The sequence below is a fragment of the Miniopterus natalensis genome, chromosome 3 (genome assembly GCF_054644295.1).
Source record: "Miniopterus natalensis isolate mMinNat1 chromosome 3, mMinNat1.hap1, whole genome shotgun sequence".
NCBI lineage: Eukaryota > Metazoa > Chordata > Mammalia > Chiroptera > Miniopteridae > Miniopterus > Miniopterus natalensis.
This window is the reverse complement of record NC_142083.1, coordinates 60,435,128-60,496,075: the sequence shown is the minus strand read 5'-3', so window position 1 is coordinate 60,496,075 and position 60,948 is coordinate 60,435,128. Positions and strand designations below refer to the sequence as shown.

General features: G+C 37.3%; 1 protein-coding gene across 1 annotated transcript; it reads right to left on the bottom strand.

The window, feature by feature from the left end:
* Positions 1 to 3,783: 3,783 nt before the first annotated feature.
* WDR36 (WD repeat domain 36) lies at positions 3,784 to 36,643 on the bottom strand. The gene is made up of 23 exons (XM_016224932.2): positions 36,467 to 36,643; positions 34,225 to 34,252; positions 32,467 to 32,567; positions 31,454 to 31,571; positions 29,629 to 29,761; positions 27,416 to 27,470; positions 25,705 to 25,837; positions 25,271 to 25,446; positions 24,824 to 24,944; positions 24,292 to 24,357; positions 22,802 to 22,888; positions 21,578 to 21,723; positions 18,277 to 18,391; positions 17,611 to 17,776; positions 17,245 to 17,353; positions 15,128 to 15,207; positions 11,910 to 12,017; positions 10,359 to 10,456; positions 9,824 to 9,969; positions 7,335 to 7,454; positions 7,043 to 7,124; positions 5,413 to 5,600; positions 3,784 to 3,999 (listed from the first exon to the last, which is right to left on the bottom strand). Exons 1-23 carry the CDS (start codon positions 36,626 to 36,628, stop codon positions 3,850 to 3,852), a joined length of 2,688 nt encoding a protein of 895 aa, XP_016080418.1. The 5' UTR covers positions 36,629 to 36,643; the 3' UTR covers positions 3,784 to 3,849.
* Positions 36,644 to 60,948: the final 24,305 nt, after the last annotated feature.

Sequence of the window (60,948 nt, the reverse complement as noted above, 5' to 3'; positions counted from 1 at the left end):
GGAAGAAGGTCCTCATTCATTGCTGAGGAGAAACTATAAATTGTTAATAGTCATTTTAGAAGCCCACTGAAGTATCTCTTTAAAACTGCCTAACTCTGCCTAGCCATTCAGAAACTAAGCATATACTACAGAAAAAACTTTTCATTTTTCAATTTCAGTTTACATTCAGTATTATTCTGTGTTAGTTCCAGGTGTACACCATAGTGGTTAGAGGATCATATACTTTACAGAGTGTTCCCAACTGATATTTCAAGTATCCATCTGGCCCCATAGTTATTTATTGACTATATTCCCTATGCTATAATTTACATTTCTGTAACTATTCTGTAACTACCAACTTGTACTTCTTAAACCCTTCACCTTTTTCACTAAGACCCCCAGCCCCCGTCCCCTTGTCAACTGTCAATCTATTCTTTGTATCTATGAGTCTGTTTCTACAGTGGTACCTGGGTTTTCTAATGCAACCCGTTCCGGAGACCGTTCGAGCTCTGAAACGTTTGAAAACCGAGGGATCAACAGCCAGCAGCTGGGCATCAGGATCTTGCCCTCAGCAGAAGCCGGGTGGCATGTTCGACTTCCAAGGCATGTTTGAAAACTGAAGCATTTACTTCTGGGTTTACAGCGTTCGTAAACTGAAATGTTCATCAAAGGAGACGTTCAAAAACCAAGGTACCACTGTATTTTGTTTATTTTGTTCTTTAGATTCCACACGTAAGTAAAATCATATGGTTTTTGTCTTCCTCGGTCTGACTTATTTCACTTAGCATAATACCCTCTAGGTTGATCCATGCTGTCCTAAAAGGTAAGATTTCATTACTGTTTTTATGGCCGAGTAATTGGCGTGTATGTACCCAGAGAAATCTTTACATGCACATAAAGTCATACAGGATCACAGTCTTTCAGCATTGTTTGTAATTAGGAAAAAAGAAAAAGAAATCCAACCTAAGTTTCCATTATAGGCTATATAGATTGTGGAATACTAAAGAGATTAGATATGATTATGAAATAAAAGAAACCAAGTAGAAAAGTTGCCGAATGATATACACATATATTTATATAAAACCCCAAAACTATACATTTTATTTCATGTGGCTATATATAACATCTATGTACATTTATAGAAAAAGGTCTAGATGGAAAGTCAACAACTGTTACTTCCAGGGAGGGTATTGAGATTGAAGGTCATTGTCAAAAAATAGATCTGTCTCTGATGTTTTTACAAGTAAAATGTCATATGCTACATTTGTAATTTAAATTCTAAAGAAAAAGCAGTATGCAAAAACTGATACATTTTCAGAAAAAATACACAAATTATCCTTAGTATTTCTTTCTCCCTTCCTTGATGGCAGACACACAGGAAAGGTTTTAGATTACCTAAAAATGAGCCTTTAATACTATCTACATAAAACCGTACCTCCAATAAAAACAATACTCTCAACTTCTGCATCCTCATTTGAAAAAAGAGAAAAAAATTCAGGTCTCTATAAAAGCAATACAATTTCAGTTTGGAGCTCATTATTTTGTCATTTATAATCTTCACATGGTACTTGCTTGTATATTGGAGTTTTTCCATAACTTTAGAATACAGAATTTGGGGCAGAGGGAAATATAGTTTCTGAAGTTAGAACTTAAGTCATTAGGAATTATTTGGTCAGTGGCTTTAAGTTTTTAGACACTTCTAAAAGAAAAACAAAACAGAGTACAAAACCAGATCGGCTTATTTCTTTAGCGGCTTACTAATTCTACCTTATACATTTAAACTTAAACACTTTATTTATCACTGACAACTCCTTGTGAGGACTGTTCCTTCTGGAGATTATTCTGTAAAACCTTCTTATCCTAATGGGAATGATATTGGCATTCAAATACAACTGGGTGAGTTTTATGAATATCACTACTTTGGAGTATATAAACTAAAAATTGCTGTTGGTGCACTGTGCTTTTAATTGATTTTTAATTGATGTATTGCTAAAGTTTTGAACAATGAAAATAAAATGATGATGAGAAAAGAATTGCCAGAGTATCTGGTTTCACAATGGTGATGAGAGAAAAGTAGAGTCAGCAGTTTCTTGCTAAATAAAAAGTCATCAGTAAGGAAGAAAAACCTTTGAAGGATATCTTCAGTGGAATTCGGAATTTCCCTCACCTATCCTAGGTATCTGTTCAATTGTCTCCTATAGCAAGTTGCCAAGTCAAAGTGCCCAGGGCCAGGTTAGAAGATCTGGATCTGACACGAAGGTCCCAAGCTCACGCTGAAGTTAGCAGCTTCCTCCTCTGCATTACAAGAGGGCTGCACTAACATTTGACACGCCTCCAGCTCTAAGAGTCAACGAGCTGTGTTCAGCAAAGGCCACCAAGAAAGGGAACACACCTTTTTACTTCATATCACAAAGGTGTTTTTTGTTTTGTTTTTCTTTTTGTTCTTTTTTCAACTTTCCCCACCCTTTGCTTCTACCACTTCCAAGTATACACACTGTAGGAGAGAATCCAAGTGGTACTATGATTTAAACTGAGTTTTCAAGTTGAATTTGGCCAGATGAAAAGCCCAGGTTGGACGCCCTCCTCAATCATTTATCAGGTATATGACACTAAGCAGTTAACTTCTCTGGACCTGGGGTTCCTCATAAATAAAATGAAGATAATAATAACTGTTTTGCAGGACTATTGTGATGATAAAATTAGAGAAAGTTTACACAACCCAGGAATCAAGCCTCATATAGAACAGATGCTCCACAAACAATAGCTAACAAAACAGCTGAGGGAGAAGTCTTTATATCGGGAAGGCAGGAAGATCCTGCCTCTCCCAGATCCCTGGTGCTCCACACGGGTCTACCCTGGCAGCTTTCCCTGTACTCCTTCCTGGGTTATTCATTATCTGCGTCACATGTCTCCAGCCCTGGGTTTCTACAACTTTACTACATATACCTCACCTGGGAGTGTGGTGAAAAGTATAGATTCCACTGGTTCTGCAGAGATCCAGAAAGCTGTATTTTTACCATGAATGTTTCTAGTTCCAAGCCAGCATTAAGGATTGCTGTGTTAAAGAACACCACCCTGACCACAGAGTCAGCAATTTCTCTGGTCACATCATTCTGGTCTTACTGATCACTGTGGCAGCACACTGGTCTTTCCACATTGCTCTTGACGCTAAAACAGGTTTAGCTTTATGCTGGTTTCTCTCTCCTGCCCTTCTCCTTTCTCTTGCTTCTGGATTTAGCACTCTAAAGGATCTATTTATATTGATATCTTGGTTTGGAACAGGAGGAAAAAGATTCTGGGTAGAATGTCTTCTCTGAGTTTTTCTCTGGAGATAAAAATCCCACTTTGTCTGAGATAGTAGTTCTTAAAGTGTGGTGGTTCCCATTAGCAGTACTGGCATCACTTGGGAAGATTTTAGAAATGCAGATTACCTAGACTTACTGAAGCAAAATGCTATCAGTGAAGCCTACACAAAAGTGCTTTTATAACTATATTATATATCAGTTTTATCTTCAGCATAATTAAGCAATATTTTACATGAAACATCCAGCATCTCTTATATGCTACAAATACTTAAAAACAAAACCCATGAGCTTGTGATGACAATTCAAAAAAAAAAGTCATGCATAAGTAATTGATGTGAAGAGGCTCAGAAAATAAATTATTTGAATAGATTCTTTAAGTCTTTAAAACAAAAGGCTGGTATAATTTTATCTCAAGAAAGTATCTTTTAAGTGGAAAAGGTCTGACTAGTCAGTAGTGCTAGCATTTAATTTCTTTCACAATGAAACTTGAAAAACAAAATATGAGTTAAACTGAAGCCATTTAATATAAAAGCCTTTGATTTATAAAGTTCACTTAAGTTTATTTTTATAACAAAGCACTTTTTATATAATTTAAAATACACATGCTTTGATTGAAGAGTGACTGTAAATGAATCCAGTTTTCTTCCACCTGTGATAACAACTGCGTCATTTCTTCTAGAAGTTTTGGCTCTGAAGGAAGCATTTTAAGGTGTAACTGAAAAGAAAAATGATAGTTGAACATTTAATTTAAGAAAATTAAAATTCTGTTTATTCTGGATTCAACTGTTTTACCAAGGAACATCAGAAGATACCATTCTGGTTTTTGTGTTTTTTTAAATCTTCACCTGAGGATATTTTCTCCATTGCTTTTTCAGAAAGAGTGGAAGAGAGAGAGAGAAACATCAGTGTGACAGAGACACATCGACTGGTTGCCTCCCACATGAGCCCCGACCAGGGTTGGGGATCGAGCCTTCAACTGAGGTACATGCCCTTGGCTGGAACTGAACCCGGGACCCTTCAGTCCTTAGGCCGATGTTCTAACCACTGAGCCAAACTGGCTGGGGCAGAAGATACCATTCTGAATGATTTTTTCTTAAATGCTGATTTACTATCATCTCCCATTTCCCCTTCCTCTATCAAACTTTTCTTAGTATGAGTTCCTCTATGGTACTGTCACTCCCTTAGCAGACGTGAAGTGGTCCTCACTCTCCTCCACCTAAGGATAGTCCTCAAACAGAACCAGAAACAAGGACATTATTCTAACACCAAATCCCTTTTCTGTGCTTCTTTAAGTTTCTCCTTTCATTGTATCCCACTAGTAATAAATGCAGATGGGCTCTTTGCTTTATTTTCTAAAGATTTAAGTAACTTTATATTCAGAAACCAAACCTGGTAAATTTGGGAAAGGATATAGAAACAATTAATGGCATTTCTATTTTTTTCATCCCATATGGTACCAACTAAATACCTACTTTTAAAATAATTTTAAATAATCAGATCAAGTAAAAAGATTTTATATATTAATGATAGATGAAGAACCTTATCTGCTATAATTGAAAATCAGCATCATCTACCTCCTTCAATACATTATATTTCTGAAATAAACATGAGTTCTCCATTATATTAGTCATAAAAGTAACTCTGTTATTGACAAATCACTTGAAACTCCTTCAACCAAGATAGAAGTAAATATTTTTACTTCAGCAGTAGAAAAAACAAAGCAAAAAATAAATATAAAACCTGGCTTTCTCTTCATGATCACAGAAAAACAGTCAAAATGTAATTACTTTAAAAAGTTAATAGTTTAGATGACACAGAAAAGTCAGAGTTGAGTCAAAACTATGCTGAGTAAAAAAAAATACATTAAGACTACAAAGCTGTATAGTCAGCTGTCCAATATGGTAGTCACTAGGTACAGGTGACTATTTAAATTTAATTAAATTCCCATAAAATTAAAAGTTCAGTTTCTTAGTCACATTAGCCACATTTCAAGTGATCATAGCCACATGCGATGAATGGCTGCCATGTTGGACAGTTCAGAGAACATTTAGATATTTGCGGAAAGTGCTATCAGACACGTTACTCCAGAGGAAGGCAAGCTGGGTAAGTAGTCTTACATTAGACTTACCTTTAGAAACAATGCAAGGTATGCCTGGGCTAACTCAAAATCACGCTTTCTGTCCAACATCATTCTGATCATTTTTAAGAAACTCTGCATAACTTCTACAGACCCGCCACATTCAGGAGACAAGCTTCGCAGCTCTGTTTCAATTCCCGAAGGGCCTAATTCTTTCAGAAGGTTAAGAGCAGCATCATCTACATTGTTTTAAAAAGAATCCAGTCATTACCTAAATCAGTTCACTCAGAAAACTACAGTTTTCACTTCATACCCCAAGTAACATATACATTAATTACACAGGAAATTCTTTCTTTGGGTTAATTTTTTCCTGTTAAGTAGTAGAATAAACCCAAATTAAATAAAATCAGTACCAATGATGAGAGCAATACAATAAAAAGCACTAAAAGCACTAAACTTTTTGTATTTTCAGTAATTCAAGGTTTTTTCCTATTGTTAAAGCTGTTAAAGAAAATCTAATTAATGCCTAGCAACAGACACTTTAAGATGCTCATAAATAAGTCAGAACAAATCTATGTATTAGGCTATAAAAAGTACATACTAAATTATTAACAGTAGTTACCAATGGAAATAGAATGAGGTGGGGAAATTTATTCATCTTTCTTTTTATTGTTAAAAATTTATAAAAGTACTACATCCTCATTAAGAAACACTAACAATACAGAAGTATATGAGAAGAAAGACCCCACCTTAATCTTACCACCCCAAACCTACTTCTTTTCTAGGAGTAAAGCACTCTTATTTCATATGCATCCTATGAATACATATTCTATGTACTTACAACTATTTCTATACAAGGCATTTGATATTACAATGGCAATGAGTATGCTTTTAGCTTTCTGAAAAGGAACACCGCCAATGACAAAAGTCCAAAAAATTTTACTTTTTGTCCTTCAGTATATACTACACACTAGTGCTTCCCTCTTTGTCCCTCACCTCCAAAATAAAACAAGCTATTCCTTTTATAATCCCGCTATTCTATTCTTCAGTCATCTACAATGACTCATCAGTACTATTCTTTGACTTTGCCAATGTGGACTCGAATAATTTTGGTACAAAAACAAAAGCATTTGGAACAGAAAACAAGAGGAGAAATGAGGCAAGAGAGTGATTGTGATTTTGTTAATTGCCTATAGCTCTTATTGTTTATCATTATTAGCCACAGATTGTAGCTTTCAAAATTTAAATCTAATATTAACAAATTCAATAAATTTTAAAATTATCTTTTCATGAAGTAATTTGGGAATACCTGAAATCATTGAAGACAAAAGTCTCTTATATTCCCAAATATATTGCAAATTGTTTTTGTAAATAAAAACAAAAGCAAAATTTGAAAAACAAAAGCAAAAAAATTAGAAAAAAATCTAAATTTCCATGTAGAAAGTGTGATTTTCAGAAGATTATTTTAATATCAATATCACCTGAGTTTAGTATCATTCATTTAATATAACAATACAAAGGTTAAAATTACTTCAGAGTAAAACCCAAGTTTCAATCCTTTTAGTTTTTACTATCTTTTTTTCAGCTACTGAGTAATTTGCTAATATTTCACACAACTTCTCTTCATAGAAAGTAAAATAAGCTGAAGATACTTGGTAAAATATTCTATAATTTAACTTACATTTATTATTTACCAGTCCTTCTTCAAGTTTCAAGCAGAAATCTGATTTTTGAGCCAAAATTCCAAGATTTACCACTTTAGACTTAAACAAAAAATATAAATATACATTATTCAAAGAACATAAGTGTAATAAAACAAAAAAGGTATAGTTTATAATTAAAAGCTATCATTAATTTAATTTACTCTATATGTATAAAGCTGGACCTTGGTAAAGAACTACAAATGTGTAATACAACCCCCCCCCCCCCCCCCCCCCCCCCCCGATACTTAGAATGCTCCAATTGCTTTTTACCTGTTGGGGATCATCATTTTGCTCAGGAGCAGCATATCTGGGTACAAGGCCAGGAACTGTTGGTATAAAAAATGGAGCTGATTTGGGTACTTTGGGTGGTTCCTTTGGTTTATTCTTTTTCTGATTAAGAAAGAATGAGAAAAAAAAAAGAAAGAATGAGAAAAGAAAACAAGACTATCAAATCATTATCTTGCCAACAGTTTCTAATATTTAATTTCCAATCAATTTAAAAACAAAGTCCAAAAAGTAACAGACAGGGATGAAAGTTTTTCAGATTACAATGTTAAAATAAAATCCCATCAATAAATATCACAAGATATCTTTAAAAAGGCTTCCTAATGCAAACCTCCAGGACCCCTGCTGACAAGGCAGAAGGGAAATGACAGGGTTCAGGAGAGGCCCTAAGACAAACATACCTCATTTTCCTGAAACATGAATATTTATATGAGTATTTAGATGAAGAAATAATAATAAAGCACCTTTGAACTTCTTTAATACTAAAATACAAACTTTTTATCAAAATGAGCTAGAAAGCAAAATTTATATAAATGCTCAATAGTTTCCCAATGGTCTTTAGAAGTGATTGGCTGTAATTGTTTTGTGAAGCACCTCCCTAATTCTTCTATTTTGTTGAAATTTTTATTTTTCCTTAGTACTCTGTTTTTAAGAAGCAAGAGAACGCTATTGCTTGTTTATAAAATGTTTCAAGTGCTAGTAAATTCAATCAGGAAACCACCATTGGATTTTCCACTGGCAGAATTTAGTTTTGATGACTACACTGCTACATACCACTATCTCAGGAGTATTTGATGAAGAGCTTTCTACAGTAAACTGCCTGATACAGGAGTCTCACAATTTTACCTCACACTATTCCCTGCATTCCAGGAGCTCTGTAACCTTATGGAGACTTGCTTTCGGTAAGAAAGCCAGGGATATTGGTGGCCTCATGGAGGATAGGATAAAAGAAAGTTACTATCTGGAAACAGGATAAAGTACTGCTGCTCAATTACAGTGCAAGCACAGCCCTTCTTTGGAATGGTAGAAACTAATCAGAGTCACAGTTACCCTTCTAAGTCACTGTTATAGAGTTAGAAGGGAGGCAGTTCCTGAGTTGTAAATAAAAGGTTTTGGAGGAGCTCCATAGTGCTCTGGAAATTATCAATCTCCTAAGGAAAACCAAAAGTAGAAAAACTGCCCACAAAACAAATATAAAAATTCTAACTTTTTCATTCAGTAGGAAATTAAAATATTAGAAATGTAAGCATTTCTCTCATAAAACCATTCACTCAGGTTTCTATGTAAGTTTTCATGCAAAACAATCTATATCTTAGCAACGAGCAGAGTAGCCCGAAACTTAGCTCAATTAATTGGGCATTATTCTGATTGTTCCCTTCACATGCATCTACTTCTACTTTTTCATGCGTTGCTTTTAAAGCTATTCCATCGAGTACTCCCTTTAGCTGACAGGCTGGACAAAATGATGGAGAGATTTCACAACTGTGCTCCTAGAGACATACTTTATGCTGATGCCCAATGTCTCAAAAAGTGAGCAAGTAAAAAGAAACATGTTTAACTTCTGTGAGGAAAGTTAACATGTGAAAACTTCTCTTTTCTTTCCCAAGACACTTTTATCACTTTGGGCACTAAGTTATTAGTTACAAAAATACCACTATGTCATAGTTCCTTACACATTTTTCATGGGAGCCCACAATGTGACTTAGCACACACATGACCTCTAGTGAACATGTGTATGCATAGATCTAATCAAATCAAGCTTCATAAACAACTCAGCATTATCAGAGAGTAGCCTCTCTGAAATTTTGTACTCTATTCCTTTCAGTTGCTTTGCTACTCACAAATGAGGGTCATGAAACATGCTTTGAAAAACACTAATTTATGCCATTATTGTCCATTTTTCATGCAAAATTATAACTTCCTTAAGTAGAAAGGGGCTGTTTTTTTACTGCTGTTGTCACAGGACATTACCTAGTACCTAGTTCTTATAAACTTACATTCCTGGACCCAACACAGCAAGCTCTAAACATCTTCGCATAGTGCCTTGGCCAAATAGATGATAAAAGGTAACTGAAGCTTAATTTTAAAAAGACCAGTGAAAGGTTTTTTTGTCTCCAAATGACTAGCAAAAGATATCATACATGGTGGTAATATTTTTATTTTTCTTTAGTTAAAAAAGTAGTTTATGGGCTGGATTGAAAACATTCAATTTCTAGTAGCTCTGCAGTTGCAGGCTGTACTTTTGCTATGGCCAAAGGTCTGCTGAATGCTCTCAAAGTCAATATATACAGAGAGAGAATCTTATGATAATCACACTGGATTAAATAGGATTCAACTAAATGGCATTCTCTTTATTACCTTAGGTATTAACTGCTCCTTCTAAAGCCCTCGAAGTAGAGGAAGCTAGCACTACTAAAGAAAATGCTTCCGGAACTTGTCTTTAGGGGCAAATATTCAGTGTACTATAGTAGTACCTTAATAACATCAAGATTAAGAAGGTTTTTCCACCGTGATTCAGGAAGGAGTGATAGAGTTACCAACTGCTCATTCAACTGTTCTGGGGAATCATACTCTATCATTTCATCACTTGGTTCTATGGTCTCTTCTGATAATTCTACATCTGAAAACAAAAATTTTCAGGTAAAAAAATTAACACAGAATGACATTCTTATCATGTAAAAGCAATTTAATTCATTCCAAATCCATTAGTAATTTCATAACATGTTTACTCAATGTAGGCTTATAAATTCTTTCTATTTATTTCATTTCCTCGTCTTCTCATATTAAGTACAACTCCCATCACTAGACCCAAAACACTTCTCCCCAGTATACTAATAGATATCTTATCAATCATATTTTTGTAAAAAATTCATAAATTCATTCAAAATATTTCACATCAGTTAAAAACTACTTTGATCAAATACATTAAACTCTGCCTTCAGTAGCAATACCTCCCATGTAGGTTTATGATACTACACTTCAAAAAGCATTTTACTATTTTGTGATTACCTTGGGTTTGACAAGTTCCAGGAAGCATCACTACTGAAGGAACATAATCTATGGGAAGTGGTCGTAATGAAACAACTGAATATAGGGAAATATTGGACCTGAGAAATAAAAACATAAGCCATATTTTAAAACTTACACAGTTTTTTGGAAAAACTTCAATTACTGGTAACAAACACATAATCACTTCAATTACTCTACAATCTTGAATTTGGCTACAGTTTCCAATCATGTACAACTTTAAAAAAAGATCTCAAAGATAAATAGTATTAATCTGAAAATGCCTTGATTCATGTCATAGATGTTACAAAAAAGTTGTGCATAAACATTATTAATGTTGTGCATAAACATTATTAATCTCAAAAAGGTATTTGAGATTGGTACTGGATAATACTTTTATAAAGTAACATAACCTCCATATATCTGTGTTGTTCTGACAACTGTCAGCCTTCAGTTAAGGAAATAATAACTGAAGGAAGGATGGACTCAGAGTTAAGGCAGAGGGATAATAAGATAATCAGATCCCCAAGGCTGTAAACAGTCATGGATTTCCCCTTCCCTAGAATGGTCCTCTAACTGGCCATGTTCCTGCTGCTTTGACCCTGCACCATGACCTTGGATGACTAATCAAGATGTACCTTCCTGTCCCAAAGTGAGCTAATCAGATTCTGTTTTCCATACACTATGAATTTACAATGGAAAATAAAAATTGGGAATATCAGATTCTGAGCTATATTAACAGTGGTACTATATACTCCTGCTGCTGAGGTCCCATAGCTACTGTTCTTCTCTTATCTTGATTGTTCAAGCCTCAAAGGTCCCAGGAGATACTCCATTTTGCTTATTAAGGTGGCCAGAGTTTATTTCTATTGTACACTGAATTTACTTAAAAATTTACTCTTGAAAATTTAATTAGAAAATTTTATAATTAGAAAGAGATGTTTTTTTCTCTTCCTCAATAATAACGTTAAAAGAATTAAAACATCTGACCTCAGGAAATAGCCAAAATTTTTTCTAGGTGCAGATGATGGACCTTTTATCTTGAACTCTTACATGTTTGTCATGTAAGAGGAGTTGGAAGATTACTATATTTTTACATGGTTATGAAGTGTTATGCAACCAGAATGATCTTAGCAAGCATCTTGCCTACACTGACACCTTATTTTATAGATAAAGTAGTCTGAAGTTGAGAAGTGACCAGCTAATGTCATAAAGCAGTACTGGGGTAGTAGCAGGAGGTCCAGGGCCTGGCTGGGGATTCCCTTTTTCTAACACTTTAAAATTCACTTATCCTTTCTGCAAATAAAAGCTAAATATGATAACAGATAATAGTCAGTTGTGTGGTTTAGAATACATACTTGAACAAAGGTATCTAAATTACCAAGCAGATGTTGAATCAGCCACAGACTTATGGTAAATTAATCCTCTGTTAACAATGTGACATTTCCATGTGATTAAAAAGAAAAAGGTGATGTTAGCATCACCTATGGTTGTCTGACAGTATCATCTTCCTTCTCCTCCTTACCCCAAACAGAACTGTATGAACAAACTCACCATAAATAAATTCCAAGATGGTCCACATGGGAAGTGGCCAGAAAGTCTCCAGTAGGGGACATAGTAACATTGAGAGGAGCGGAGTCCAATAAAAAGCTGTCTATGAGGCTAAAAAAAGGATCAAGATGTTAAAGTAGTTAAACTCTACCAAAACATTTCACTCACAAAATCTATTTTTGTTAAAAGAAAACGAGATAAGAGATACAGAAATTTTTCATTTTTGTTATTTAAAAATCACTGATGAAGTCATCAGTAACAAAGAGCTTGGTCAACAAAATTATAATGTGAAAATAATCTCTCTGAATGAGAACAACCCAGAACACCAAAATGCCCAATTCAATTAACCAGAGAAAAAGTTTCAACAGGGAGAATACAGGAGGAATTAGTCTTTTTCTAGAATGCCATTTTGGTAGACTGACTTGGGGACATTTCTGAAGATGTCACCTATTTAAATAATCTAATTATCAGTACTCTCTTGTACCCCCAAAAGAGTTCAATCTGAACTTCCAGTAGATTGAAAACAAAGAAATAAAAAATGGTAGTGGAAGGGAATGACAGAAAATTTCAGGGATAAAAAAATTTCAACTCTGCTTCTCTGAGAATCCTACAGAAACAAGAAAACTTTTTCTACTTTAAAAAAACTTTATAGGAAACAGTTCAGTAACTACGTAATTTGTTTTAGACAGGCACAATTCCAGGTAGTTACACCTATATGTTACCACACCCAAAGGTTTACTCACTAATACCTTCACTTTTCAGACTATGTAATGAATATATTCATTCTTTAAATATTTAACATGTTATTTAAATGACGAAGCTGCTTACTAAAGAACTAGGAATCTCCAAAGATTGTCAAATTATGGTTTAAAAACGGGAAATCAAAAACCCCAACAGTTACATATAAGTGTATGATGAAATACTGATCCCCACTTCCCTATTTATCTTCTACATCAAGAAAATCAATTCATCCTTATAACGTATGACACAACCCAAGCAAGGTGGAAATAACAACTGTTGGAAAATGTTTTTTTCTCCAATGCCTATTGCAGCAAAATGCATTTATAAATATGCCACGTTGGGCAAATCACTGCTTCTCTTTGAGCCTCCATTTCCTCATTTGTAAAACAGGACTAATAATAGTAACAGTACCTACTCCTATTCCATTCAAATATGAGGGAAGATGAAAAATTAAAGTATACGAAGTGCCTAACAGCTAATGGTAAATGCCAGCTTAGCTGCAATTCGACAGCAGCAGTGTGATATTGCTTTTCAAGCTTTCTCATTTACTCCACTTCTAATCTTAACCAAAGTAGTCTTTATTTTTGTCTTTATTAAAAATATCCTTTGGTTCAAACAGTATAGACATTTTCTTTTAACAATCCCTGTGTGAATCATTTCTTGCTCTTGTTTCTCCTCATGCCTCTGTATTCACTTAAAACTGCCTCAGTGTTTGCTAAAAATAATACATCAGAGTTGAAAACCTGTAGATTTTAAATATGCTCAACTTTTTACTGAAATAAAAAAATTTAGCAAAAACACTAATGATGAATCAGAGATTGACAGATTTGAATGCTTCCAAATCCTAATTTTTCCATTCCAAAGATAAACTTACCACATCTAAAAAATATCTCGCCAGTTTAGTACTACTACATGTTAACCTCTCTCTCCCATCTAATATGAACTAAAATTAATAAAAAGGAAAATGGCAAGAGCATATGTCAACTGTTCTTGTACAACTTTCCTACTGTAATTAAAGCAATTTGAATTATAATGTTCATTTTTAGAAAAATAGCAAAAGTCCAAGACCACCAACATTTCAAATAATGCCTTTTAAAAACAGATTTTTTAAAAATTAAGGAAGTACCAACTTTAGGTGAACTTTTTGAAGTCAGAGGACACAGCCAACTAAATTTTGCTTTACTCTATTTTAAGTGAAAAAGAGACACACCTATAGACAAAAGTTCCTAGTCATTAGAGCTGGACTGATTAGTAACACTCTTTTGTTGTACATATTCCAGATCTGGTGCCTATGCTGGACGAATAGCTGTGCCTCATTCCTATATCAAACATGAAAGGAAATGAGTATATCAGGGTTTTTCCTTTCTAAAGGTCAAATTGCTTTCAGGTATGAGCTTATCCAATTCCCAAGAAAAAAAAGAGAAGTAGAATTGGACAGAGCTTATTTAGAAATATTTCAGAAGATTAAAAAGTAGCATCTTCCCTCTCATTTTTCTCATCAGTGTCTTTTCTTATGGTATATTACTGTTAAATTAGATACTTTGCTATTCCCATCACTCTTTCCTAAGCAATTCTATGTTAAGTAATATGATTTTAAATTGCATCTGCTTCTATATAATATTTTTAAGAGTATTTTTTAATTGATTTTTTAAAGGGGGGGGTGGAGCAAGAGAGAGAAGAATTGATTGGTTGCCTCCCATACACACCCCAACTGGGGATCAATCCCACAACCTGGGCAGGTCCCCTGACCTGAAATTGAACTAGCAACGCTTTGATGCACGGGACAATGCTCACCCAACTAAGCTACACTGGCTAAGGCTACTCCTATGTAATTTTTAACAACAAAACACACACACACACACACACACATTTTCTCTCTCTCTCGGTCTCCATTGTTCAAATTAATTAACAAAGTTAGATAACATTTTCTCTTCCAGAGCTGCTTTAGTAGCAAGTTTCAATTTATGAAACAGATTTCTGAACACTACTGGGTTTTACCCAAATCTTAAGACACACATTTTCCATTATTTGAAGGTATTTAAAATGTCTTCTTTCAAGAATTATGTTAGAGACAGAGAATATATAACATACATCAACGGAAGTTAAGGTTTTTGACCTTTTAACTAAATTCAATATGAACAATACAAACAAAATTAAAGTTTGAGTCATAATGTCTGAGCTGTATTTTAAAGTATCAAAAAGGCCAAATGAGTTTTTGTAATGTTTACGCAACTCACTTCTATACCTCAATTTTGCAGAAACAAAACCAAAAGAAATTGCATTTTCTCACTATTATTTTTTAAGGCACTAATCCCTGTTATTTAAGGGATCAAAAACAGTCTAAGGATAAAATACCATCAAGTTAGAAAAATCCCCAAATATATTCATATTTTTAAAAGCACATAATCCATTAACTACAGGTAAAAGACAATGATTGAGAAATCTTCTGATAGAGGTTAGGGATTTAAAAATAAACTCACCACCCAGAAGGAAGGTCCCAAGTTCTAACAGAGCAATCCATTGAAGCACTTATTAACCAACGACCATCAGGACTGAAAGCCTTTAAATTAAAGAAAAATAAGAGAGTACATATATAATTTGTTTGTATGTATATATGAGTATGTGTGGGTATTTATGTTTGTAATGTTTGGGTCTGTATTTTTAGCAGCTTAAAGAATGTAAGAAATGAAAAGATGCAGGCTACATGAAAAATTAAGTTTGAGCAAAATTTAGACTGCCTTATTTTATATAAAAGAAAATACCATTTCTTATATACCACTGATTTGGATATAGATATAGATTTAGGCTTTTACATGAATTAAAAAGTTATAAAAATTAACAATATCACTCAATTTTAAATCTTTACTCCAGAATCTTCTATATTTCTAGACAATTAACAAACTGTGTTTGATTACAAATCATTTTAAATATAAAACTGTTGTTCTGAGAACATTCAATTAGAAATATTTTATTACCTAATTTCATTATAACCTCTCTGTGAAAGCAACACAAACTACATTTTTCTTGAAAAGAATCTATATATTATACTGGTTTTCTAAGAATAAATCCAATTCTGATTGCAAATTGTCTTAAAATATTAGTTACTAATGAAGTCCTTCTACTTTTATTAGTAGTTTCAGTTAAAGATCTCCTTTTCGTTAATCATGTTTTATTTCCAAAATTATATAATTTAAAACTACAATAGTAAGGTAGTCAAAATAAATTTAAACTATAAACTACTTAAACCACCATAGAGAGGTTATATCTTTTCTATCAGTAAAAGTGAGTAAATAATAGCTCTCCTTGCCTTCAGCAAGCGTTTTGAGGCTTAAATTAAGTTGGATGTGGAAGAATGCTCAAAGGAAAAACCTGAAGGTTTAAAATGGCAGTAGGCTGTGTTCATCCAGGAGTCTAAGCACACCAAAGACATCGTGACTACCCATATTAGCACATGATATTGGGATAAGTGAACTCTAATTTGTTCATCGGGCTGCAGTAATATTGTGGAAACTCAAAACTTAAGGTACAGAGAGCTCAAGTAACAGAATAGTGTAAGACATTCAAGGGTGGGAAAAATGACTCTGATAGGTAATAATGTTATAAACACTCATAGATTTAATTTAACAGGAGTAATTTATTACTGAGTAAGAGAAACTCCAGACACACAAGTCGAAAGTAAAATGTGAAAAGGAAAGAAATAGGAAGATGGTTGGCACTGACAGATGTTTTCAAAAATGCTATTTCATTAGAATTACCCCACTCCCACCCTCATTTCTATAGATACTGTCACAACAAATTCTACCAATCTCCAATCTGCAGAACAACACAATTTCCTGACCATTTTCCCCTTATTTTTAAGGAAATGGGTAAACACTGTAAATTCTGATTTTTGGTGTGAGAACTAATAAGTAAAAGTAGCTGTTGGGACTGCCACTCAGTAGCTAGGATTTTATTTTATTTTTTTCTCTCTTTTCAAGTAAATCAAGGCATCTGCAATTGATACAAAATGACAATATAAACTTAATATGGTCCTCTACATACACTTTTAAACCAAAGTACTTCTTATCATTTCATATATCCCACTATAAGAACATAATAGTAAGCTAAAACACATTATTAATGAAACTTTTGGAATTAAGCTATATGAACTTTAGAAATAAAACAAAACTAGAATAAACCAGATATACCAGATATTCTGAGTCTCACAGTATTAATTTGTTATACATGTAGAAAACCAGAAATAAGTTCCTTCAGCCTAGTTTAATATTAAGTCAAAAATGATATACTTATGTTTCAATAGATCATTCAGTCTTCAAAGTATATTTTAGCCTTGTTTAGAGTCTAAGAGAAAAAGATAAACTCTGTGATATATATTTTGATCTAATGGCATTAACTCCCTGAGAAATATTAAACTTCTTTAATTCTACATTTTCCTTAAACATCTCTTTGAAAATTAGTCTCCAAATTATTTGAGTATTTCCTCATATGATGAGCAGTTTAATGCTATTCAAGGAAAACAGTTTCAATTATTTGAACATTTTTAACCTTAACAGAAGTAGAAATGAGTCGTTTTGTTTAAACATCTGATTTGTTTTACCATATCATTTATTTGGCCTTGGTGTCCAGAAAACTCTCTGACAATCTTCCTAGTTTCTATGTCCAGAACACTAATGGAGAAGTCATCCAAGGCAAGTCCCAGAATGCCACTAGTAAGATAAATGAATCAGTTTTAATAAACAAACAAACAAACAAACAACCTCCCCCCAAAATCCTTGAACTAAAATCTCACAGTAATTTTAATTTTTTTAATCAAGTATACCTTTGGAGAAATTAAGCAAAAATGTTGTTGTTTTTTATATTAAAAGTCTGATTTTTCCCACTTGGCAAATTATGTACTTTAAATTAAGAACTTCTACCAAAAACACAAGAAGAAAATTAATTATCATTAAAAGAAAACCTTTACCTGTCTCTATGTAGCAGCATTATATTTGGAGATGAATCGAGGCTCATAGAATGGATTAAAATTTTGTTTTTAAAGTTCCAGAACTTGAGTAATCCTTCACTACCAGTCGTAATTGTCAATTGGTTTAATCCATCCACTGCAACGCCTCTAACAGAACCTTTATGAGCTTTAAAGCATATGTTAAAAGAAAAAGAGAAATAAGAATAAGCTTTGTGTCTCTGAATACTACACAAAGAGTGATTCCTTCATTTAAATATCTAAGTTCCACTATTTACCCTCCCTAAAATTTTGATATTACTATGAATTTTAGGGAGTAGGGAGATTATTGTATTATTTGAGTAAAAACAAAGTCCATCAGATTAATACACAAAGGTTTCAAAAAACAGTTAAGATTTTCTGCTTAAAACAAGAAAATGAAAATTTTAATTTGTATAATATCCACTTTCCCCTAGCGCCCATGACTCCATTTTCTTTGAGTATTTCAACATGGTGGTTATAATAAATGTAATCGCAGTATCTGTCATATAGGGTTGACAATAACCCATCTACAACTGTAGCAAAATGGCTGGCACTCAAGAGTTTAACACATGCCAATGACAGTTATTAGCCTTGTATCTATCTACCTATATTATTTTTTTAATAAGAAAAAGAAAAAAAATTCAATACCTTGATCCTCGCCAAACCTTCCTCGATGTAGACCAGACTGCATGTTATATACATCTACAGTTCCTGATGAGAGACCAATCACAGCAAAGTTTCCACAAGAAGTTATATCCACTGCCTTAGGGGAAAAAATTAAACACAAATGACACAGCAAATAACTAACATTTTAATTGTATTTTATAGTTTCCAACGTGTTTTTTATCTACTAATTACTTTAAAAAAAATAAAAAGCAGGGCATGACAAATGAATTAGTTCATTAATTTTCTTAAACATTATTATATTTGGGTATACAAGAAATATCTGCTTGATTCTATCTCCTTTCTCAAAGAAGTATGAATAAATTATTATCCAAGATAATAAAACATAACCAAAGTTAACTCAGTTGAAATTTACAAAGTCAGAAGAATTGTGTTATCAGCTGGTCTCAGTTCACTGCTAAAGTCAAAGCAGTCCATTCCCTAAGTTGTCCTTATCTTACCTTACTTCTGTAATTGCTTCTACAGCTGATATTAAACTGAAAACATAGCATTAGAATGTCCAATAAAAAAGTTCAAAATAATTTAATTATGACATATTAGGAAGGGAATACATAAGACACTACATAGAAAACATTCGTTTATAAGCAGTTTCTCTAAAATAAACTCATATTTTAATACTTAAAGTGTCAATACTGTATTAATGAGCTGTCTTTTTTTGCATGTTAAAAACATGAGACTGGTTCTATTTGGGTCATGGACAGAGAAATCCCTGATTGCCAGTGTGTCAATCACATGTTACTCACCCAAGAAAAAATTCAAAATACTGCTGAATTTATGTCTAAAGAAATAGATAACTTTTAAGATAGAAAATAAAATATTTAATAGAGGCTATATAACTGTTCAAAGCTCTTGACTCAGATACACTATGACCCAAGTCAAGACATACTTACATAGCATTCACATAAGTATGTTCCACTTATATATATTCTAGGTAATGAAACCTTATTCCTTAAAAAAAATAAATATACACACACACACACACACACACACACACACACACACACACACATAGAGAGAGAGGAAATTGTGGACTAATCTTTAAAAAGCATTCTATCTTCCTAAACAGAACACAGATATAATCTTACTTTGAAAAACTTGTAACTGTTTACACTACGTTGTACAGTTATAATATGAGGAACTCATGGAGATACTAGGCTATAATCTACAAGTAGTAAAGGCTCCTGATGTACTTGCTATACTTTTTATAATTTGTATTTATTTATTTATTTTATTATTTTTTTAACTGATTTTGAGACAGGAAGGAAGAGGTAGAGCAAAACATCGATGTGAGAGGGAAACACAGATAGACTGCCTCCTGCACATCCCCTACCAGGGATAGAGCCCGCAACCCAGGCATGCACCCTGGCCAGGAATCAAACTGGCAACCTGCCGGAGCAAGGGATAATACCCCACCAACTGAGCCACACTGACCTGGGAGAACTTGTATTTATTTTAATAGGGTTTATTGTTGTTAGTGGGTCTGCTTCTGGTAATCTCCTTATTTGTTCACTCTAATCTCTTATAAAAGAGAGCATAAGCAAAACAAAATGAGTAAGCTTGAGAGGGTTTCCTTTGAGTAACAAATTGCACTTTAGTATATGGGCTGTCTGATAAATACTTTTGTTTATTACTTACTGGTTACTGGCTTTGTTCCAGGTAGCTGAGTCTGCCAAACAAATGACTAAGTACATACATATGCCCAATGTTCTATGAGTCATCATTATAGGCTGTGAGTTAAGAGCACAGGTTCTAAATTGAATAGTCCTAGGTTCAAATCCCAGCTCTTACATTTACTAACTTTACTGACCTTAGGCATGTTACTCATTATATTAAGCCTAAGTTTTATAGTCTACAAAAAGAGGCTAACAATAGACCATATCATAGGATTGTTGTGAGGATAATATAAAATAATATGTGCTGGGCAGAGACCCTAGAACAAAGTAAACACAGGAAAACCTGTTAGCTTTTATTATCATTACCACTACTATTACAACAGCTACTCAAAACTGAGCAGGTAAACATAAGACACCTAAAATAGAATCTCTATGGTTTAGAAAACAGGATAAAATCTTAAGACTGGATTTTTGTACTATGGATAATAGAGCATATATACTTACAAATAAATTTGTACAAAATAGGATCAAATGTGGAGTTAAACTTTTAGTAAGTATTTTCCAAATCCTATCTGCCTCCTTTATAGATACTGATAAGCTGATCCTAAAACTCATATGGAAATGCAAGGGACCAGGATAGCCAAAACAATCTTGGGGGTGTGGGGTCAGGGGGAAGAATAAACTTGGAAGATTCAATCTTCCTAAATTTAAAACTTACTAGGTAAAAGGAACCATAATCAAGACAGTTTGGTACTGGCATAAAGATGGGCATATTGAACAATACAAGATAATTGAGAGTCCAGAAATAAACCCTCACATTATGTCAAATGATTTTGGGCAAGGGCACCAAAACCATTCAATGGGAAAAGAATAATCTTCTGAACAAATGATGCTGAACAACTAGATATCAATATTAATGCAGAAAGGATTATAGACCTAAACCTAATAGCTAAAACTATGAAACCCTTAGAAGAAGTCACAGGAGTAAATCTTCATGGCCTTGGGTTAGGCAATGATTTTTCCAAAACCATCTATAACTCATTAAAAGATTTAGCTAAATCCTACTCATATAGTGAAAGAAATCAAAGAAAGAAGGAAGAAACTAAAGAAAAGAAAGGAAGAAAGCTTCAGATTCACATTCACTGAATATAGTACTATACACTCAACATAATTCAGGTGAAGAAATATATTAATAGCCCTGGCCAGTGTGGCTCAGTTGGATGGAGCTTCGTTGTGCACCAAAGGGTTGCTGACTTGATCCCTGGTCCGGGCACATATGGGAGACAACCAATCTGTTTCTCTCACATCAATGTTTCTCTCTTTCACCCCCTTTCCCTCTCTCTAAAATCAATAAAATATGTTAAAAAGTATATATATATTAATAAATGCTGGAATCATCCTCAAAGGGTGTTCTGAATAATCCTATACTAATCAGAAAATTTAAATAACCAATATGCTATATCTGATTAAGCAAAGCTTAACTTAAATCTAAAGTAATTCTCTGCAAGTTGGAAAACTTAACACTATTAGGGACTAATTTCAAAATGTTAAACTCTGTTCTTTCAACCAATATTATTGAAAAAGTTGAGTATAACAAGACTACCATAGGACAGTTTTATGGGGAAAATGCCCTCATAAACAAGCTCACTTACTGTTGCAGTTATGTCATCTTTCTTCAGCTCTTTTGGCTTGAGAAAGTAAGCACCTATTGTAGATCTTTGATAGTTCCAGGTTGAGCAAGACAGCTTACCCTGATGGCAAGCAATGATACCATCCCAGTCACTTTCACGAGCTTCCTCTAAAACATAATTAAAATCATAAGTTGATTGCTTTTCATTCCCCCCACTCATTCATTCACCTATTATTTATTAAGCATCTAATATTCCATGTTAGTAGAGACACAATTATAAACAGGCAATTCCTAACAGTGATCAGCTTCCAACCTAACAAGAGATTCCGATTAGAAGAAATCATAGTAAAGTATGATAGTGCCTTATAAGAGCACTCAGGAAGAGTTTGCTAGAAATTTGGGAAGGGTAATAAACAGCTCCCTGAAAACAGCAGTAAAACAAGTAAAAATTAACTGGGGGGATGGGGTAGAAGGGCACACACAGGCCCAAGAATAACCTGAACAAACTTAAGTACAGCAAGGAAGGCAAGTATTTTCTTGAGTGGGGTGAGAAGAGGGCAAGGCAGTTGGGACACAGTGCAGTCTTAAAAGTCATGTTAAGGAGATAAGATTCGCCCTAGAGGTAGTAAGGGGCCACTGAAAGATTTTTAAGATGAGTGACATTATTCAGATGTTCTAGAAAGATCATTCAGTTCTAAGATAAAAAACAGAAAGGAGGGTGGCCAAAATTAAAGTTTAAAAAAAATCAGTCATCAGGTTGTTATAACCATAAAGTAAAAGTGGTGCCTATACAGTTAGTTCTATGAGTTTTCATTCAACAATCCCATCACCTATATATTTTTCTTCAAATTACTTCTTTGAATGAAGCACTGCTCAAATGACACAGTACATACTAAGACCTCAGTGTATTTAGATCTTTATTAGTCAGAGTTCTGTGTTCTCAGTTCTTGCCTTTTTACATTAGTGACTTTCACTGTACCAGGCATACGATAAAATAAAAAGGGCCACAAAGTGATATATCAATCACTGTTTATTAATAGCTCTTACAGAGACGAGCAAAGCCTGAAATAGATAACAAGTTCAAATTTTTAGTCTTCACATAAGATTAGGACGCACTTGGGATTACTTTCCAGATACTTATTAATATTTGCAAAAACATCTATTAAAATGGAAGAAATAAAGAAATATAAAGTAGGAAATAAATGATAAAGCAGAACTTCTCAAAACACAGTATGAAGTTACTTACCAGCGGCAAACTTTGTGATAGGCGGAAGTCTCACAGACAGGGTATTCTGAAGTCCTTTACGTTTGACTCTTTTTTTATTTATTAATCCTGGGGTTGGGGAAGAGGAGAACATAGCTATGAATCCTTCTTAATGAAATGTACATAAAAGTTATTCACTGTTACATAACTATAAATTTCAAGATATTCCCATTTAAGTCAGAAGCAAAATAAAGATGTTATTACCACTATCATTAAGTTGCTTGTGAAGTTTAACCTAAGTAATTATGCCATGTTTTAAACTATAAAACATAAATAACTGAAAAAAGGTAAAGTATCTTTTTTTGCAGATGGAGTAATGGTGATACAGTCATGTCAATCAAGACAAACAGCCAAGCCCGGCCAGGCGTGGCTCAGCGGTTGAGCATCGACCTAGGATCCAGGCGATCAGGGTTCGATTCCTGGTCAGGGCACATGCCCGGGTTGTGGGCTAGGCAGCCGATCAATGACTCTTTCATCATTGGTGTTTCTGTCTCTCTCTCTCCCTCTCCTTTCCTCTCTCTGAAATCAATAAAGATTTTAAAAAACAAAAAAAAGAGAAACAGCCAAATTATTAAAAGTAATGTTTCACTGGACCACATACAGAACCAATACCAAAAAAAAAAATCGGCGAGTCCCTATAATGCAGCAATATTCAGTATCATTATAATATATATGTTATATTTACTTTTTTGTATTACATTATATTTCTAACTGCAACAAAAATCACTTTCATATTACCAAAAAAAAAAAAAAAATAGGAAATTATATTAATATATGTAAAATATGACTGCGTAATTATAAATATGTAGGACCAAGAGGAGGAAAACCAAAAAAACTCCAAGGAAATGAAAAGACAACCTGAATGAGGATATGTTATACTGCTATTGTGAAGATTCTTAAAGATATCAAATTTCTTCAATTTAATTCTAAAGAATTATTTTGGATACTGATTTTAAAATGATCCTGAAATTCATCTGGAAGTATATAAGTGCACAAACAGCCAGGATATTAGATTAAAAAGTAGAGTAACTATGAAAAAAACTGAAAAACATTTTTGTTTAGTAAACAAAATCTTTCAAATGCTGGAAGACGTGGGAAGGAACAGAGAACAAAATGTAACCTATTTACAAAAAGATGGGACATTTTCATGCATTCCCTAAGCTCCTTTTCATCTTTAAAACTCTGCACTTTACAGATGGCTCATTAGACCATCAATGTCTTTTGGGTGGAAGCTGTATGTTCTTACTACCCAAGATGTCTAACTCTTCTCGATAATCTAATAGCAGCACCTCAACCACTTCTATAGCAACACTGAACTTAGGAATCTTACTACTAGCCTTCCACACAAGGGTTTTTTATTTCATCTAAGAAAAGAGAAAATGTGTCAATAAAATCTCTCTGGTCAGCTCACAGAATCTTGAAATGTTTCCTTTGTGATCAGCAGGTTTTTTTCCACCTTGCAAATGACCTACCATGTCCCAAGCTCTTGTTAAATTTTTCATGTATTGTGGAAAATGACTGAAGAGTTCCATCTTGACCTGTTGACATACATAAGAAAATACCTAATCAAGCTTCATCAAAACAATGGACCATCTGAATCACAGGTCTCATAAAATTAGATTCTACAAAAAGACTGGTTACAGTTTGGGACACTTTAAAAGACAGCCAGATCACAACTACATGCTTCATTACAGTATTATGCACAGAATCCTACTTCTTAGAACAAAAAATAAAGTGAGGCACTAATAATTCTCAGCATATTATTAGAAGAGGCAAGGGCTACATTTTCAGAATCTGACTATTTTGTCTCTCAGGATTACTACACAGAATGACACTATTCAAAAAGAATTACCTCATTCTTCTTTGCCCCATTTTACCCAGATTTTCAAGCTAATCAAAGTGATATTTAAATTTAAAAATGTGCAAATACCAAGCTTAATAAATATTAGCACCCTGTTCTCAATACTTACTGGACTCAACTAATAGCATGAAGCAGAAACTTACTTGCGCTAAGAATTTGTTGTCCATTTTGTCCATAATATTTAATTTTGGTAAGAGGAGCACTATGTCCCATTCTGAATCTCAAAAGCCGGCCTTCACCCATGGGACCATCAAATATCCATATCTGCCAAGAAACAAAGGTTAAGGTTCTTCCACAATGTAAGTGATCTGCAAGCAGTCAAATCTTCTTCAACATAAATCAACTGGCACTGGGTAGTGCTGGCCAGGCAGCTGACCCTGGAGTGGGGGCTGGGGGAGAGATAAACTATATCGCTTCTCACTTGACTGCAATCAATGTAACCTGCTGTGTTTTTAGTTTCATCTATACCAGTAGTTTATTCCATACTCCTTCCGTCTTCTAAATTCCAGGCTGATGAATTACAACAAACTTGTAATAACCTAAAGAGCAGGACAGATGAGCCAGGAAGATGACAACAATAATCATAATACCCTAAGAGCATTGTCTGCACCATTTGTGACAAGAAGTGGCTCTCTGTGGAGAAATGTCAGTCCGGCAATTGCTGTAGAATGTGCATTTCTCATTTGATTGATAAATTTTTTGTCTTCAAGATCCCAGAGTCCAATATGGCCACATGGGCTTCCAGCTGCCATTATTGGATGACCATCTGTTATTGAAATAAAATACATTAACAAAAGTATGCATCATAAAACAACCAGTCAATTCTTCTTTCTACCCTTTTAATCCATAAACAAAGTTAGAAAAGACTATACACCAAGAATCTATCAATGTTCCTTGGACTCTATATACTCCAGTATTTCATTCATTTCTATTAAATTACAAGAAAACATCAATTAAGAAAATTTCTACGAGCTTCAAGTAATGCACTTTAAGTGTTCTTAAGTCTTATCAATAACTAAGTTACCTGTGCGAAATGAAATAGAAGTAATAGGTCCCCAGTCTTGACGAAACTTCATTAATGTTTCATCAAACTTAATGTTGTGAATGATAACCTGACCCGACATAAGACCAACAGCAACAACATCAACAGCTGGTGCCTGAAAATGAAATTATTCAACTTTTTAAATATTTTCAAAGAGCTTTAATAATCCTGATTACATACTTCATTACTTACATGTTATCAAAAGAAATTGTTATTTAGCACAGAAGTATTTAATAATAATTTTTTTCCAAGTTACTTCCCACTTTCAAATCTGGAAGTCACCATTACCTCCCCTCCCCCAAAGCATGGCTGACTTGGTAAGAAAACAGCTATAACAGAAAAGAAAGCTCAGGTGTGAAATCACTACAGATCACTGACTGGATGGAAACAAAAAAAATAGACAACTCTTAGAAAATATAAAGGCTTGCCATATTTATGGCAACATAAAAAGTTAACTACAAAGGAAGTGAAGAGTTGTTTACTCAAGGAGAAACTTGTAAAATATGTTAAAAGGCAAAGAAGTTTTACACTTAGTCTGTTCCAGCTATAACAGCCTATGGGTCTTTCCTACAGGCTCTGTAACAAGTTTCTCTAGCACAGAAGATCAATGCCCAAGACCATTATAGAATGGAATCAGGCTAAACATTTTATTGATTTACCATCATATGGCTACTATGCATAAGCCCCTGTGTAGAAGCTGTGGATACTAAAACAAGTATATCCCTTGCCCTCAAGGGACCTTAATCATCTGATACCTTTGGGGTCTTCTGAGTAGGCAAAAACAGAACAAGGTTGGTAATAATGAGAAAGAACGACGAAATGCATATAAACTGGGTGGATATAAACAATGAATATTTATTTATTTATTTATTTATTTATTTATTTATTTATTTATTTATAATATATCTTTATTGATTTCTGAGAGAGGAGAGAGAGGGAGGGGGGAGGGAGAGAGAGAGAGAAACATCAATGATGAGAGAGAGTAATTGATTGGCTGCCTCCTGTACACCCCTGACTGGGGATCGATCCCACAACCCGGGCATGTGCCCTGACCGGGAATGGAACCCCAATTGCCTGGATCCTAGGTGGCCGCTCAACCGTTCAGCCATGCCTGGCCAGGATAAACAATGAATATTTAGAAAGACAAGGGTACACTAGCTGCCTATTGTATCAAATATACATAAAAGATTCTCTGCAGACATACTTTCATTCATTCAGACATGTTCTGTATTCATAAAAACAAATAGCAGTTATTTCTGGGAGAGCCCAGAAATGTTAATGAAATATTAGGATTTGGGCCCCAATTATTTTAAGCTACAAATCTCACTATCCTGACAAATGTCTGAATGACCTATAATGTTTCACTGAACAACTCATCTCCACTCTGTACAAGGCACTGGACTACATGCTTGCAGAATGATTGGTAAACATGGTTCCACAGCAATCACTGGTTAAGAACCTAATTTTAGGCAAAACGGTTTTCACAAAGTTTATAGGCAAAACTTTATAGGCAAAAAATTTTTATTATTTGTTTTCAATTACATTTCCAAAATAATATTGTTAGCATAATATTTTTAAAGATAAACTAGTCTATATATTATTTTGTCTTTAAGTCTAAAAATATAATTGACCCCTGAAACTGAAAGATACTAATACTAACTTTGTTTCTTCTTTGACTTAAGAAAATACTAACCTGCTGAAGAGCTGTCACTCCAACTTTCCATCCTGGAAATGTATATAGAAGTTTACTACAAGAAAAAAAACAGTCGAAAGCTATTTTTTGGAGAAAAACAAAATCAACTGGACATTAAAAATTTAAATAACAACGTGATACTCTGCCCCACACTATTCTAAATATACATATTAACTTATTTAATACTCAAAACAATCCCATGAGGCTGACTTATATCACTTTCCAGATAAAGAAACCAAGAAACTTAAATATGTGAAATAATTAAGCTAAGGTCACATGACTAATAATTGATAGAGCCCAGAGAGATCAATTTCATATCCCAAGCTGCTAATAACTACTACACTATTCCAACTCTTTATAAAAATAGAGAAATACATGAGTAAAAACTACTTCATATTAGAGTCTACAATAGAAAACAATCTTAGAATATAGGCAGATCTCATTTTTCACTGCAATGTTTCTAGAAACATATCAAAAGGGATCATAATACTACTCATATATTGTATAACTGTTACAGGACAATGATGCTGCTGCTCTAAATTTTGGAATCAAGCCATGAGTAAGTCAGTCCATGGAGCAAACACGTATCTGAAATTGTTATAATGATAATCAATAAAGTACTAAATCATGTATTAAATTCTGTAAGCGGGTACAGATTAGTTCACCCAACGATTATGGATTCTTAACGTACAATAGAGTATAAACATTATATGAACAGCCTAAAGAGATAACCATAGGGGCAGAGACAATACTGTATTTCAGTCATCCCTGAGCCTAACACAGTCAATGACATTTGTTAAACTGAATGGAAACACTGATTTAAAACTAAAAACTAGGCCATTTACACCTTGGAATATTATACAGCTGTAAAAAAGGGTTCCTTATCCTATGAGACAACATGGTGGGACCTGGAGAGTATTATGCTAAGCGAAATAAGCCAGTCAGAGAAAGACAAGTGTTACATGATCTTACTCACATGTGGAATCTAATGAACAAAATAAACTGATGAACAAAATAGATCCAGAGACAAAAAAACAAGGAACAAACTGACAAATCTCAGAGGGAAGGCAGGGGTGGGTGGGGAGAGATTAACATAAGAACTTATGTGCACATATCCATAACCCATGGACACAGACAACAGTGGGGTTAAGGCCTGGGGGGAGGGGTACACTGTGAAAGGGATCAATGGGGGAAAAAAGGGGACATTTGTAATACTTTCAACAATAAATATAAAATAAATAAATAAATAAAACTAAAAATTAGGATAAATGTTAAACCTCTGATAATCTTATTTTCTCTTTTGAATATTTAAGGACTTTGGAAAGGACAATTTAGATGGTCATATATATCTATATATACATCTATATATATAGTTATATTTTACTTATTGATTTTAGAGAGAGGAAGGAAGGGGAGAAAGAAAGAAGAGAGAGCAAGAGGGGGAGAGAAAGAGGGAGGGAAAGAGAGACTGATTTGTTGTTCCACTTATTTATGCATTCATTGGTTGATTCTTGTATGCAACCTGACCAGGGATCAAATGTGCAACCCTGGCGTATTGGAACGATGCTCTAACCAACTGAGCTATTCGTCCAGAGCTTGATGGCCATATATTTTTGTTTGCTTTTTTTAAATGCTATATAAAGAAGCCTGAATTGCCACTTTTTTCCTCTGGATAAATGTTCAAGTAACAGGTAGAGGTATTCAAAATCAATTATCTAGCCCTCCAACTATACCAATAATATTATAGTAGATGTCTATCATGCTTGCAGTTAATGATGAGTACTTTTACCCTGAAACCATTCTTAAATGCTACCACTAAATTAATACTGATTTGCTTTGCCTTCTTTTACTTTCTTAGTTTATTAAAACAAGAAGCTGCCCAGTGACAATCTTGTAATTAATTATCTTCTGAACTTACGTTATTTTATTAGAGCCTTCTTCTACAGTTACATGGCTGTTGTTTTTTACAATGACTAGGGCCATTAGTATATACTTTTGAATGGGCATATATGAAGCTGCCTACCATGTGCCATGACTGCATGCCAGCTTTCACAAGTGATGCCATGAGTAACAATTCCAAAAACATGTATAATTATTCAAAGCCCTCCAAGTAAACATATAAAGGCAGAGAGAATTGAGAGACTTAATTATGCATTAGAGAGCAGTAGGTAAGATAGGAGCCACCCATATTATGTTCTAAATAAAGTGCTCACTTGGATTTCACATTCCACAACTGTAGGCTTCCTTGTTCACTGCCAAGAAGTATTTTATTCAAGTAGGTACTTGGATGCAAAATTGCAGAAATTTTAAATACTGATTTATCAAAAGTCAATTGCAGGTATTCTTCTGCAAAAGTAAAAGTTATAACATGCAATTACTTTTTTATAAACTAGTTCAAAATATTTTTCATATACCTATATAAGTCTACCATATCAAAGACCTATATGCTAATATAAATCAAAAACATATACTAACCTATAAACATTTCATAAGAAATTAAACAAACGTGATGGGGGTAACTTATAAATGTAACTTAGACTGTCAAACTGTTTCTAAGAGTTCTAATGTCAATATTATTAAAAATTTCACTTGCTGCCAAATTGGTTTATAGAAATGCAAAATAAAAACTTAAAAAAAGTGACACTAGGAATCAGCCTTAATATTTTTATAATCAATAGTGAATGTTCCACGTAAATTGCCTGCTCTGAACTCTTCCAGGGAGTGACAGGTCAAATACCTACAGAGCTTGGTGGGCTACTCAAAGATGTAAAAAATAAGAGACAGAGACAAACCTTGGTGAAACTAAAAACATGCTTCTCACACATTTCCACAGAAGAACTTCTAACATTTTTTGATATTTTTTATATGTTTAAAATTCCTATGTATGAATTTTGTTTTCTACTTCACACATGGTTCATCCATGATGAAAATAATTTTTCACTAAATTTTCCAATAAATTTGAGTTTCCAAGAAGGTACTCTTCACTTAATCTTTAGTTTCACATATTATCTGGCACACTGTTGCACACTCCCAGGGGCATGTGTATCCCAGTTTAAGAAGCATAGATACAGGTAAAAATTACACAGTTTACTTTAAATACTATTTTTAAAGATCCTCGCCTTTATTTTTAATTAAGAATTTTACTTAAAATCATTACAGACAGCTCCCTGAAGATACTGGTTCAATGTGCTGCTGTAACAGTAACAAAAAGCTGGACATCAGCATCTATAGAAAGCCAGTTAGACTCCATAAGAATCAGATTCTCAAACATCATAAAAGGCCTTTTAATATCCATCTGCACAGGCACCACTTTTAGAGTTCTGTTCCCTCTACCTGAGCAAAGACAAAACAAAGAGTGACTAATTTGAATAACATGGAGTAATTCCCAGGAGGGCCATCGCTAGGATTTCTACTAAAAGCAAACTTACTGAATCAAACAATGAGTTGATCAAGAGGTAATATAAGATAAAAATGTAAGCAGATTAAAAAACTTAGAAGCTGAGACCCACAGAGTTTTAATGAGGAAAGCTGGGGATATTCTGGGGGTAAATTCCTAATCTTTGAAGATAATACAGTCCTGTAAACATAGCTCAGTGCTGCTGTATAAGGATATCACTGTTAAAGGACACTGACTCATCCTTACAAAAAGGATGTCCATTTTCCTCTGGACTACAGGATATTCAAGTCTCTGTTATAATCTCCTTTACTAAAAGTTGAAAATATAAACCAAGGATTAAGAGGTATAAACATATACCAAAACTCAGTCCACAGAGAATATAACATGTCACTACACTTGGAGAACTGCAATGGAAAAAGTATTAGCTTATAGATAAACACATTCAACGGGTTATAAATAGCTCAACTAGCTGACCACAATTGCTTATCCATTTTTACTTAGAATGTTTCTCCCTATATATGTTAAAGATTCTTTCTTAAAATTTTTTTACTGCTTGTATGTAAAACCTCTGGTATAGATTTTTAAATTTTCACTATAAACATACTATCCCAAGATAAAACAATAAATTGGTTAATTCTTACCTTCTGAATATATGTGCCAAATAATAAGAATGCTGTCAGTATCAACAGAGATAATGTGATCTCCAAAGGGTTGCAAAAGATGGATTTCTGCCTTATGACCCTTATAGGTATGTACTACCTACAATGTGAAAGTTCAAAAGAATTTCATTACTAATTCATTATGTAATATTATTCATATTAACCAAAAACAAACAAACAAAAAACCATGCTAATCCTGAAGATGTTCATGTTAAGAAACATAGTCCACCTTTTGACTATCCAAGGTTCGATTAAATAGCAAGGAATCAGGCATTTTCACCTGCTCCCCAGCCAGTTCAACAAGAAGGAAATATAGATTAGAAACAGAAATAAGACCTCAGAAGCTCAGCCTCAGAGCTCAGAGAGGAGGCACGCACACAGCTGGGTTCCTCACTCAATCCAACCAGCAAAACTCCATGCATCCTAGAAAAGTGGTATGTGCTAAACGACTAACCTCTACAGACTCCATCAAAAGCTGGCTTCCAGATGAGATGAGGGAAGGAGAGAGACCTAGGGTGCTTCTTCCCGAAACCTTTGTTTTAGGGAAGAAGTACTGTGTTCCTCACTAACTACAGCTCTTTCTCCATGGTTTCGTTTCTCACCAGGCTCCAGTAACACTATTTCTTCTCCTTTTCCCTTTGCACATATATCTCCTAGGGAAAACTACAAACTGCAATACTTTGCAAAAAACAACATTTTTCCTAACTCTCTAAAAACCCAAACATCTCCCATTAATGAACTCCACAGGTAAGTTGCCATTCTACTACAAGTAGTGATGAGATGGAGGACTCTGGGAACAAACGTCAGTCCATTCGAACCTTGAAGAGTATGATAATTCTATCACATGGCTATCTAGCCATCCCATAAAGCAGTGGTGCAAATGTGAAGTCCCAGAACATCCCAGATGAAGAATGGCAACATTCAAGTTCCCTCCACTATCATGACAATCAACTACTGATTGAAAAAGACAAACAAAATAGTTCGGTGATACAAACCTCTTTATTACGGGCAAATGCAGAGAAAACATTCCCATAAGCAGCAAAGACTAGCCTCCCATCAGCTGCCATACAGCAGATGTCCTGTGGAAGAGAGTTACCTAGGAAAAAAGAAATAGGAAATAATAAAGAATTGTTACGATCTTGAAGCAGATAAAACGTCAAGTATATGTATAACATTTTTCATAATTATAATTTAAAAATGTGTGTGTATGAAAGGTGAGAATCAGAGTATAAAATTTTGACTTTAATAGTTATTTTAGACATCTAATAATAACTACCAGACTGAAATTATGAAATCACTCTAACCCTCTCTAAGAGAATTAATATCTTGTATTTGCAGACATACATAATTCTAAAGAAGTGAAAAGACACTTTTTGAGGTTATTTGGAAAAAATGCTCACTTAATACATAAAACTCTAGCAAATGGACATTCAGCCTGCATGTGAATGTTTTCAGGAATATCAAGTTCACTAATAACTCCAGTAAAATTTTTAAAGTAAATAAAAATTTAGAGCCCTGTATAACTCTACACTTTGAAGAATCCTCAAAAATATTCCATATGATATTCTACATGCTAACCCTTAAAATGAACAATATGGCTTCCACTGTCTTTTCCAAGGTAAATATGCGTATCAACTCTAGCCATTTCTTGTATGATATGATTTCTTAAGTCCTCTCTAATTGTCATGATCACACTGGCCTGTTTTTCTTTTCCTGTTTTGGGGGCTAGAGGATTAGAAGATAGAGGATTAAGCATTTTTCAGGGTGCATATTCCGCACTGGGATTTCATTTACAAAATGCTATTTTTATAGGTTTATTATTCACTTCTGTGTTCAACTTAGGTTACATTGTCCTTCTGCCTCCTATAATCTTTTAAAAAAAATTGTAAGTTTATCAGATATACCAACTGGATTCCTTACAGTTCTCCTGTTTCTCTTACAAAGATCATATTTGATAGTAAAACTAGAATCTCTCAGCCTTGGCAAACCCTTTACTTTATTAAACTGTTTACAAAAAAATAAATACACCGTCCATTGGAAAAATATCTAAATGTGGGATAAAGAAAAAGTCTTCCTTACAGTAAACGTAATGATGAAATAGGAAAATAGGAAAATAGTGAAATAGGAAAATCACTATTTGGTAATCACAATACTAACTACTGATTCAGGCAAGAATCATCACTAAATGATAAAAGCAGTGGATGACACTTTGAAGAGTAATAGGATATTCACATAGTCTCAATGTGTCTTACCACAAAATACATATTAATTACAAAGGGCAAAACTTTAAAATAGAGCCTCCTGCCAAACATCACCTTAACAAAGTGATCAAAGTTATTACTGCCAGGAAAAGGGCTAACCAACAAATAGCATGTGCCTCCTAATAGGATTCACTGAGAATTCAGCATCGTTTCTTTGTTATTCTTGACATAGTGCATAAACTGAACCTAATCTTGACAGAAAACTTTTAAAAAATCAAATTAAAGGAAGTTATAAAAAAGAACTAGCCTACACAGTCTTCAAAAATGTTAATGTTGTGAAGCACAAAAAAAATCTAAAACTATTCCACCTTAAAGAAGACAAACGAGACATGACAACTAAATGTAACACATGCTCCTGACTTTTTTCTTTTGCTATGTAAGTTTATCAGAAATACATGTTGGAATCCTTGTATGTTCTATAAGTCTTAAATTATGTCAAAATTTTAAAAAGATACAAAACATGTATAAATTCAGGATAAATTCTACACTTACTTACTGCAACCAGACTAAGTTTCTGAACCTGTTTAAAAAAAGAAAAAAAATGATTAAATTCTCATTAACAAAAACAATTATAATAATCTAACTCCTGAAGATCAAGATATAACCTCATACATAAATTTGCTATGCTCTCCTTCCTAAAAAAGATATTTATTTTCATTATTAGGAAACTTACAGTTTCAACTATTTCATTAGGAGTGATGAAGGAAAGGGTAGGTGAACGTTTTCTGTTATGGGCCACATGGTAAATATTTTAGAGCTTTGAGAGTTATGTGGTCTTTGTTGTGACTATTCAACCACTAATGTACCAAGAGAGCAGTCATTTATAATAAATAAACAAATGTGTGTGGCTGTATTCCAATAAACTAAATTTATGACTACAGAAATTTGATTTTCTTATAATTTTCACATGCCATGAAATACTATTCTTTTGATTCCTGCCCCCTCCAAACATTTAAAAATGTGTAAACTGCCTATCTCAGAAGCATAGGGCTCAGGGTAGTATAACTGGTAAATCAAACCCTAGAGATACAAGAGTGCTAAGTCTGAAAGGGCCTTTAGAGATTAATTAAATATCCTATGTTTCTTAAGTTAGAGTAGATGCGTGTCTCCATCCCATGCCAAAATTCCATTACACTGTATCCTACTACTATGCAAATTTACTTGCATAGTAGAATAAACATAAACATACATGGGGAAAAAATAAAATGTCCTACAAAAACAAATCATGAGTGGGACTGCTTGTATGCTGTAGTTTGCTTACCCCAATCTATGGCTACTGATCCAGCTGTGTTAACCTTGAGAAAGTTACTCAATCTCCCTGTGCCTCAAAGTCTTCATAAAATAAGGCTGAATATTGATACCCACTTTATGAAATTATTATGAGTATTCAATGAGTAAAATTTGTGTAAAACAGTTAGAATGGAGCCAGTCATATAGTAACTGCTCAATAAATGTTGATTACTATCACCACCACCTCCACCTTGGACATGACTCTCACTTTCCTATTCCACTAATTCAACAGGCTACCAACAACCAGTTCTTCTTGCTAATAACACATTTGATTTTCACAGTCCGTCAAGAAATACAACTTTATAGCACAGTTTCCAGAAAAAGTGCTTAAGTAACACTTGCCATTACCATCTTCCTCATCAAAACAAAAGCTAAGAACCACATGATTTCACTCATATGTGAGATATAAAACTGAGACTGAGAAACACAGACAGACGCGAGTATATGGTGGTTACCAGAGGGAAGGGGGAGAGGGAGGTAGAGGGTAAAGGGAGCCAAATATATGATGATGGAAGATGATTTGACTGTGAGTGGTGGGCACACAATGAGATATACAGATCATGTATCATAGTAATAATGTACACTCGAAACCTATATGACCCTATTGACCAATGTCACCCCAATAAATTTAATTAAAAAAAAAAAAAAAAAAGATTCCTGCTTTCACAGGGTGTACATTCATTTGGAGAAGATAAAAGAAACAAGTAAACAGCAACAAAGGCTATTTCAATGATTGATGAGATATGAGATATTAAACGAGAAAAACCTATCCCTAACAAGCTGGAAAGCCTTGGGCAAATAACTTAATTTTTCTGAGATTTAGTTCCCTAGTTTACATAAGGGTTCTACGAAATAATCCTATGTACCTTGAGATGAAACCGCTGCCAAGGCTGAGAGTGGCGCTGTGCCAGACGCTCAATATTGGTAGAATATAGATGACTTGGGAAGTATGGGGACATTAGTTTGCTACCAAATATGGGCAGTTCCCCAAATCATAATTAATCTCACCCTCTCCAACGCTCTCAATATATGTTAGTGTGAATCTCTAACCCAGCTTGTGTCACCAAATGCACAATAAAATGCTTTGCAATACTTTCTCATTCAAGAGTGCGGGGTCTAGGGACTTGTCTCAATCACATTTACTTCTTCAAGGGAACTTCAATAATTACTCACTGTACAAATATATAACCAGAGAACTGAACTGTTCCCTAGTACTTTCCCCTGACCAGACTGCCTCCGAAACTCGCCCCAAGTGGACTGCAAGGTCTAAATCAGCACGTGGAGGCGATGTGACGGCGAAAGGGGGCTGGAAAGGGTTACGGAAGGAAGGGCCGAAAGAGCAGCCCTGGGGCGGCGAGGAGGGGGAAGCGGGGCAGGACTGGGGGCCCCGGAGGGTGATTCCCGGGAAGCGGGGAAGGAAGAAGTCACTCAAGAAGTCACTCACGTCGTAGGTGTGGAAGCTTTTACCCACGCAGGTCGTCACATAGAACCGGCGCTTCAGCGCACTGAACCGCACCACGTGTGGAATGTCGTTGCTGAAAAGCCCCAGGGCCCGGAACCCCGCGAACAGCGCGCTGGCCGTGCGGCCTCCCGCGTCCCGCTCCATGGCGGCGGAGGGCAGGCCGGCTCCGGGCTCCAGTCGCAGGGAAACGGAGCACCAGGTCTTGAAGGCGTCCCGTGGGATCAAGCCTTTGCCGGGACCTCAGACTCACACGCGCTTCCGGTGCCCGCTGCCAATGGCGTCAGTGAAGACTGTCCTCCGTGCAATGGAAAAAGAGCTCCCTCCCGCGCCCCCAGGGAAGGCGCGACTTCGGTTCCGCGGGTCATAGCCTCCAGCTGGTTAGCGGTGCTCCCGGCCTCTGATGCGGCTCATCAGTCCCTCGTTTCAGCCGGACCTTGGGGCAGGAAGGAGGGCGACTCCGAGAGCACTGAGGTCCAGGAGGGCGAAGGAGAGATCAAAGTCTTAAAACTAAAAGGAATCAGCTTAAACATGTGGATATAAAAACATAAAACCATGAGGCTATCAAGAAAAATTTGAACGTTGGCTGGATATTTGATGATGATAAGAAATTCTATTTATGTAATAGCAGCATTGTTACCCTGTTTTTAAAGGTCCTTATCATTTGGAGACACATATCGACATATTTACGGACAAAATGATATAGCCGTATTTGCTGTCAAATAATTAGGGACGAATTAGGGTTTGGATAAAACAGATTCATAATTTTCGAACCTAGGGAATAGGTATGTGAGAATATGTAATACTATCTTGATGTTTCCAATAAAATTGAAATTTTTCATAATAAAAAGATTTTTCGCTTGCTTTTTACTGAGTGTGTTTACAGTGAAAAAGATTGAAATATCAACGAATGATTGTTTACCTCTCTGTTACAGAATATATTCGCAAACAATTTTAATTACTAGATAAACATTTTTTAAGAATTTTCTAAATTGTATGTAATGCATACATTGTTTTAACAATCAGAAGCAAAGACTTCTGCATCTATTGGCAGTTTAGGGAGAAAATTGAAGTTTCCCAACCAGTTGTGGACTTTACAGTTCACAAAGCCTTTGATACTTATTTTCTTAATATAATCCTCAATGTAAGGCTGAGAAGGGTTTAGGGCAAAAATCATATTGCTGTTTAGCACATGACAAAAATTGATTCATTGGGGTTAAGTGATTTGTCCAAAGTTCCAAGATTATTTAGTGTCCCAGGTCAGACTAACACAAGGTTTAGAAAAGGAGAAGGGCGGTCACTGAAGAGCAGCTGTCACATTTTCAAGACCTAACCTTGGGCCACATGATGGGTATAGATTCACATTAGATGAAGAACACGAGGTTCCTGGAGATTAGCTAACTTGTCAATTAATTAAAGGTAGTGTAGCAATTTGGATGTAGGCCTGTCTATCAGATTTATGGTTTTTATGACCTACATCTGGACAGTGAGACAAAAGTTTAAAAATTAGAACTATCATGGAAAATCTAGTAGCAGTAGATATACATGTTAGCTGCTGTGCTGGGATCCTTTAAAGAGAGGATGTTATGTGCTGATTGTGAATTTTCCAATTTTAACAGTTGGCCAGAGTTAACTCAGTTGCCTCCCTGAGTTACTTGCTATTCAGCTGCCAGCAAGCTGTGTGAATGTGTGGTGGGAGAAAAGGAACTAGCTATGATTCTCCTTATTTAGAGATGTCCCCAAGGATGATAGTACCAAGTTAGATTTAAAGAAAAAGTTGATATAGTAGATTATTAACAAATGATCATTTTCAATTTGATTCAATGCATTGGGGCATCACAATATTCAGGTAAATTAAATATATAGCTCTGTTATGTTGTCATTTCTAACTTTCAAAAAAAGGTTAAGTATGACTGTTTATGAGTAGTTTATATAATAAAGACCATTTCCTTTTTGTCACTGACTTCATGTATTGTGATCACCAGCCTTTGAGATGGCTCTCCATGATTCTTACCTCCTGGTATTCATGTCCTTGTGTAGTCCCCTTTCATACTAAATAGGGTTAGCATGTATAACCAGGCTATGTCATAAAAGACATTGAACATTTAAAAATATATATTTTTATTGATTTTAAAGAGAGGAAGATAGATGGAGAGAGAGAGAGAGAAATATTGGTGAGAGAGAACATCAACATTGATAAGCTGCCTCCTGCATGCCCCCACTGGGGATCAAGCCCACAAGCCACACATGTGCCCTGACCAGGAGTCAAACCAGTGACCTTTTGGTGAATGGGTTGACACTCAACCACAGAGCCACACCAGATGGGCAAGACATTTAACATGTTTACTTGCTCCTTCTTGGGTTATTTGCTCCTTGAAGTCGACTGGCCTGTTGGGAAGATACTAAGCCATCTTATGGAATGTTTCACATGCCAAGGATCTGAGGGCCTTCTGCCAACCATCAGCACTGAATTGCTAGACATGCCAGTAAAGTGCCTTGAAAGCAGATCTTCCAGCCCCAGTCAGGCCTTCACATGACTGAAGCTGTGCTAACATATTGGCTGCAACCTCATTGAAGGTTCTGAGCCAGGCCCACCCTATTAAGCCACTCCTGAATTCGTCTTAACTGTATACACTTCATTTGATTGTGTTGACAGAAGCATGTCAGAAACACAAGGAATTTTCAAAATCTTTCTTGTCCATCCCTTTAATTCATAGATGTGTGAACTACTATAGACTATAACTGTGCAATTTGGTAGTGGAAGAGGAGGTATCACATGCCAGTTCTCTTTATTCTCAATCCAAGACTCTTTCCACCTTGGGGTGTTGTTCATTCTGGCTGTCACATTTTTACCCTAGTGGTGGAAGGTGTGTAAGAGCGTGTCTGTCACTGGCTCGGTAGTGCCACTAGAACACACATTGTACCAAGATATTGTTAACTAGGGTAGAAAGAAGAGGTTGGCTGAATAAATCAGATCTACCTTTTCCACAGATCAGGAAGTACATATCACTAAAATGTTGTTATGTGAATTCTGATCTGGAGTTTGAAGGCTATAGGAAATGCTCGTATTAGCCAGCTTCCTTGAGAAATGTCACTTAAATACTGCATGGAGAAACTTCTTTACCAGCACACCATTTATTCCAACTCTTTTCATGTAAATCATTTTTCATGTATCAAACACTACTCTCTGCTTTCAAAGTAATGAGTAATTTAAATTAATCTGCTTCACAGTTTTGCCTATGACCAGACCTGGACCAGCTGTTTCTCTAATCACCTACTTTGATAACACTACACTACCCACGAAGTCAGTCCTGAGAATTATCAACGTTGCTGCATTTATTAAGGTTTACCGTGGAAATGGATAGTGGATGCCTCTCTCAAAACTCAGAACAAACTTTGCCTGATTAAATGACAGCAGATGAAACAGTTCTCCAATAGTACCTATGCTAGCACTTAGCCTGAAAGAAGAGCCAGCTCCCTGGAAAGAGTATGTATAGGTTTGCTATCACTCTGGGCATCCATGTAACAGTATTCTCTCCAATAGTCTGGCTGGAGAAATTCTATTAGTTTAAAAGATCCTTTTACTTCCTTTTTCAATTATATTGGGAACTCAAAGCTGAAGTTTCAATTATACTGGGAACTCAAAGCTGAACTCCATTTTAATGGGCATGGATAATAGGACATGTAGACTAATGACATCAGATGATGATCTTTTGCTGTTCTTTTAAGGATTTTTCTGACTTGAGTGCCACTGTAGGCCTTACAATGATCTGTAAAATGCAGCTCCCAAAGGACATTGCCCTTTGTGTAACAGTTTTTCCTAAGTATGCTACATAGTCTTGTCCCTGAATAGAATATCTGGTATTAGACTATACCCATGTAGGCTCAGTGACAGTGAGGTTACTACCTTTCTTTCATCCTCATTTAAAAAGAACATCCTATGCTACATTGATGCAAATGCTTTCTTCTCCATTCATTACCACATCTTCCTGGCGCTAAGGGACTGAGAGTAGCAAAAAAGAAAAAAAAAGGGGGAAGAATGAATGGAAAAATTAATCTGCAAATTACCTTGCATTAGATCTTTATAATAGAATTATCTATAGGGAAAGTGTTGACATGTTTTATTGTCAACACAACTTGAGCACATTTTAGGTACACAATAAACACAAAATGAAGATGTTATGGTTAGAGGTGTCCACCAACCTGGAGAATTGTTAGAAATTGAGTCATGAGAGCATAGTTTCCCATGCTTATCTCATTGGTACAGAATCAGTATGCATAGTTGCAAAAATGGTTTCCTCAGAAGCAATACCCTGACCATCAAAGGCCTCTCCAAAAGTAGAACTTTAGAAGGACTACTGGGTTCTTGTAGTTCTTTTCCTTGTCTGTTATATACTTTCAAAGACCATATGTTTAACTACGTTTAAGTGTCAATTTGGAATTCTAAATCACTGAATATATGGTACACTGTCTGACTAAATTGTTGTCCCTGGTGGTAGTCTGGACTCACCGAGACCCTACAAACCAATATTCTGATTCAGAAGGAAAGGGTGAGACAAACAGGAATCTGCACTTAAACAGGCTCCCCAGGTGATTCTGATGTCAGTGGTCCACAGCGACTTTGAGACCTATTGACCTTTATATATATATAAAAAAATATATAAAGATATATATATTTCTTTATATATATATAAAGATATATATATCTATATATATATCTTTATATATATATCTTTATTGATTTCAGAGAGAGGAAGGGAGAGGGAAAGAGAGATAGAAACATCAATGATGAGAGAGTCATTGATCGGCTGCAGTCCATAACCCGGGCATGTGCCCTAACCAGGAATCGAACCCCGATTGCCTGGATCCTAGGTCGATGCTCAACCGCTGAGCCACGCCCGGCTGGGCAGAGACCTATTGACCTTTAAAGGAATTGCTGGCACAGCAATGCTGTTTGATACTGGAAATGGATAAGATCACTGAAAGTGAGCTGCCAGTACATGTTATCAGGGCCTCAAATACTCTGGCACCAGTTGTATAACACAGTCTTGTATGATGGAAAACCTCAGTCACGTGGGTCCTGAATTCATTATATTCAGTCTGAAGTCTTCAGGTAAATTCCAGGTAAAGGAATAACTGAATCTCCTTTAACAATTATTTACAGCCCTTTAAAATAAGAACAATGAGGCTATTATTCTACTCTTATGGAGACTAGGGTTTACTTTCTAGAGAAAGGAACCCTAAGTAATCCAGATTTGGACAGCATGCATAAAGGGATGTTGCAGCTGAGACTGGAAGATGAAATGAACACACACTGACCAGTGAGTCTCCTAGTCCTTCCACACTACTCTCCCAGAAAGCCAACTGTCTGGCCTGTATACACCTCCAAATAGAAGACTGAGGAAAACTGAACAGCCACAAGGAAAACACCTACAGAGGCTGTCACTTGGTGATCTTGCACTGAAATGTCTTTTGTTACCTCAGTGACCTACACTTCTTTCAAAAAGTATTTAACATCTAATGAATACTAGACACTTCTAGATGATTCTAATATTGCTAAAATCAAAACAGATATACCAGACTTACAAATAATTAAAGCCGACATACAAAAACTTGACCTTCTGGAGTTTTCTTTTATGAGAGAGAGACAGACAATAAAAAAGGAGTGAATAATAACTTTGAAGGATGTTGCTAAGTATTCTGAGGGGGGAAAAAGCATGCTGAGGAATAGAAAGTGTCAGAGTTGCAACATTAAATATTTTCCAGGGAAATTCTCACTGGAAAAATATGTTCTGTATCCTACACACATTATATCATGAATATATTCTCATATAACTAAATATTGACAATATAACATGTACATTTTAAATAATGTTAATGAAACTAATGTCCCTGTTTGTTTCAAAACAAAATGAAACAAAACACCATTCACATAAAGAAATGAAACTTTGATATTAATTCCAAAGCTTCCCAAGTAGGAGGAGATTAAAGATGGAGGTGGACTGAGTGGAAGCTACACTGACACTCTGCAGGGACCAAACTGGAATTACAACTAAAGTATAGAAAAACCATTCTGAATAATCAACTGCAATTGAAGACAAGCTGGAGAGCACCCTCATAACGAAGGAGGAAAAGTGGAGCCCCCACAGAGACTGGTAGGAAGTGCAGAGACTCAAGAGGTCTGGCTCAGCTGAAGGTCCGGGGAATAGCTCAGTTGTGGGGGGTTCCCACTGCCCCCCTCTGCTGGAGCCCGAAGTGAGCTGCACATGAAACTTTGTGTGTTGGCTCTTTAAGAGGATGCCTGCATTTCTAGCTGTCTCTCCCTGGCAGACAGAAACCTTTCTGCTTTTCACAGCCAGATGTTATGTGAGCACCTTTCTCAGTTCTGGTGCTCTTGGCTGAGAAGCCCAGCCTGGGGTTTAGGTTCCAGAGTCCTCAGTGGGACCCCCCCCAGCTGAGATATTCCTCTGGACCTTCAGCTGCTGCCTGTGGGAGCCCAGCTAGACAGACCTCTTGCACCTCTGTACTGCCTTCCAGTCTCTATGTGGCCTCTACTTTTTCTCCTTGGTTATGAGCGTGCTCTCCAGCTCGTCTTCAGTTGCAATTGATTATTCAGAATGGTTTTTCTATACTTTAGTTGTAATTCCAGTTTGGTCCCTGCAGAGTGTCAGTGTAGCTTCCACTCAGTCTGCCACCATCTTTAATCTCTAGAAGACTGCATTTTTGAAACTTTTCATACAATCGCTATCTAAACAATTTTATATGTTTTTTTAAAAAAATTTTAATTTCTTTTTAAAGAAAGAAATGTTGACTAATAACATAATGCCTAAAATTGAGGATAAGCTATAGTTTTCGAACTTACAACAATCACTTAAATTAATTACATTTGAATTAGTAGTACTATAATTTCTCAATTTTAAGTTGTCCATTTTTCTCAACTTTAATATTTTGGAAGCTTGAAATGTGTTGTACAATTGTTGTGCTTAATGTAGATTTTCATTCTGTTTAAAATAATGGTATTTTCTTTTCTTTTAAAAGTTTACTTGGAAACTGTAAATGGATGTTGCAACTTGCAAGGAATTGAGAAAAGGCAGGTGTCAAATAATCATTACTTAGTCAGGGTTGACACTTGTTATTTTGAATATTCATGAATGACACATGCATTCTAGCTTTGACTCAACAAGTAGTTTCAATAAGTGCCTTGGTTCTCAGTCCAAAGGTATTTTAGGAGAATTTCTCAGCAAAAGCTAAAGAAATCACATACATTATTCTAGTTTTCCCCTTCCTTGGAAGATAGGAGTAGGAAAAAAAAAAGAAACATGAATAAAAAATGTACAAAAAGATATTAGCGTTTCAGAAAGTTTGAGGACGTTGTAGCAAAAATAAATAAATAAATAAATAAATAAATAAATAAATAAAACACCTATGTAAGTATTGTGTTCAAGATGAGTAATATCTTTTGGAGGAAGAATTTTTAAAATTTATATTTTTCAAGTCTTCTCCTAAGATAAGCATTAAGGCCCATACTTGTTGCTATTATTTTTCTTCTTTCCACATTTAATTAAGTATTTGGCTGGACCTTTTGAATATTGAAAGTAATTTAATTGCTCCACCATCTGTGTTGTTCATTTTCCAAATAGGTTACCCAACTGCATGGCCAGGGGACAGAGATGGCTTCACAGAGTACTCTATAATAGTGATGGAGGACGATGAGGTTGATAAGAATATTCTATTAGAAATTTTGCCCAGAACTATTCTTAATTATAAAAGGAAAGGAATGAACATGGTACTATTTTATTTATTATGTAGTGTACTTACATCGATACTCTGACTTATTTCAGGACATTTTAAAGGAGATTTAAAAAGATACATACAATATAACCTGATAGTAAAAATTAAAAGTGGAGTTAGGATAGAGAAACACAAACAAACAAGATGTCAGGGGACTAAAATGAAGACAGGATTGAGCGTCAAAAAGTATGCAGCCAGACTTCTTTCTTTATCAAAAACAAAGACAGGAAACATCACTTAACACCGAATTTTAAGAGACAGCAGTTGGTTCTTATGATTTATTTTATCTAAATTGGCTATCTTTACATGAAGTAAACTTGACTATGCAGCCAAATCTACATGTTTGATCCTGTCTGGAAATCAATTTCTTGGTCCTAAACAGAGTGTCGCAAGAAAAACAGGAGAAAAATCACCCCAAACAATGCCCCAACAATATAAGTCTGCATTTTGGTATGCTTGGCTGCTTTAAAACACTTGCCTAAAAGAAAGGTTAATGTATTTCTTGGACATGTCTTAGGAATATATTAAATATATTTTAAAGTTCAATGTCAACTTCATGCTATCAATTTCTGTTTCTTTTCTTCTGTTTTCAGAAATGTGCTTCTGTGTAAAGTCTAATTATTTTTTGCTCTATAAAATATTTACATTAAAGGTACAAAATTACCATGGTCTTTCTGTTTTACTTTACTACATAGGTATCCTCGCTTTTTGTTAAAATTTGTTTTTGAATTGTGAAAATAGGTGATGCAGTATTATGATAATTTAAATATCTTTCTTCTTTGGTCTAGAACATATTATATTTAATTGATGGTTGCAGTTCTCTGAGGTGGGTCAGTATGTAGACATAGAAAATAATTAGAAGCAAATTAGAAGTCCCAAATGCTTTAGTCCTACTTAGCAGTAAAGAGAGTATGTGAGAGAATAAATAATCTGCTTGTATTTGCAGACATTGCCATTAATTGAAAGGCAGGCAAATAGGTCATGTGATGATTCTTACAAACCATCTTATGGATGTAGGGCATATGCAGGGCATATCCCATATTGAGTAAAGATCCCCACATTAGAACTGAGACTTCCCAGAGGGCAGAGAATTAGGTAGAAGAATGATTTTCCTGGCAGACAACCTGCCAGCCACTGAACAAAGTAAGTAAGTTGAGACAGGCAAAGTAGCTGACTGGGCCTGTGTATTGTGCCACACTAGCCTATCAGTGTGGCCCAAGCATCTGTCAGCAGTGTTGATATGGTGGTGATTCTTCATGAGGCAGCCAGGGAGAAGGCATGGACTCGCTTTGCCTGTTCCAAACCATGTGGGAGAGGCTCAGAAAGATAGATGTGGTTATAAGAAGATGGACATCCGGGTCAAATGAGAAAGACAGTGTAGTGTAATAGAAAGAACACTGAATTAGGTATTGCCTTTTATCTACTACTTTGATACCATTGTAATTAGCTGGTTATTAACAACAGAAAAGGAGCAAAGGGAAGGCCAGACATTATAGGCATTTCATTTGGGCACCTTCACCAGGAAACTGCAATTTCAAACTCCCCAGGGAACCATCAGCACATTCCCTGAAAATTACTGGGGGAAGGGATCCAACAAAGGGGAGATAGACGCATGCACAATGAAGTAGGAGTGACTAGGGAAGGTGCCTGTCAGTCATACCTGGGAACAAAGATCATTGGCCAGAGTAGGCAGGGCCACTGCAAGCTTGAAAATTTTGGGCATACATAATCCCCCAAACAAAGGCTCTCTCCTTCTTGGCTCTCTGGTGCTTTTGGTTTTGTGCCTCCTTCCTTGCATTTATCCATGTTCCGCCCATAGCCATGTCACCAATGTGGACCCCACGTGCAATGGACTGCAACTGGGAACACAAACTAAGCTAGCTTAGCGCTGGACTGGACTGGATACTGCTCCAACAAGGAGTGAAAGTTCTGGACACTGGCTCCAATTCTAGCTCGGCTGACACCAAAGTTACAGTTCTTACTTGGGAGAATGAAGGGAAAGGGGACCTTGAAAACTCAGGGGTATAATTGCACAGGCATAAAGCTTTCTATAATACCTCATCCTTTCATGAGGGGCCTCTGGAAATTCTCATTCCAGCAGTACCCTAAGAACCCCACTTCCACCAATAACAATTTGATCCATATCACTTAATTCCTCTAGGCCTGTGTTTCCTCTTTAGCTCATGGCTTGGCTCTCTGCAGATGAAGACAAGTATTCATTATGATAAAAAGAAGCTGAATGGACTCAGTAATGTAGTAGGGAGGATGGTATATTGGATTGTCCTGAGTGAAAGTTAGAATGGGACATCTCAAACTCAACAAAAGGGAACCCTCATAGACTGCCTGGGGAGTAGAACTTATGACTTTGGGGACAGGACTGATTACTTGGGCAACTTAGATGAGTTCAGATACCTCCTGGGAAAAAAATACAGGATCAGAGTTAAATGTTATCAGGATCTGTGGATTGAAATAGTACTCTGAGTTCTTCTGTCAAAAACAGGCAGTGGGGCTTTGCCAGCGGGGCTCAGTGGTTGAGTGTCGACTATGAACCAGGAGGTCATGGTTCGATTCTGTGCAGGTGGCAGCCAATCAATGACTTTCTCTTATCATTAATGTTTCTATCTCTCCCTCTCTGTTCCTCTCTCTGAAATCAATAATTAAAAAAACAACAACAAACACAAATCAAAAGCAAACAGCAGGGCTCTAAAGAGGGCTCTAAACTCGTAATAATGGGAAGGGGAATCTGGGCAGATGATTAGAGCTAAGAAGTGCTTTTGAATGCTGGAGTGGCTGCTTCTTCTATAGTGGGTGGCAGAGGCTCCACCTCTCAGGAGCCAGCTGCCCTAACAAGATGTGGTTTGAGCATATGAAAGTGAACTAAAACAGCGGTGAAATGTAAAAATGCATATGACAGTATTTGTACTTAACAGTAATGAGAAGTCTTACCAATTACATCTAATGAACAGAGATCTGAATAAATAATCTCTTGGGCTTCTTCCAGTTCTAAAATGTCATTATTTTATTATGAAGATAAGAATAACTTGTTAGCTCACTTGAACATCTGACCCACACATTCTTAAACAAAAATGATTTATTTTATAGTACTTGGCACAAAAAAGTCTTGAACATTTGGGGTATTTGGGTAATTAAAGAGCAGATGATAACAGAGTAATAGCTTGTTATTTGGTTCTTGACATGTTGTACTAACTTGAACTTTCGTTTTTACCCCGGATTTCTCAATAGCAGTGCATATTTCTACCCATGTTTGGGGCATGCCTTGACAGTGACCAATATGCTAATTACCTGTAAATATTTATTCTAATTCAAAAAGAGAATAATGGCTTATTACACTATTGGCTTATTATTTATTAGGTTTATTTTAGTTTAAGTTTCATAATGCTGCAGATTTTTTTCTTGTTGGTACATAACAAGCATCCAGAACAGTGCCTAGAACAAAAGAGGTGCTCAATAAATATTTATCAGAAAAAAACCCTACAGATAAATATATAAAATGCTAAAAATGTGAAATGTTCTATCTCTCTTATATCAGTTAATATCCCTTCCAGAGTAATGGGTTGTGTATATTACCTTAGCATTCCCAATATTCATGTTTCCAACCTACGAAAAGATTTGTATCTCTGCCCTTTGCCTGTGCCTTGTAGCAAATGCTTTGTCATCCCACATGAGCTAAAGTGATGTACGCCATGTCCTTGCAGAAGCTTGAAGAGTCACTGCATGTTTCTGCCAACTCACTTGCCCTTTTCGTCTGTCACCAGAGAAAGGCATATCCTAGATAGAGGCTGCTTTTTCAGCCTGGACAGATAAGATATGTGGAAAAGGCCTGGAGCTGACTTGTAATGGCCAATTGTAATGTGAGTGAGAATTAACTGTTGTTGCAAGCCTTCAGGACTTGGTGGGTATTTATTTTCTCATCATAACCTGGTGAAAACCTATATGATTTCTGGAGAAATGTCTAAAAGTTAGCATATAAGATTAAAAATGGAGGCAGACTGAGTGGAAGCTACACTGACACTCTCCCCAGACCAAACTAGAATTACAACTAAAATATAGAAAAACCATCGCTCATTTTAACGTTTGTATTATTTGCAGATAAGTTTAACTTGTTTTCTCCCCACCATGGGTTGTATTTCTCTATTTCTTCTTTTCTAATCATCTTTAATTGCATGCCAAACACCATAAATTTTGCCTTGCTGGATATTTTTTATTCAAATTTGTTATGAAATGCAGCTAAGTTACTTAAAACCAGGTTGATTCTTTCAGGTCCTGCAGTTAAGATTTGTTAGGTGGGATCATTGCGGCTGTTAGGCTTGGCCTAATTACTCTCCATTATTGAGGTAAGAACCTTCTGAGCACCCTTCCCAATGCCTAATGAATTGAGATTTTTTTGTGTCTGGCTGGTGGAAACAAGCATCTTCCTGGCCCTCAGTGAGCACTAGGTAATCTCTCTAAACTTTCAGGTGCCTTCCCCCAACCCTAGGCCCCTCGCCCTGCCCCAGTCTTGGGCAGTTTTCTCACAAGCATGTGTTGGTCAGTATTCTGTCAAATATTCTAGGGGCGTCCTCTTGGGGTTTCTTTACCTGTGTACCCCTCTCTCCTTAGGTAATGTCCTCCAAACTGTCTTGGTCTCTCTGGACTTTCAGCCTACCTCCTCTACTCAGAAAGCGTGCTGGCTCTGCCTGGGTCCTCTTCATGTGCTATGGTCAGGAAACTCTCAAGCCAGTATTTAAAAACTCCTATGTCCCCTAGAAGGAATTCTCAAAAAAAGATACAGCTAGAAAATAACCCACATTTGAGAAAAGTTAATACTTTGAGAAAGTGTAGGGTGTCTCCCACAAAAGTATGTTTATTAAAATACATTTCATTTTCAAAATTGAGCTTCAGCTGTTAAAGTATGTATACGTTTTGCGGGGACACCCTGTATATGTGGAAAGGAAGAAACACGAAAAAACCCAGATCAATTTGACATTATTCTCTGCTGCAACTCTCATTGATTTGCAAGACTTAGAAATACAATTGAGATATAAAAACATTTCATTTATTTTTTAGATAAAATTATTTAATTTGTAGATTTGAACAATGATATAGACTTAGTAGGTTTTGACTTCAGCAAAGCATTTAACAAATTCTCCTGACATTTATTTTATTTTCACATGATTGTTATGAGGAAATGGAGATTCAGTTCTACATAGTTAAAGAAACCTTTTTTCTTTTTTTCTTTTTATTTTTTTCTGACATTGGTTAATAAGATCATAAAGGTTTCAAGTGTACATTTCTATGATACATGATCTATATATTGCATTGTGTGCCCACCACCCAAAGTCAAATCACCTCCTGTCACCATATATTTGGCCTCCTTTACTTTTTACTATTCCCCCACCCCCTTCCCTCTGGTAACCACCGTGCTGGTGTCTGTGTCCATGAGTTTCAGTTTTGTATCCTACATGTGAGTGAAATCATATGGTTCTTAGCTTTTGTGACTGACTTATTTCACTTAGCACAGTGTTCTCAGTGTCCATCCATATTGTCGCAAATGGTTAGGCTCAGCCGCTGAGCCATGCCCGGCTGGGTCCTAGTCCTAATCTTCAAAGGAAGGTTTTTGAAAACAGGTACGTCCTGCTTTCAGCTATAGTGTGAGGTTCTCTGGGTAAAAGCTTTGTCTTGTTTCCTTCTGTATTCCCAGTACTGGCTGAAGGCTTGGTACACAATAGGTGCTCTGTAAATGCTTATTGGATACATAATGTCAGCTTCTTCTTTCTTGATGGCAGGTAAAATGGATTTAAGAATATTGAACTTCCCCTCTTCTATCATTGCTTGGCACCATCCCTTAGGGCAGTGGTCAGGGGAAAGCTTCCACTTACAGGACAAATCAGTGTATTCCTATCTGCTCTAGCTTAGCCTGCATGTTATAGGTAGGCCGGCCCCTCCCACTGTTGTTAGAGAATTCTGATTTGAGGGTGAGTGAGAGGGTGACTGCAGCTCCAGCTTGCATCACGTGTTCAAGAACAGGAGAATGGATTTAACATCTGTTTACCTTTGCCTTCTTTGTCTCTTCCAGGTGTGAGGAAGTTCACCTTGGAAAGAAGGAAGGACTAGAGACATGATTTAAGAAAAGAAATTTTGGAAAGCATCCTGAAGCCACTTATCTATTCCCAAATATTCTCTCTGTAGTGGCACAGTGCAGGAGGGGAGTGAGTGATCAACGGGCTCCATAGATCAGGGGAGGTAAAGAGCTGCAGAAAATTGGCCCCTCAGAAAAATGTATAGGTGAAAATCATCTACTAACTACATTAAAAGAACATTCACAGGAAATGAATTTGAGAATTATTTTATTAAGAAATGTGTGTCAATAACAAAGCAATATGTACATTTTAAAAAGTGTTACAAAATAAATTAAAAATATATTCCATAAGTTTAAAAATATATAATATTTTAGCTTTAAACAAACATACTTCTTCGAGATCTGCTTGCATATACCACTCTTATCTGTTACATAGTTTTTAAAACTTGACTTAAAATACTTTCATAACATGAATACGAAATTCTTTCAAATCGCTCCATTATATGTACAACTTTTTGTGCAGACCTTTTGCTTTTACATATTTCCTTCTTTTGTAAATTTTTAGTCTGATAACACAAGAAGTATCAGTACGTATGAAAGAAATGCCTGCCTTTTAAACAGAGGTCTATATGCTATTGAGTTCAACTTTTTTCCTTTTTCAAGGGAAAAAGTTCTCCTACTCCACTTTTAGACTCTTGCTTAGAATAAGGCCTGTGTAGGTCCAGCTGAGAATTACTGTCACAAAGCCAGTGGCTCAGACATCAATGCTACTGAAGTCTCCCAGACATTTGAGGGGTAGCACCTCCCCCACATTATAAACCAATATTAAACAATAAAAAGTGTACAAAAATAAGTTAAGAAACCCTTCTGTAATTAAAAAATAACTCCTAGTAATCTTTTAAATGTCACAGAAGTAACATTCCATCTACCTAATAAGGATGATTTATTTTGCTGTGAAATACGTCTTCAGCGAAGGTTTCTTTTCTTTCTGTTAGAGCGAGCGAAACGCTTCCACAATCCTTGTAAGTTTGAGACTATTTCCTGGCATTCATCTCTTGTGTTTTCTCTTTTCTTTCTTTTCTTCATTGCCTGGCTATTATTTATCTGTGGAATAAGAGAATCAGTATTAAAATTAATTGTCACTCTCTTTAACGACTGTTTAGTGGCAGTCCTCTCTGTGCAAAGCCGTCTGTCTCTCACACAGCTGCTCGCTGTCTGTCCCGTGTGCTTTCTCCAGGGGAATGCCCTCCCATTTTCCCACCCACCTGCTCAAGGCCAAGCACCACCTCCTTTACAAGGCGTTGGCTAATTGCTCAGACCTTTCTTTCGGAAACTCTTCTAGTGTTGCACAGTGTGCTTCATTTAACTTGGCTCTTGCTTACATGCTTTTTTAAATTATTGCATCTTGGGTATTCCCCACAGTGCTGAGGAGAATGTCTTATACATAGGAAACATCAAATACTTATTGAATGAGTAAATAAATGAATAAGTTGATGACTTCACGATCTCCCTGACAAGATCAGAAGTTCCTCTAAAGCAGGACATATCTAATGCTTCTTTATAGAAATAATTCAGTAAACCTATCTGGACCCAAAGCGCTCCTGTTTTCTGTCCCTTCCACCACTGAGAAGTGCCACAGACTCATGAAGAGGAGCCCGAGCTTAAAGAAAAAAAGACTGCAGTCTTTTTTGGTGTTTTCCTCCACCTAAATTATTCTTGAGTAGTGACAGACTGGGCCTCCTAGATACACAGCTTTGAGTCAATAAAGTTAACCAGGTTATAAGAAAAAATCTTACAATCTAACATTTGCTAAATCATCATTCAGTATTATTGGTCATAGGCTCTTCCTTTGGGATTGGGAGGGGGCTTAAATAAATTACTCCAGAGTCTCCCTTTCTTACTGTCCATAACTTGATCTAGCCTGTTCTCTATGCTCTTATATGGATAAACTTCACTGTGGCCATCTGTAGACTCACTAGAGTCTCCTTGATAGGAGCATAGAACCAAACCAGTTTTTCACATGCAGCCAGAACCATCCTATGGCTTCAATCCTCAATCCCTAAAAAAGTGACAGCCTTGGCCACACACATACTCAGTGTGCAGGCTGATAAAGTCCATTGGTTAACAGAGAGCAGTCATACCTATCTGCACTTGTTTCTCTTTGTCTTTTTAAAATTTGTCACCCAGAGGGTAAATCTTCTGCTTTACTTGCACGCTAAAATAAATGCTTACTGAATACTAGTTTCATGCCAGGCACCATTCCAAATGCTTTCACAAATACTGACTCACTCCTTAGAAACGCTCTATGTGGGACTTGCTAATACGATCCTCATTTTGCAGAAGAAATTGAACACACAGAGGCTGAGTAATTTATCCAAGTTTTTACAGGTAGAGGCTATGGGTCTAGGATTCAAAGTCAGGCAGGCCTGTCTCCAGGCTTCCTGCTCCTATCTCTGCGCGACTGTTTCCATCCTTAAAGTTACCCCTTCCCTCACACGCACTAACTGCTTATGCAAAAGCCACTAGGGAAAGAGGCGGCAACATCGCCCATACAAGCAAGTAAGCAAACTTGGGGTCAAGGCTGTATGTCTAATTTATCATTTTAAGAAAAACACACAATTCTCAAGCGATCAGTAAGCCTCGGAAATGCTGTATTTTAGAACAGATAAGAATCTCCTAAGAAGCCCAGACCCAGGGACGGTGATTTTGAAGGTCTAGGTGGGATCCCTGGGAACTGGTATTTTGGCCAATAGCCTCCCCTGCTCAGGCAGCCAGGTGACATTCTGAGGGAGGAGGCTCAACACTCGCCTAAGGTTTGGAACCGTAATTCTGCAAAAAGAATCAGAACCCTAGAAAGAGGTGGGTTTCGGTCGCGGTATGAACCTGGGCCTGACCCTCCACAGCCCCGGCTCATTCGCTCCGCAACAGAAACACCCTGAGGAGAGATGGCAGCGCGCCCGCGCGCAGGAAGGGCCCCGTGGCCGCCGCGCCGCGCCGCGCCCCGCCCCGCCGCGCCCCGCCCGCCGCGCCCCGCCCGCCCCGCCCGCGCCCTACCTGCGCGCCGCGGAAGTCGCGGCACCCCCGCTCCAGCGCAGTCTTCGTCCGGTTCGCGAGCGTGTTCCCGGCGAGCGACGCGCAGCCGGCGGGCAGGCGGACAGTGAGGCGCGCGATTTTAGCGAGGCAATCCGGCTGCTCAGGGGGCCGTTTACGAGAAAAGGGGGAAACGCCGTGGAGTTGGGGTGCGGACATAAAAAACAGAAACAAAGAGTTGATGAGAAACGAGTGAAAGGGGACAGCGAGGGAGATGGGAAGGGGGAGCGGGGGACGCAACAGATGGGACTCGACTTGAGGAAGGGGTCTCGGGGGAGGGGAGGGGTACAGGCCCCAGGGGAGGGGAGGAAGGAGAGGCGTGTGAGAGGAGCAGAGGGCGCTGCGGGAGAAGGGACCGCGCCGCTTCGTCCGAGACGCGGGCCTGGGGGACTGCCAGGAGGCGGCGCCGCGGGCGGAGTGACTCGGGGGTGTGACGGGTGTGCCCTTGACGTGGTGCCCTGATCCCAGCTCCCTATTGGCTTTCCTTTCGTGGGGGTGGGGGACCCGGGGGCCTCTTCCGGAATCCCACTTGGTTTCAAGAGAGACTTCCTCGCCCTAAATTGGGACACAGGGGGTGTCTCAAACTGGCCACCGGCCCAGAGGTTCCAGCAGCTCAGTCGTCCCTGCTCGGTCGCCTGGGAGCCCAGCTGCTGCCCGGGGTTCTCCCTGCGGCGGGGTACACCCTCCCCGGACGCCTGGCGTCTCCCTGGAGAAAGCCAGCGGGCTGCTCAGCCACTCACCCGATCGTCACAGCTGACGGTGGTGTCGCAGTGGGTACATTTGATCTGGAAGAAAGAAAGAAAAAGAAAGAAAGAGAGAGAGAGAGAGAGAGAGAGAGAGAGAGAGAGAGAGAGAGAGAGAGAGAGAGAGAGAGAGAGAGAGAGGGAGGGAGGGAGAGAAAGAAGGAAAGGAAGGAAGAAAGAAGAAAGGAAGAAAGAAAGAAAAGAAAGAAAGAAAGAAGAGAGAGAGAGAGAAAGAAAGAGAAGGAAAGAAAGGAAGAAAGAAGAAAGGAAGAAAGGAAAGAAAGGAAGAAAGAAGAAAGAAAGAAGAGAGAGAGAGACAAGAGGGTAAAGACGTGTTCACAGGAGAACCCGTCCCCCGCGTCCCCCGCCCAGGTTTTAAAGATGCTCTGAAAGCAATTTCCACGTGGGCACTTGTTTCCTATGCATCTGTTCTTGTCATTCACAAGGTAGCGAGACATTGGGAGTCTTCAGACAGTGTCTGCGATCGGAAACTGGATTATCAAGGGACCCTGGTCCTGGAGGGAGGCTCCCCCTCCCCACCAAGTAGGCACGCCTGTGTACAGGGCTGCACCTGTGAGCAACAGGCCGCTTTCGAATGCCCACCTCTGTCCTGTAGCCAGCCTTTCATGCATTTCACCCATGCAAGATCTATCCAGAAATCGGAATTAGGAAAATGATTGCTTCTTTGTATTAAACCATCTGAAGTAGGCCTGGTCCCATAATGACATCCCAAGGCATCCTGAACACTAGGTAGACCTGAAGGGTTAACCTCACTGCTCAGGGCTCAGCTCACAAAAATTCCTGCTTCTACTCCTCTCTCTCCTCTCCTCTCCTCTCCTCTCCTCTCCTCTCCTCTCCTCTCCTCTCCTCTCCTCTCCTCTCCTCTCCTCTCCTCTCCTCTCCTCTCCTCTCCTCTCCTCTCCTCTCCTCTCCTCTCCTCTCCTCTCCTCTCCTCTCCTCTCCTCTCCTCTCCTCTCCTCTCCTCTCCTCTCCTCTCCTCTCCTCTCCTCTCCTCTCCTCTCCTCTCCTCTCCTCTCCTCTCCTCTCCTCTCCTCTCCTCTCCTCTCCTCTCCTCTCCTCTCCTCTCCTCTCCTCTCCTCTCCTCTCCTCTCCTCTCCTCTCCTCTCCTCTCCTCTCCTCTCCTCTCCTCTCCTCTCCTCTCCTCTCCTCTCCTCTCCTCTCCTCTCCTCTCCTCTCCTCTCCTCTCCTCTCCTCTCCTCTCCTCTCCTCTCCCTGCACTGGTGGAGCAGCACTTTAGCCCAGTACCAGCACCTTTGATGGGTCATGTGCTACCTATCAAGATCTGCTCCTTACCAGCATCTGCACACTTAACGCGTGCCAATTTCTAAGTAGTCATTTTAGAAGCTGATACATTTCAATACCACTTGTAAAAATTTTTGACCAAGTGCTCCGTCATGATCTTTCCCCCCAATAATTTTTCTTTCTTTTCCTTTAAAAGTAAAATTGGTGTGTGTGTGCTCACACGTCTACTCTTCCGATGAAAACACATTGTTTTTTTTAAAAAAAGGTTCTCCACTTACCTCACTCATATATGATTTCAGGTCTCTAAAAATGAGTTTGTGGTAAACCATTCCAATATCCTCAAAGTCACAGTCCTTGAAATCGTAGGTTAGCACCAATCCTACCAGTTGCAAAATGAAGATCTTCCTGAAAAAAACTGACAAAACAAATAAGACATCAGGCAATGTATCTGAAAACCCAGTTCCACCCCAGTTCCACACTAAACTTTGCACCCACACTGAATTGCCTCTAGGTCTGCAAGGCCGGCCTCAGGGGCACATGGCCAGGCACTACTCCTTGCCTCTCATTCCCAGGGTACAGGAGCCCATATTCACCCATGCTGTTGCCTTAAGTTGGAGTCTCCCTGATGCTCCTGAGCTTTCTGGCTCCACATATATAACACCTAAACGCCTACGGGCTCTTTTCTCCTAGGCCAATGATTTTCCTTGATGTCATTTGCTTCCTTTATAGAATTCTGAATTGATGATATGAAAGAAAAAATTGGACTAGCCAAATCTATGGAATTTTAACCTTAGTAAAATCATCAGGAATTTCCCTCTCCTCCTTTGATCTTTGCCCTAAATCCTTGCTATGTGCCTGCGTGTGCTTTAAGAAAGAGACACATTTTTCTCCTACAGGGCCATTTCCAACAAGCCCCTTTCTTGCTGAAGAAAAACCACCCCCTGAAACAGGAGCCACTCTAAAGACTAGGTGCCACTGCTTGCACATGCTGTACACACTGAGCATTTCCTCCGGCCACTTTCAACTACTGCTTTCCCTTCTCTGTGGCCACTGAGAAAACTCATGTGCTTAATGGGATGCTTTGGAGTGTGGGTGCAGCCTGAGGCTTGGACCAAGTTTCCAAGTGAAGGAATTAAATGTGCAGTAGTGACCAGAATCTTAGGGCGGGGATGGAGAAAATGCTGAAATGGATGGGAAAAGATGTGATGGGCCTCGTCAAAGCACCCTAATCAATTTCAGGAAAGAAGCACCTCAGGGTGTACGGTCTCCTCTAGTACTTTCTATAGGCATCAAGAAATTTTAAAACCACCAACTCCAGCGTCCTGGCACCTTCACAGTATCACTCTTCAGGCCAAACGTACGTGCCAGGGCGCTAGACTCAAGCAGCGGGACCAGAAGGCGCGGCGCGGTGCGCAGCGGCGCGCGCCCTGGGAAGGTGCTGTCCAGCGCGCAGCGATCCGGAGGCAGGCGCGATTCAAGCGCCCTGCGCCCCAAGCTGAGCAGCGGAGGCAACTTTGCTTGCCTCAGGCCGGCGTTGGGGGACTGAACACCCGCACTGGTTTTAGGAACAGAAGAAGCAACGAGAAGGAGGTCACGAATTTGTACTGGCAAACCCTTGTTAATCCAGAAAGGAGAGTTTTAGCTCAACGAAGTGAGTCAGGGAGAGAGCCAGAGAGGATGCCTAAACGCCTCTGGGCTCTGGCAACGCCCGCAGAGGGTTGAAGGGATGAAGGCACACATCTAGCAGGCTGTTAGAGGACGAACCCTGCTCCTCCCAGCTAGGCCCCAGGTCCCCTCTTCCTTCACACACCGCCCCCCCCCCACCCCCCTTGCCCGTCAGAGCCTGCAGAGCCCTGGTCCTTGGGAAGTTCCTAGTAGTCATCACCAGAGCCCCCAAGGCAGGGGGACTCACGTGAGTCCTAGCAAATGTCACAGGCGTCCACATGGCACCTGGGAACAAGAGGAGGGGGTGGCAAGGGAAGGAGGAAAAGCACAGACTCCATGGTGGGGGTGGGATTAGGACTCGAGCCAGAAGTGAACTTTTTTCCACGGAAGGCGCTCAACAGCTGTACCAATACAGCTGGACCCAGTTCCTGGTTAAGGACTGAGGAGAAAGGTTGTGGGGCTAACAGGAATGTGAGAAAGCTGCTGATTCACCGCTGACTTAAAAAATGGGCTTTTCTGGAAGCCCCCAAGTCTAGGGTATAATGTCATTGCAGCATCTTTTGGCAAACAAGCCCCCCCTCCTCATCAACAATTTGTCAGCGTGTGGTGGGATGATGCCAAAGCCTGATTCATCTCTTGTAACATCAGAGGTATTCCTGGTGGACAGACAGCTGGACATTGGATAGGCAAACAGGAGCTGGGGACACAGATCTCCTCACTGACTGGGTTGAGATATGCTGGTGGGGGCAGGAACAGAAGAAAGTAGCCCTCCCTCCCTGAGGTTCTACTTGCATTCTTCTAGACTGTAACTGAGCTGCCTCCGGTTCTTTATTTCTTCCTTTAAAGCATTACATCTAGCTCTAGCTGGTTTGGCTCAATGGTTAGAGTTTCGGACCTCTGACTGAAGGGTCCCAGGTTCGATTCCAGCCAAGGGCACATACCTCGGTTGCAAGATCCATGCCAGCCCTGGTCCCGGTGCATGTGTCTCTCTCACATAGATTCTCTGTCTCTCTTTCTCTCTTCCACTCTCTGAAAAGCAATGGAAAAAATATCCTCAGGTGGAGATTAAAATAAATAAAACATTACATCCACGTCAATCTTTGTAAAGATGAGGCAGACAGGGCGCATCCTCGAGGATAGCTCTTAGCCTATTAAACACACTGCTAAACATTTCTCCCTGGGGTCCCCAATTTCTTTATCTGTAATGTGACCTCTTAAATCACTTCAATCATATCACTTTTCTGCTCAAAAACTCTTGGTAGACTCCCAGTTGCCTTGACATTTACAATCATCTCTCCCCACTTGGCTCTATGCTGTCTTTCTAGATTTATCTCCCATCTTCTAGGCTTCTGCCAAATAGTATCTGAAGTTAACATGCTCTAAACGTGCCTGAATCTTTGTTCTTTCAACCCTCACACCCTCAGATTTTAGCTTTTTCCTGTCATTCAATCCTCATTTCACTGGCCATCTACTCCAAAACTGGTCTCCTACCTGGATGTGACCTCATTTCCTTTTAAACCATATTTGTTTTGGGCTTCCCTCTTATGACCTTAATTCATTATGTAATATTTCAAAAATATTTTTAAACCTCCTTTTATTTATTAGACTGTGGGCTTCCTTAGAAGAAGGAGATGTTTTATATTAAGGGATGTGTTCAATATCAATTTACTTTTTCCAAAAACATTTGAAGTGACTTGCAAGCCATTGGTGCCAGAATGTAAAAAACAGTCAAGATGAGGCAAAATAAAGGAATAAAGAAGGTGAAGCTCAGTTATAAGGAATGTCATAGGAGAACATTATTAAGAACTGGAGAATTAAAACAAATTCAAAAGTGAATTTTTGTCTTCCAATCATTGCAAAAGAGAGCATATGATGGACTCTACAAGTTCATTAGGGAAACCAATTTTTTGTAGGACTGTGGTCATCATCATAGCCACGATAGGGCTTAGTCTTAAATGCTACATGTAATAATAGATACTTAAAAATATTCAATAAGTTGAAGTATATTAACTTTCTTTTAAGACCATGTCAAGTAGCAAATCATTTCCTATTAAAAGAATCTCTCTATAAAGTGTTCTTTCTCTAGCTTTTTGCTGACACCAGTCTGTAATTCTACGTAAGCCTTTCCTGGAGCAACCATTCAGGTAAAGGCATCTCTGAAAATTCCTGATTGGCTGAAGAGCTTCCCACTTTTCCTCTCTTTTCATCTCTTCAAATGCTGAAAGTGTGAATAGTTTCTACATGTGTGGTTTGGGAAATCCTAGGTTAGGTCAAGAATGGAAATGAGATCATTTGTATCACTTTGTGATTACTCAGAGAGCTTATGCAATACTCTCACCCATGAGATGGGCCAGAAAATGACCCATGGCACAGATCTCTTTTCTCCTACCTTAACTAAAAAGGTGTATCATTCATTTATTTCCTTAATATTTCTATTTTTTAAAAATGGTTCTCTTTGTTTTTCATTTCCTAATCCCCACCCCCTTTTCAAATTTACTTCCTTCCCCCTCTTCTTTTAACTGACAAAAATATTTAAAGTAGCTTAACCCTCACGCAAAACTCAGTTTGTGTTAGGAGAAGTAGATTGAAGTTATCAAGGGGAAAAATATTCTATTTTTTAAAACTTATTAAATCATAGAGTCATTGGACTTAAAAATGGAAGGGATATCAGGAAGTTTGATAAAATGGGAAATCTCCTTGATGAAATGGAAGAGATTTCCTTCCATGGAGTAAGAAAAGTGGATGACACCAACCTTCTCCTGGTAATATTTTAGCAAGTGTAACAATGGACTTCCCCCAGCAGATGGGTAGTTTGGGGGGAGGCCTGGAAGTGAAGAGATTGCTGGTCATATGATCACTCTACCTCTCGGCTTTTGTATACTTATCCAGACAGGAAGGACAATACTTTGCAGAGCTGAACATTCTTTCTCTCTTGAAATTCTACCTTCATTGTTCATAGTCAGGAATAGTATTTACATAAGGTGAAGTGGTCAATGCAGCACATATCTACTTGACCCATTAATTTTGCTTTGTACATTTGTATTCAAACAGCCTTTCTGTTGGTCTGAACCATTGATTGGCTTCACCAAACTCCATACTTCCTCTAAGATTCTTTGGGGAGACTTGTAGACCAGAAAGTGAAGTGAGAGAGCTTCCTATGACAAATGTGAAAAAACAAGCCTTTTATTGTATTTCAGGTTCAGGCTGGTGATACCTACATGATCAGCCTATGGATTAGGGAGTGAAGGAGGCTAAACATATGCATGAAAAGTTAGTTCTTGCAGTCATTCCTTTGTAAGGAAACAGCCTTACCCTCAGCCAATTGGAGGTAAAAGATCTTACTTGCTTTACTTTTTCTCTACAGTCTAATAGGAAATGAATGGGGAGAAGAGTATTTAAGAAGGTAGGTGTTGAGCCTTCTTAGAATGCCTCAAAAGAGTTGTAGAAGAGGTCAGAGTTGAAGGATAGTTCCAATTTTAGATACCTTTGCAAGGATATTTACTATGCTGGATATCTTCTATTTCCCTCTCCAGATATACTCCCCACCCTTCCCTATCCTGCTTTGTACCCCAGGGAAGCTGACTCATAAGAATTGCATCAAAGTCTCCCTAGACCTCCAGTTTCTGGTTGGGTTTAGCCAATGAGAGATATTGGCAAGAGTTCAGAAGGTAGGAAGACAGTGAAGTTCAGATTTTAATTTACCCACACCTTTTGTGTTAGCTTTTCTTTCCTGAGGGTCTCAACCCCTGTTAGTTGACCTCTAGATCTTGCTATATTCTAGGTTATTTTATTTTATTTTAAAAAAACATGTTTTTATTGATTTCAGAGAGAGGAAG

Coding starts and splice junctions, on each gene's coding strand:
- WDR36 (XM_016224932.2), bottom strand. CDS start 36,628: ATGGAGCGGGACGCGGGAGGCCGCACGGCCAGCGCGCTGTTCGCGGGG. Junction 10,457..11,909: donor CATCTTGGAATTTATTTATG/GTGAGTTTGTTC, acceptor TTTATTTCTCAG/GTCCAATATTTCCCTATATT. Junction 9,970..10,358: donor TGGAACTTGTCAAACCCAAG/GTAATCACAAAA, acceptor TTTTGTTTTCAG/ATGTAGAATTATCAGAAGAG.